At 39.8% G+C, this 72,089-nt stretch overlaps 1 protein-coding gene across 1 annotated transcript; it reads left to right on the top strand.

The window, feature by feature from the left end:
• Nucleotides 1–36,719: 36,719 nt before the first annotated feature.
• LOC148035183 (WD repeat-containing protein PCN-like) lies at nucleotides 36,720–67,401 on the top strand. The gene is made up of 11 exons (XM_087680165.1): nucleotides 36,720–37,201; nucleotides 45,898–46,035; nucleotides 46,221–46,497; nucleotides 48,827–48,890; nucleotides 49,227–49,340; nucleotides 52,266–52,428; nucleotides 52,871–53,039; nucleotides 53,137–53,948; nucleotides 63,212–63,384; nucleotides 66,082–66,342; nucleotides 66,714–67,401. The coding sequence occupies exons 1-11, from the start codon at nucleotides 37,040–37,042 to the stop codon at nucleotides 67,012–67,014; spliced, it is 2,634 nt and encodes an 877-aa protein (XP_087536291.1). The 5' UTR covers nucleotides 36,720–37,039; the 3' UTR covers nucleotides 67,015–67,401.
• The last annotated feature ends 4,688 nt before the right edge of the window (nucleotides 67,402–72,089 follow it).

Below are 72,089 nucleotides of genomic sequence, written 5' to 3'. Positions count from 1 at the left end.
TCACAACCTTCCCCCATAGCACACCTCACCTAAAGCCCTTGCAGCATTGAGAAAACAACAATCACTGTGGAAGCCTCACCACCCCCTAGACATGGCAAAGAACTACACCATTCCAATCATGATTGATGTGGAAGAGAAGGGGTTAGGGTTATCCTCTTATGTTGCAAGTGTGGTTGAGTACATATAATGTCTTTGGAAGGCCAACATTGAGTATTACGTCAATTGCTTCGGAATATGGGTGTTATAGAGAGAGTGGAGGAAGTCCCAATTTTGTATGATGGTAATGTGACATACAAACTTCCACTCATAGCAGACAACATGCACACTATGGAGGGTATGGAGCAAAAGTATGATGGCCATTACTGGACAAAGCCCACATCAACATCAATGGCATTACCTAGTACTGTTCACCAAAGCAAATGCATGATTCGAAGAACTAGATTATCCAAATAGAAATTATGTTGGCCGCTCAATTTCTAAATCACCAAACAAGGTGGCATGTACAAGTATAAGACTCTTCATTTGCAAAGTCTTTAAACGCATTGTGGGATAACATGTCCTAGTTTTTGTAATTGTGGGATAACATGTCCCAGCTTTTGTACCTTATTACAAGTAAATTATATGGATTAAGTCCCATATCATGCCATGTAGGAAAACTTAATACCAACATACCGGTTGTTGAAATGTCAACCGATGGTCTTAGAAGCCTTGGATACTTCTATCGTAAGCATCCCCCCATCTTGCTCTCCAAGTGCGAGTGTGTAGTGTATTATGTGATGTCAGAGCACAATGTCAAGACTATTCATCCATAAGGGCATACATAACCATGAGGTGCAAAGAGGCACATGTAGAGCTAATGTCAAAGAAGTGAGAAAGATAGTAGAGAAAATGGTAAGAGACTTTAGTGTAGTTGGACCTCAACACTTGCAAAATGACTGTGGCTAGAAGACTAGTGACAAGTGTCATAGTTCACGAGCAAGGTGTTCCCATGTCTAACATTGAACTCTCAACAATGCTCAAGAAACTTTGACCACTCATTTAGAGGAACAAATAGCATATTATTCCATTCACAAATATCAGTCATACCATAAATATCATTAAAAATCCCTACATATAATATTCAATATTCCATGCATGTAGGTTCAAATATATAGTCCATGCAACATGTGGTAAGGATGATCATGCAATGGAATCTTCTCTTGTAAAGTTAAAGCAATGTTGTGTATACAGATTTTTCCATGGTAGCCTATTTCTCGAGCAAGATGTTGACAATGACAGCAGGTGCTTTATATTCAAAATGTCAACAATTGGGGTTAAGCTTTAAGGTTGACTTAGTGAATTGTATGTGAAGGAATGACAATGAGAACCTACACAATAGTTGGATATGCTTCAACCATGTGTGTTGTATTAATGACTGGACCACCACGGCAGCACATGTATATGACCCAAGGCACTTTCTCTTACACAACTTTACCATTACAACATGAAAGTGACGAACATAGTTCTCTTCAAAATTCCATTACTATCTTGTGTTTCTATTGTGTATAAGAGTTGATGACTCTGGCAATATGCGAGATGAAGACAGAGGATATAGATACACAAATCTTATTCTAGTCAAAGTTGAATGAAGTGATGGAGAATTGTAGCCACCCAAGCATTGATTTTTGAGGATTCATGCCAAATGAGACAGTCGCTAATTGGAGGGCCGTTCACACAGTGTTCAATGGTGATTTGAACAACATAATGCAAAGAAGGGAGAGATCTTTCTTATTTCATTGTTGGGAACAAAGTCTCCAAATACACATATCATAGTATATGCATAAGAGTTTCCAAGGTGAGCAACACAAGCATTTGTATCTTATGTGGAGGTGTGCAACCACGTAAGATGATGCAACAATGCAATACCGGTTCATTCAAGCCTTGTGGACTTCAAGCAAAGTTATAGATTGCAATATTTGGCAGTAATGGATTGTTGGCTTAATTGGTGGCGGCATATTGAATATCCACATTGGAGATGACACTTTGTCGAGATAAAACTAATCCATAAGAGTAGAATGTGATGTGCAATGTAATTGTTTTCTTATGCTCCATACACTCTCATACTCGTATTTGTGCAAATGGTAGAGGATGTTGATATGACAAGCTCAACACGTGCAGATATTGATGATGGACCGCCTGGCTAGATGGGTCCGCATGTCTACACTTAGCACATCGGTAGTCATTATGATCCTCACATGGCCACTAACTTATCACTTATTATATTTAGTTTGTTACACCTACCTACAACTGGCATAGATATAGTGCCAATCAATTAGTATAGTTAGTTATGCATTGTTTGACTTAGTAGACCACTTTCTTTTATGTTGTATCTTATCTATACTTTGTGTGCATTGTATTGTGTGTGAAAGAAGAAGAAAAAATCATTTTGGTCTCAATCTCTCTTCTTGTGTTCTTGAGTAAGCTTCCTCTTGTGTATACAATGTGTGTTTAGCACAGCAGCTCAAGCAAGTCCCCCCACCACGCGATTCTTGACATGGTATTAAAGTGATGCCACTGAGAGAGGCTGGTTTTTAAGGTTGAAGTGAAGGAGAAGAAGCAAGGATTCACGCAAGCAAGCAACATGTAAGAAGCTCTCCCATTCTTCCGCTCTCTCTCTTGAATAGTCAATGTAAAGGCACCGAAAGCAAGGCAAAGTGAAAATCTCATATTGTTGTGAGATTTGGTGTGTAAGCAGAGCATTGTATATTTTGCATATGAGCCCTTTAGGACAACCCTGCTCCTTTTTTGGGCATCTAAGGCCATTTCAGGCCCCATTTTAGAGCTGCAAGGTTGCGTGCAATAGTTTTAGGTATATTGTGATTTTGGCTGTATTGACCAAAGTGGATGCATAGGTTGCAGATTTTGAATCTATAATTTTTTAGGTGTTTTTCAGGAAGTAAACATAATTTTTATCCAAACGGGTTGTAGATTACATGTAAAAGATTGCTCGGTGTATTATTGTGCACTTGTTGTGAAAGGTTGCACAAGACTTACTTGTTGTTCTGTATCATTTTTGTGATTATAGCAGAGAATAGTGGAAATCCCGTCATTGAGAAACTGGACAAGAACAACTACCCTTCATGGAAGTTCTGTGTGATGAACTTTCTTGTTGGAAAGGGCCTTTATGAGTTCATTGCAAGTGAAGAAAAGGAGCCAGAGAGCTAAGTATCCCTGTGACTCCAAATGAATTAAAGGCGTGGAAAGAATGGAATGCAAAATACAAAAAGGTAATGTATTGGCTATTTGTAGTCGTTGATAATACTATGCTGAGACATATCAGAAATATAGAAACTTCACATGTAGCTTAGAAAATTTTTGAGAATATGTTTTCAATAAATACAAAGGCTCGAAAGATTCGACTCTAGCAAGATTTGAATTGAAGAAAAGGAAAATGTATGTCAATGAGTATGTTTTGAAGGTGAGGAGCATTGCAAATGTTTTAGCAACGATTGATGCAATGCTTGATGACAATGATTTCGTTTCATCTACTTTGGGTGGCCATAATAATGAGAAGGCTTGGAAATCATTTTGTCACTTTTGTATATGTACAGAAGCCATTTTCATATTTTGATGAGTTGGTCTCTCTCATGATTACCAACGAAGAGATCAATATGCAAGGTGACTCATCTGAAAGAAATGGTGAACAAATCCAAGCATTCTACTCAACTATCAACTTATACGATGCATGAGTTAGTGATTTGGCCAATGCTCTACTATAGATAATGAAACGGGATGCATTCATTGGTAGAAAGTTCCATGGTGCAAAACCCAATGCAAAGAAGCTTTTGAGTCTACAACAAGGAATTAATCCCATGCCTTGGGTAGTAGTAGCAGCAAAAGGATGGTGGAGGATGGGGCAACTGGAACTGAAATGCATCAACCACTTGATTTTAGAGAGAACAATGTGATTGTAGCAAGGAAATGAAAGGTTGATGGTAAAATGGGATTAGAGGAAGCAAATGCCTCTCATAGGCATGAGTACCTAGAAGAAAAGGCACAAGAACACTAAACTTTGAGGATCCTTTTCCTTCCAAACCAATCAACAGCACTATCGCCAAATTCTTTGAAGAAAATGGTGCTGGAGATAGTCCTTCACAACACCTCTTGGGCTATAAAAAGGATTCCAACTCACAATTGTGTGTAATGTCAAGGTTAGTCGGGAGCTAGACATGAAAAATGTAAAAAACCAATAAAAAACATGACACATGGGGTGTCTGCACCTTCATTTTGGGGTATCATGGAGTGGTCTAGCTCAAGAGAAAAAACTACCAATCAACATGGAATGCAGCACTAGTCCATGTGGTTCTACAATGATATTGTGGACCATACATGGAACATTTATTCTTCCATTCATCGTGCACCACCTAGAGTTCCATAAGTATGGCCAATGGCACAAGACACAAATTTGATTTTGCTAAAGAATTCCATATGTTGAGGAGTGGTGGATTTGTTTTACAAAATTCAATACAACAAGTGGATGCCAATAAACGAAGACTCGCTTAGATATCAGAGTGGTGTTTCACAAGCTGCAAGGAAAAATGATAGACTTAGCATTAGCCCTAGATGCAATTGTGAAGGGCCACAAAATGGTGAAGCCCTTGAAGCATAAGCTTTTCAAAATAGAGACACCTAACTTAAGAATCTTGTAGGAGTATTATGATATGCACATTGCAAAGAACCCAACATGTAATTGTCAGGATTTCATGGATCATGTAGCATAAGGAAAAGTATATTTGACATGCAAGCACTTGTACTATGTGTACCTTGGAGTGTCCAGAATGGATGCAAATTAAACATTTTTATATGCAAAGCCATTCTTACGGAAGAAAACTTGTACCTCGTATTTAAAAGTAAAAGAACTTTTCTGGCAACACCCATAGTGGGACCAAAAAAGCAACACCTATGCTACCTCTTAACACAACAACATTTTATTTTGTTGAGAAAATACTATCATATCTCACTTGGTTAGCTGAGTTCAAATTTTTAACAAGCTTATGGTGACCTTCTCTCTCTCAATTTTGTCGAGCATTAGCACTGTTACTAGAAGTCAAAGAAATATAAATGTAGATTTGGATTAATTATATAAATTGCAATTTATTGAAATCATTGGGTGGGGGGAGAGAGTGTGAGAGAGAGAGGGGGGGAGAAGGGAGGGAGTTATCAATCCATTACAATGAAAGTTCTATCAATTCAGAGTGGTTGTACAAGCATTCACATTATGCAAACGAGACATACACACAGCGAGAGAGAGAGAGAGAGTGTGTGTGTGTGTGAGAGAGAGAGAGAGAGAGAGAGAGATGGAGAGAGAGTACTTACGATTAAATACAAGTATTTATTACAATGCATGTCATAATCTGATACGAGGCATTATTCATCAATGCGGATTGATCCCAAGCATGTTTCCATATTGCAAACATGAGAGAGAGAGAGAGAGAGTACAAAGAGAGAAGGAGGGAGAGAAAGCTTACTAGTAAATAAATGTTAAATTTGGTGCAACACGTCATACCCCAATGTAAGATAGGTTCTATGATTCTAGAATGAACCATGTGAGCCATGATTTGTCATTGTGGTGTGATCACACGAATGTTTCCATGTTGCTTACGAGAGAGAGAGAGAGAGAGAGAGAGAGAGAGAGAGAGAGAGAGAGAGAGAGAGAGAGAGAGAGAGAGAGAGAGAGAGAGAGAGAGAGAGAGAGAGAGAGAGAATTGTTTACACAACATAGAGTGTGATTTAAGCATTGTGTGTGTGTGTGTGTTATTTGCATAACACACAAAGAGAGAGAGAGATGTTTACATGTAGAGAGAGAGATGTTCACGAGTAGAGAGAGAGCAAGGGAGAGGGAGAGAGTGACAAAGAGAGAGGGGGGAGGGGAAAGAGAGAGCTTACTAGTAAAGAAATGTTAAAGTTGATGCGACACGTCATACCCCGATGACATGCTCTATGATTCTAGAGAGAACCGTGCGATCCATGATCTATCATTTTGGAGTAATTACATGAATGTTTCCATGTTTCATCACACACACACACACACACACACACACACACACAGAATTGTTTACATGACATAGAGCGCTATTTGAGTGGAGAGAGAGGGGGGGAATTGCATGTAGAGAGAGAAACTAAGAGAGAGTAAAGTGATGAAGAAATTTGAGAGAGATATATATTCATAGGCAGAGAGAGAGAAAGGGAGAATGAGAAGGAGATAGGTGAGAAGAGAGAATGAGAATGAGAGATGAGAGAGAGAGGGAGAGGGAGGGAGGGAGAGGATATAAGAGATGGAATGGAAAAAGAGAGTGTGAGTGAGTGAATGAGTAAGAGGGAGGGAGACTAAGAATGTGTGTGTGTGTGTGTGTGTGGGGGGGGGGGGGGGGGGAGAGAGGGGGGGAGAATGACGAGCTATTTATAGCACAAAGAGAGAGAGAGAGAGAGAGAAAAGAAAGAAAGAAAGAAAGTTATATTAACGTCTTCTAAAGACCAAAACTGGCCTATGAGACAAACTGTGAGACAACTGATGAGGTCCAGCTATCCAAAATAAAAGTGCTGAATGAAAAGCTAAAAACTGGAAAGTGAAAATACGGTGCTGAGTGTGATAAGTGTCGTGTATGTGTATGTGCGTATGTAGCTATGGTACTCCAGATAATGGCTACAAAAGGGGAACAAATGTCGGCTGTGATAGGGGAACAACTATCGGCTGTGATAAAGTGGTGCGATGTGTATATGTAACAGATGCGGGGAGATATACTATCCTGGGATGTAGTAGCAGTCGTCGAAGTCGCTAATAGCAGGTGATCCCTCTTGGATGCAGGATGTGGTACATCAGCGGTGGAGAAAGAGCAAACTAGAGGTCTGAGATCCAGTGTGTCGAGTGTCGTCAGATCTCAGTCTGCTGTCGATGTAGATCAAGAATCCTCCGGATCTCCTGTCGGTGTGGCTGTGGGATCCGAAACCCACGAATCCTCGTGTGGCGTCGGGTACGCTGGTCCTCAGCCTACTATAGTGTGAGCCCGGAGGTCTGGCTGGAGGCTGGTACAGTAGCTCTCACTCTGTCTATCTGAAAGAACTGTGTAATAGTCGTCTGGGTGGGCCCCTCTCTGACTGGGACCCGCTGTGTGCTCTGCTCTCTGATGTGCCATGCCTCTCCCAAAAAACGGCCAAATGATCTCTAATCCATATTAGTCATACATCCCTGAAGTGAGCTGCTCAATGTGTATCTAGATCTCAATCTCAACTCTGAGTATGCCGGGCATCTGAGAACAAAATGCTCCTCACTCTCCACCTCTGATCTACAAAGGGGGCATATCCTCTCCTCTCGTGGGATGCCACTGGCTCTGCCACTCTCAATCATAAGCTGATGTGATGATACCCTGAGCTGTCCAATAAGAACTCTCAATCGATGTGGCATATAGATCTGCATATATCTCGGAATCTCTATGAATCCCTGCTCTGATATGCTCAAGAATTGTGTATAATAATGTGCCATCTTCGATGGCAGTGGCTGTGCAGGGCTGACCCATGTTCTCTGTATATAAACATGCCATATCTCCTGTCTGATGACTCTGTTCCTCTCAGAGAGAGAGAGGGTGTAAGTGGGAGCCTGAGTATCATATAGAAGAGGTGGGAGTCTATCAATGTCCAGCCCATGTCTGTCAAACCAAGCTCTAGTCTGTGCGTACCATGATGTGGTATCCCCCGCTCGAGCCATCTCCTGAAATGCCATATATGCTCTGTATGCAATGCGATCTCTATCCATATCCTGAAATCTGTGTAGGAAGCAGACTGTCTGAGATAGTGCCTCTACTAGCATGGGCGGTGTGGCAAGCTCTGCTCGCACAATGTCATGTGGGACTGAGGCCTTGCTGCGAATCAATCTAGATATCATGATCACCTAAGGTCTCTCCATCAATGTCCATACATAATCGGCAAGGCCTGGCCCCCATATAGCTGCTCCATACATCAGTGCTGGAGTGACTAGAGTATCAAAGAGCCACCCCTTGGTGCGGGGCTCCTGGAAATGTGCCTGATGACACTGTCGCTCCATAAGAGACAATGCTGAGTATCCTCTAGTGAGGCGGTTACGAGCTGCCTGTGTCATCGAGAAAATCCCTGAAGCTGCTGTAAAGGTGACTCCCAAATATACATATGATCTAGTGACCTCAATACTCCCTCCTGCTGCCATGAAAATACTATGTCTGCATATCTGAGCTGATGTATGGAATATAAGAACCTTGGTTTTACCAAGGTTCACTGTCATGCCTCTCTGTATGCAAAAATCATCCAATGCTAATAAATACTGTTGTAATCCCTGAGCTGAATCTGAGACCAACACAATGTCATCTGCATATAGTAAGATATGAACTGTGGCTCCACTGAGATCTATACCTCCACCGGCACGCTGTTGAATAAACTCTGCTATCTCATCAATGTATAGCCCAAATAGAGTCGGTGAGAGTGGGCATCCTTGTTTCACACCAATGGTGCTCACAAGGGGATCTGATATACCTCCCGGACATCTGACTCTGCCAGTAACCTGCTCATATAGTGCATAAATACCCCACATCATGTCATCATCCACCCCCAGATCAAGTAGGCATCTGAAAAGCCTCTCTCTCGGAACCGTGTCAAAGGCTTTGCGGAAATCCACAAAGCAACAATACAATCTCTATTTCTTCACTCGTGTCTGGTCGATCAGACAACGGAGAGTGAAGATGTGGTCTATGGTAGAAAATGCCTGTCTAAACCATGCCTGTCCGGGTGCGCGCATGCACTCTCTCTCTGCCAGCGTGCTGAACTCCTCCTCCATCACCGTGCCATAAAGTTTGGCCAAAACTGGCCCAATCATGATGGTCCTATACGTGTTAGGATCCATAGGATCCCCTGACTTGTGGATAGGTACAATGGTGTGCTCTGTCCACGAGTCAGGGAACCCCTCAGACAATGCACGGTTGAAGAGGTGAGCAATGAGTGGAGCCAATGTGTCTCTGCCATATATAATATGCTCTGCCTGAAGATCAAACAGGTCTCGAGCGCGGCCATGTTGTAACCGTGAGATAGCATGTTTCACCATATTAGTGGTGAAAAATGATGAAATACCCGGTCTCGGTGTACATGGTGTGGGTATCAGCAGGGCTGTGCAGGTACATGATATAAACTCTGTGCGTATCCATGCCATACTGCAGGGTCATGTATCGGTGTGGGTGAGCGTGGTTCTCTGATCTGCCTCCATGCCTCTGCACAATCTCTGCTCATAAGAAGGTGGTATATATCCCAATATCTCTCCTCCTCCCATTCCCGCTTTTTACGGCGGGTCAAGCGGTGCATGTGTCTCTGCGCCTGTCTATATGTGATCTCTCCTCTGGCCTCCAAATCGCGTAGTTGTCGAAGTAGATCTCTGCACTCATCATCATACCACCTGTTCTGTGGCATGGTACCGGTCCGAGGGGGGTGCGTGTATGTGTGATGTCGAAAACTGAGTGTAGCAAAATCATGCAGAATGCGTGTGATATCAAGGGGTGCGTATGGATCAAGTGACGTGATGTGCTCCTCCAGATGCTGTGAGTAAACATGTGAGAGCTCATGAGTGAAGTGTGTGGTAGTAGAGAGAGGAGATATATATATATATATATATATAGCAATTGTGTCCAAGTAGACAGAGAGGGAGGGAGAAAGTGAGGGGCATAGAGAGAGAGAGAGAGAGAGAGAGAGAGAGAGAGAGAAAGAGAGATAGATAGAGTGAGGGTGGTGGTGGTAGCGATGGTGGTGGTGGCGGCGGTGGTGGTGGTGATGGAGGTGGTTGTGAAGGTAACAATGGCTCTATTAGTGGTGATGGTAGTAGTAGAAGTGGAGGTGGAGGTGGACATATCTAAGGGTGAAATAAGTGAACTATGTGGAATAAGATTTGAGAGGTTGCCTAATAAAGCTTGCTTCTTGCCCTTCCCCAATGAGCATAATCGGACTTAAAGGCCTCAATATCTCAATGGACTAATCTTTGTTTTGGGCGTGTCTAGTTGTTGGTCAAATGGGAATGGAAGCAACCTTTTTGTTTGAAATAACCCCTATTTTGTTGGTATCCAATATTGGCATATGGAGCAAGATATGGAAGTTGCATGGGGGTTTGCATATCCATTTACACAAACTCCTCACTTTTTAAGCATATTAGCCTTTATGTTGATCCATATCCATCAATCATACAATGAGGTTGTCCTCATATTTTCCTTCATGCTAATCCATCAATCATACAATGAGGATGTCCCCACATTTAGCCTTTGTGAACTGCACAAATAAGATATCTTTTAGAGTTGAAATATAGTTTTTTCTATAACATCCAAGCTAGTGAACCATGTACTCTCTTTTTTCCCTAAGCAAAGCCCAAAGGCTTACACCTTCTTAGAATGCATTGTAAGTTTGCTAGCCTTGCATACATGTTTGAATTTCTCCACAAAGCTATAGGGATCATCCTAAGCTCTATACTTTTGAACTTGCTTGGCATTTAGGGTATCTTTCATTAATCTTTGGTACCAAGTTTGAGTGCATGTGAGAAGCGAGCTTTTTGAGTGAGCTTTTCTGGGCAACCTCCATTTCTTGTTCCACATAGTCCACTTATTCCACCCCTTGATGTTTTTGACCTCCACCACCACTACCACAACAACTTCCTCCACCGTCACCGCCACTGCCATTGCCATTGCCGCCATTGCTGCCACCACCACCACAGCTACCTCCACCACCACTACCACCATCTCTGTCACTGCTACCAATACTGTTGCCACTTCCACCACCACTACCATTATCCCCACCACCTCCACGATTGCCACCACTACCTTCTCTCTCTCTCTCTCTCTCTCTCTCTCTCTCTCTCTCTCTCTCTCTCTCTCTCTCTCTCTCTCTCTCTCTCTCTCTCTCTCTCTCTCTCTCTCTCTCTCTCTCTCTCTCTCTCTCTCTCTCTCTCATGTATATTCTCTTTTTCTCTTTCTCGCACACTCGATCAAATAGCACTCCATCTCATGTAAACGATTTCTCTCTCTTTAGCATGTAATGTGAATTCATTCATGTGATCACCTCGAAAGAATGGAACACCACAACCCACACCTCTCTCTCTCTCTCATAATGTGAATGCTTGGGTAGCCAGTCGGTGTTTTTAGAACTTTAATTTCAATGCATAGATAGCTCCTTGCATGCCAAATACGCTTTTCCTTTTGCAGACGACTCAAAAGCTTCTTTGCACTAGGTACTACACCATGGAAATGTCCACCAATGAATGCATGTCATTTTGTGCTTTGTAGTAGAGTGTTGGCCAAATCATTGACACATGCATCGCACAAGCTGATAGATCCCTTGAATCCCTCCCTTGCTAACCAACTTGCATGCATTGGCTCTCCCAAGTTCATGGTTGGCATATGAGCAATGTCCTCCACCACGTGGACAAAAATACAGCACGAGAAGGTATGGAGCGTGAGAAAACAAATGCACCACACATCACATCCTACTATTACAAACTAGTATTACCTTGACAAAGTGCCGCCTCCAATGTGGATATCTAATATGCCACCAACTAAGCCAACAATCCATTGTTGGTATATTGCAATCCGCAACTTTCCTTGAGGCCCACCAAGCCCGAATGAATCGATATTGCATTGTTGCATCATCTTTCATGACTGCAAACCTCCACATGTGGCACAAGCGTCTATGCTCATCTTGAAAACTCTTGTGCACATACTACAATGTGTGTATTTGGAGACTCTGTTCCCAATGAAATAAGCAAGATCTCTCTTCCTTGCATTACATTGTCCGGACCACCATTGAACACTGTGCAGATGGCCCTCCAATGGGCAGTTGCCTCATCTACCATGAATCCTCGAAAACCAACTCTTGGGTGTCCACACTCCTCCATCACCTCATTCATCTTGGTCCAAAAAAGAGCTTGTGCATCTGTATCCTCTTCCTTCATCTCACATATTGCCAAAGTCATCAACTCTTGTACACTACAGAAACACAAGAAAGGAATGGGAGAGTAAGGAGAACTATGTTACTTAAGTTTGTGTTGTGACAATAGAATCAGGTAAGAGAAACTACCTTGGGTCTGTGAGAAGCATGGATCTAGAGCATGGCAGGAGCTATGGAGGATGGAAGATGAAGACAAGAATCATGTTGACATAGACAAGGAGAGACCAACTGTTACACAAGTGAATTAGGCTCCACAATGAAAGCTTGGACTCATAAAGACAATCTTGTGTAATGGATTGACAATGACAAAGACACTAAGTGAAAGTACAAAGCATCATGATATTGTATTCATTCCATATAAAAAGTGGTAGCCAAGTACAATGCTTTATAATTATTGGATGGATACAGTTTTCCCTTTCTATGCATATGGGATTCCTGCAGCCTTCATGTCTTCATCCCAAACTGCCTCATACAAAGAGGTTACATTAGGTGTGATTGCTAATATCTCAACACCTCTCCTCAATCACAACCAGAAAGTACAAAGTGTGTAGAGGCTTTAGTGAAAGTAGCACCTGCAAAGTGTGGGCACACCATAAACATGGCAAAACACCAGAGGCTGTCTCGCAGAAAAGGCTAAGTGTGGGTACCACAAACATGATAGACATCCAGAGGTTGTAGCAAGGGCCTTACAAAGGCTGTAATATAAGGCTACATGAGGAGTTTTACAAGCTTATGATAAAGACATTTGGGCTAGACATTACAAGGCTAAAAAAATCAGTAAAAAATAGGATCAAGGACTGTGAGGCCCTTGCGGTTTTTAGCATTTCTTTTGACATAGATCTTCAATTTATTGTAGGTCTTCTTGTCGGAGTAGTTCAGCTTGTTCTTTTCGATCATGTACTTGCTCTTCACTTTGCTTGCCACTTTAAATTCTTCATGATTGATCTTTTTTTTGCTTCTTCTTTTGCTATGCTTTGATCTTTTGGTCCTCTTCCTCTGCTTCATCAGTTGCAACAGTCTTTATATCCATGTCCCCCTCAAGGAAAGGTATCATTGTCTTTGAGGTAGTAGAAATGACTTCAAAATCTTCAAATAAATTCATCGATTGCTCTTCAAAACAAGTAAATCTATCCATCCCTGCAAGCGGAATAAACAAGTATTCCATGTAGTTGAATTGAGCAACAAGAGTAATGTTACTCTTCATGAGAAGCATCTTCATAAAAGACTTGATTTTGGCCATACCCATGATGGAAATCAGCTTCAAATGACTGAGAATAACCAGCAATGAGTTGATCTTTGTAAGTTGGAGATAGGGTCCAGTACTCAAACTGAGCTGAGCAGAGATGGAAAGGAGCTGAGAGGAGTAAAAGGAGAGTTGGGCCATACTTAGCAGAGCTCTGATACCATGTGAGAAGCACGGATCTAGAGCATGGTAGGAGCTATGGAGGATGGAAGATGAAGACAAGAATTAGGTTGACATAGACAAGGAGAGACCAACTGTTACACAAGTGAATTAGGTTCCAAGATGGAAGCTTGGACTCATAAAGACAATCTTGTGTAATTGATTGATAATGACAAAGAAACTAAGTGAAAGTACAAAGCATCACAATATTGTATTCATTCCATATAAAAAGTGGTAGCCAAATACAATGCTTTATAGTTGTTGGGATGGATACAGTTTTCCCTTTCTGTGCATATGGGATTCTTGCAGCCTGCATATCTTCATCCCAAACTGCCTCATACAAAGAGGCTACATTATGTGTGATTGCTAATATCTCAACAGGGTCATACACATGTGCTGCCATGGTAGTCCAATCATTAATGTGATGCATGTGGTCAAAGCATACACAACTATTGCATAGGTCCCCAATGCCATTCCTTCGCATACAATTCACTAAGTCAACCCCTGCAGTGGCTGGCCCAGTTATTGACATTTTGAATATAAAGCACCTACTATCATTGTTAACGACTTGCCCAAGAAATAGGCTACCATGGAAAAATATATATGCACAACATTGCTTTAACTTTAGAAGATGAGATTCCATTCCCCGATCACTCTCAATGCTTGTTGCACGGACCATGTATTTGAACCTGCATGCACAAAACATTGATCTTCATATGCATGGCCTTTTAAAGATATTTTGAAATGTGTTGTGAATGGAATAATATGTTACATGTTCCTTTGAATGAGTGGTTGGAGTTCCTCGAGCATCGTCGAGAGTTCAGTGTCGGACATGGGGACACCTTGCTCACAAACCAGGACACCCATCACTAGCCTTCTAGCCACAGTCATTTGTAGGTGTCAAGGTCCAGCTGCACTAAAGTCTCTTATCATTTCCTCTTACGGTCTTTTGCACCTCTTTGACATTAGCTCTACATGTGCCTCTTTGCACCTCATGGTTATGTGTACCTTGATGAATAAATAGTCTTGACATTGGCCTTGCTGGCATCACATAATACACTACACACTCACACTTGGAGAGTAAGATGGGGGGGTTCTTACATAGAAGCATCCAAGGCTTCCAAGACCAACAGCTGACATTCCAACAGTCGATATGGTGGTATTGAATTTACCTGTATGGCATACATTTGGACTTGATTAGTGTGATTTACTTGCGATAGGGTACTAGAACCATGTCATGCGACTCTGCAATCACTTTAATGATAGTGGAGCGAATGAAGAATCTTGCACCTATCCATGCCACCTTGTTTGGGGAGCTAAAAATTGACCTGCTAATACAATCTCTATTGGGACACTCTAGCTCTCCAATACATTTGCTTCGACGAACAATACCAAGGAATGCCATCGATGTTAACGTGAGCTTTGCCCAGCAATGGCCATCGTACTTTTGCTCCATACCCTCCATTAGACACATATTGTCTGCTACTGGTGGAAGCTCGTACGCCACATTACCATCATAGAAAACTGGGATCTCCTCCACTCTCTCTATAGCACTCGTATTCTGAAGCAAATGACATAAGACTCAATGTCGCGGCCCCCCGAAGACATTATGTACTCAACCACACTTATAGCATAAGAGGATTGTCGCATCTCCTCCTCTTCCACATCAAGCGTGCTAGGGATGGTTTTGTTTTCCTCAATGTCCAAGGGGGGTGGTGAGGCTTCCACGGTAATTATTGTTTTCTCAACGCTACAAGGGCTTTGGGTGAGGTCTATGGTGGGGGAAGGCTGCAATGTAGGCCCATTTCCTTGTTCGACAAGATAGTCTTGCGAGACCAGGTATCCATAACATATACCTGGACAACCTCATGGTCATTGTTACAATGGTCCGGTGTGCTTTGTACTCGACCATTTGCATGGGTAATAGCAAGAACATGGTAGCCATTGCCATTGCAAATGTCTTCCTTCTTCAACATCAGGAACCGATTACTTATGTAGTGCATAATAAGTGTGGCAGAGAGGGACGATACATATATGCAGACCTCCGTATTTGGTGTAGCACTAGATGTTGGATCCATTTCCAAAGCTATCTAAACATGTACAAATACTCATGTCAAATATAGGTGTCATTGAAAGACTTAGTGTGGGGGCATATGCCATATACGAGAGAGAGAGAGAGAGAGAGAGAGAGAGAGAGAGAGAGAGAGAGAGAGAGAGAGAGAGAGAGAGAGAGTGTGTGTGTGTGTGTGTGTGTACATGCATGTGTGTGCGTGCAAGTGATATATATATAAAGTATTTGGCATGAGAGAGAGTGTGTGTGTGTGTATCTATGTATGGATACGAGTGCCAGATATGAGAGAGTGTGTGTGTGTGAGTGAGAGAGAGAGAGAATATAAAGATTTGTGTGGGAGGGAGAGAGCAAAAGAGGGAGATAGAGAAAGAGAGTGTGTGTGTGGGTGGATGTGGGTGCCACGGAGAGAGAGAGAGAGAGAGAGAGAGAGAGAGAGAGAGAGAGAGAGAGAGAGAGAAAGAGGTTTAGGGTTTAGGGTTTAGAGAGTGTGTCTGTGTATGGATATAGGTGCTAGATATGAGAGAGAGAGAGAGAGAGAGAGAGAGAGAGAGAGAGAGAGAGAGAGAGAGAGAGAGAGTGTGTGTGTGTGTGTGTGTGTGTGTGTGAGAGAGAGAGAGAGAGAGAGAGTATATAAAGATTTGTGTGGGAGGGAGAGAGCAAAAGAGAGAGATAAAGAGAGAGAGTGTGTGTGTGAGAGTGGATGTGGGTGATACGAAGAGAGAGAGAGAGAGAGAGAGAGGGGTTGGAGAGCACCAAGAGGGAGCCAGGGAGAGAGACCAGGAGTGATGGATAGAGTGAGGGGGGAGGAGGAGGAGGAAGAGAGAGAGAGAGAGAGAGAGAGAGAGAGAGGGGGGGGGAGGGAGATGTGTACGTACTTGCAAGATTAAGAAAATAATCCACAACTTGAGAGAGGGGGAGGAGTTGTGTCATAGGGGTTATGTGGCCTTATATAACCACTTTGACATAATGGGGCATTAAATGCATGTCAGAGAGATAGAGAGAGATGGAGAAAGTGAGACTGGGAGACATGTGCCATACGAAGAGAGAGATGTGGGAAGGGGAGGAGGGGGGTGCTAGTCATATTTTTCTACACCAAATATTGGGCCAACGACGACCCCTTCTTTAGTGACAAAATGATCCCAATCCACATGCACTCTCTCTCATTAGCCATCCTGGCCCACACATACTCTCTCTCTCATACCCTAGACCCTAAACCCAAATAACTAAGATAGATGCACGCGCATCAGCGACCCCTTTCTCGACAGGTAGAACGATCCTAATCCACATGCACTTGCACTCTCTCTTCATTCCCTCCAAAAAACATCCCATACAACTAACATATTAATGTACAATCATATTAACTGATTAATTAGTAGTACTATTATAATACATCGATTTATATGAATGATTAATAGTAATATATAAATTAAAAAATAAGTTAAGTAATATTAATATACCAATGGTTCACTTCATACTAATTGATTAGTATACTTACTAATTAATCAACAAGCTAGTTGATATACATGAATTAAAAAACAATGTCACTATTATTAATTAAGAAAATAATTAATACTTTAATTGATATAATTTGATCGATACACTAATTATCTAATCAATGAACTAACGAAAACCATCTTATTAGATATTATTTGATTTATATTAAATAAATAAAAAATTAATTCATAGATTAATATTAATTAATTCAGTAATAAATAGTTTTAATTACTAAATAATTATGTGATAAAATTATTTAATATTTTTAAATAAAATAAATACATCATATTAACATTAACAATTACTACTTGAATAAAAGATATTTATTGATTATTGAAAACTAATTTATAACTATTTAAATATTTAAGTAATTAAAAAATAAGTAATAAAATTTAATTATCAGTTATTAATTTAAATGAATTATTTATTAATTTCAAGTAGCTAATTATTGGTTATTACTAATTGTTTTTTAGTTCGTAGCTATTAATTTCAACTAATTGATAAATGTATAATTTTATTGGCTAAGTAATTAATTAATAGTTAGTATCTAAATTAGTTATTTATTAATTATTAATTTTAAGTAATTAAATACTTAACTAAGTAACTAATATAAAATATAATGTTATTTGTTACTTAATACTTAATTTCTTAATAGGTTAAATGGTTACTTAATTAGTTCATTGATTTTTAATTAGATAATTAATTATTAACTAGTTATTAATTTATTGGTTAATTAGTCGCTTACTTAATTACTTAATTATAAATAGTCAAGTTTAAACATTTATTAATTAATTAATTGTTTAAAAAAGCTATTATTTAATTTTTATTAATTACTTAATTAATCAATAGATTGATTAGTAAGTGAATTTGGTTAATAATTAATTAAATCCTAAATATTTAATTTGTTAATTTAATTAATAGTTAATTTAATTCGCTTACTTTTTTGACTCAATAATTATTTATCTAATTAGTTATTTAGTATTTTAATTAATTATTTAGTAAGTTAATTAATTAATTAATTAATTACCTATTTATTATTAAATAGTAATTAACTCGTTAATTAATTAACTTGCTAAAACTAGCAATTAACTAATTTGTAATTACTATTAGTTAATTACTCATTTATGGTAATTACTATTAGTAAATTGCTAATTATTAATTAATTTAATACTTAATAATTAATTAATTAGTTCACAGTTAATTTTATTCTCTTATTATTTGACTCAATAGTAATTAAACTAATTAGATGTTTACTATAATTAATAAAATAATTATATAGTTAATTACTTAGATTAATTAGTAAGTTATTTAGTTAGATTAATTTATATTAATTATTAATTAATAGTAATTACTATTACTTAATTACTAATTAATGAATTATTTGATTAATTATTAATTATATAATAACTACTATTATTTAGTTACTTAATTAACTAACTAAGTAACTATTTAATTAATAACTATTGATTAATTAGTTAATTAATTTCTCAATTAATTAGTTACTAATTAATAGTAATTATTATTAGTTAATTATTAATTAACTTATTACTTGATTAACCATTAATTATATAATAATTTTTACTAAGTAATAATTAACTAGTTACTAATTAATTATTTAGTTAATTAATTTCTCAATTTATGAGAAATTAAATAGCTTGTTTGCTTTTATATGAGAGAGAGCGTGTGGAGAGAGAGAGAGAGAGAGAGAGAGAGAGAGAGAGAGAGAGAGAGAGAGAGAGAGAGAGTAGACTAACGACTCAAGGATGAACGAGACGCAAATAAGCGCCCCCTTCCCTCCCACCACAAATCCTCTTTACCCTCGCCCCCCATGTCGTGGATAGGCGTCACTTCAAGGCTTACGACCAAGATGACAACCAAGGCATAGACCTCACCAGAAAGGGGTCGTCGGTAGCCCCTTACCAGATGAAAAGTTTTCTGGCGACCAATTCCTTGTGAGAGTAACTTTTCGTCCAACTAGATTTGTGGATTTTCTTCGCCTAATAAGGGGCTGTTGCGACCCCTTTTTGGTGAAAAAACAAACCACAAATCCCGAGAATATACAACATGGGGAGAATAGGAACCAATATTTTTTTCACCCAAGAGCAGAAAAAAAAACCCATACCCTATTGGTCCCTATTCTCCCCATGCTATATATTCTCGGATCTATGGTTTGTTTTTTCACCAAACAAGGGTTGCCAATAGCCCCTTAATGGGCGAAAAAACAACCACAAATCTAGCTAGGCAAGGGAGTGGCGTACTATTCTCTGTGACCCATTCGAGATCGGACATGCATTGCAAAATGATCGGCCAAGTGAGGCATTCTCTCGATTGATAGAGGATTGGAGGAGGTTAACCAAAACAAGATAGTTAAGGTTGACGAAGAAACCACAAATGTAGCATGCGATATCATGGTGGTTCGTCTCCCTGAAGATAGTGTCGTGCATGGATTGGGGGATGGAATTCCGTCATGGAACTCCCATACTAAGGTAGAGTCAGTCAATGCCATGTATCTGGCTGATCGTGTTCTCAAGGATACAAGGATGTTACTTTTCCTTACCACAATACACTCCATGGTAGAGCTTGTCAAGCAGGTTGTGGAGGATGGACACTAATGGATGGAGTCAAGGCAGAAGTGTTGGGCCTTATGAATGCACAGGTTATTCATTGCAAGACATATGTATGTGTCATTGGAGATAGAGAGGTGAGAGTTTTAAAGTCATGATATGCTCATGCTGGATAATGTTTATGTATCACACTTGTTGGCTCCATTTAGTGAGTATAATTACTAAAATTAGTATTTTAATCTTTAAATGTAGGTACATGTGCTATATATTCTAGTGTACATGCATTTAGATATCTTTTACAATGGAATCATCCCTCTGGAGTTCACAAAAGACGACATTATTACGAATGAGTTGGTGCGAGATACATCAGGATCCCTAATGAGAGGTCAATATGAGATCCAATGTAGTTAAACTATTGTAGATATGTTTTGTAAACATTTAGTAAATTCCTAATCAGGTATATGACTACCAAATACTATAGGTGGCATGCAACGCGGTAGGGCTTTTTGGAGCTCGTTCTTGCAAACGTACACAAAAGAAGGGGACACCATTTTAGATTGCAATGAGGGATGTGGCAACTTTGCATCGGTAGCGCTAAATTCCAATAGACTGATTGCATATATGTATCGCTTCACCGAAGATGGAAGATATCTAAGAGCAGAGGTAACATGTTTACATAAACTTGTACAAACTCTGATTGTAATGTAGTGTTCTTTTTCGTCATACCAATACATAGGTGCTCACCCTTCCACATATACATGTACAGCTACCTCCCACAACCCAAAAATTAATTGTGTTCGATATGAATGGGGTGCTTCTACATAGGCAGCCAAAGCAAAAGGGATCGTTACCAGTAAAGCCCCTAGAAGTGGGCAAGTATCGGGTAATTTTGTGGCCAAGGCTCGCTAGGTTTTTGAAGGAAATATCTACATTGTTTGACATTGCCATCTAGAGCTCCGCGAAGGAAGACAACTTTAAGTGAGCTACTCTAATTGGCTAGAAGTGAATGTGTGAAGTTGTCAAAGCAAGCACCAACCTTTGTATTCCAACATGGACAAGGAAAGTGCAGAGCAACTCCCACAACAAGTTCTATCAGAAGGAGTACTTACACAAAGCCCCTTTTCATCAAATGTTTTGATGACATTGATTGGCCACACTTTAGCCCAACAATAACACTATTGGTGGATGATAGCATGGAGAAGATGTAGATGAACCCACTCAACATCTTCATATGCCCACCTCCATTTGAGGGAAACCCCATGGACACTATCCTTCTAGAGCACATGCTTCCCTACTTGACTTCCAAGCTATATTAAGCATGCTTCCGTGGTTCAATTCTAGACTTTGTTAGGGATCACCAATTCCACCCCCCAGCAATGGAACTCGATTGATATTTGATGTGCATGATGAATATGCACTTTCAGAATTATTAGATTATTTTTATTTACAAGCGCAATAAAAAGAGGATGAGAGGGAAGAGGAGAAAGAGAGAGGAATGTGCAAGTGAAGAAGATTCTGTATAGGCATTTGCTCAATTGCAATACTACAAGATGTGTAAACAGAGCATGTGCAAAATATCTAGGGAAGGGTGGAGTGTAGAAATATGCATGCATGTGAATGTATATGTGCACAGTGGATTGAGTAACAATGAGGTAATATTGTTGTCTCAATATTAACCGATTGAACAAAGTGAAAAACAATAGATATCGCATGTTACTGCAGTGAGTGTAACAAACTATTTGATACCCTTTCTCTTATAGTAAGTCCACACAATAGTACTCGATTGAAAGTAGTGAAAACATGTGCAATGTAGTTTTGCTTATGTGTGCTCAACAATGGAAGTGATATATCAGGACATAATATCAAATCATGCATATTAAAGTGAGAGGTACGTGAATGTATATATGCATATGGGATAACAATGTGATATTCTTTTCGTCCTAATATTAACAGCTAAAAGTGTTTAAGATAATTTACCTCATGCAAACCCTTGACCCTTGTAATAATAAGAGGGTTGTGAAAAATGAATGGATGACCCTTGCAAAATTGAGAGAGAGAGAGAGAGAGAGAGAGAGAGAGAGAGAGAGAGAGAGAGAGAGAGTGTGTGTGTGTGTGTGTGTGTGTGTGTGTGTGTGTATGTGTGTGAGGTTGCTATTTGAAAAAGAGAGATGGGGAGAGAGAGAGAGTGTGTGTGTGTGTGTGAGTGAGTGTGTGTGTGTGTGTGTGTGCAGGAGAGGGAGAAAGTGAAAAGTTGCTAATTGTGAGAGAGAGAGAGAGAGAGAGAGAGAGAGGAGTTTCTTATTTGGTCTAGTGCTCTCTGATCCAATATTCATTAGTTGCTTTATTTAGTTGTTATATTTGAGAGAGAGAGAGGGGGAAAGGAGAGAGAGAGAGGAGAAAAGGAAAGAGGGATAGAGAGTAGGTGTATATATATTTATGAGTGACACAAGGAGAGAGAGAGAGCAAGCGAGAGAGAAGGTGAGTGTAAGAGAGGGAGAAGTGAGAAGTTGCCAATAGAGAGAGAGAGAGAGGAGAAAAGGAAAGAGGGATAGAGAGTAGGTGTATATATATTTATGAGTGACACAAGGAGAGAGAGAGAGCAAGCGAGAGAGAAGGTGAGTGTAAGAGAGGGAGAAGTGAGAAGTTGCCAATAGAGAGAGAGAGAGAGAGAGAGAGAGAGAGAGAGAGAGAGAGAGTGTGTGTGTGTGTGTGTGTGTGTGTGAGTGAGTGAGAGAGAGAGTGTGAGTGAGTGAGCGAGAGAGAGGGAGATGGGGAGGAGAGAAAATAGAGAGAGAATAATTGGTGGAAGATGGGGGAATAGAGAGAGAGAGAGAGAGAGAGAGAGAGAGAGAGAGAGACCTTAATTAACATGGGGGGAGAAACATGGGAGGGGACGGTAGTGGTGGAAGCAGTGGAGGTGGTAATGATAGTGATAATGGAGGTGGCGATAGAGGTGGTAGTGGTGATGGTGGTGGTGGTGGTGGTGGTGGTAATGGTGACGGTAGTGGTGGTAGTGGTGGCAATGGTGGTGGTGGAGATGGTGGTGGCAGTAGGGGCAGTAGTGGTGCTTGATATGTGCATGAGAGAATAGGAGAAATAAGTGGAATATGTTGAACAAGAAATGGAGGTTGCCTAGAAATACTCACTCGAAAAGCTCGCTTCTTGCCCTTCCCCCCAAGTGTGATCCCTAATCTTATAAGCAGTGTGTTGGCCACTTGAGATTTTACTTGGATTGTGCTAGAACTGTCAATAAGCCACCTTTGAACCAGGTCTCATAAAGAGTCATTGGGTGATATTGCCAAACTTGAGCTCATTACTAATATGTTGATGTCATTGTTGGGTGATCCTTTCAAGCAAGTCTAATAAAGAGTCATTGGGTGATCCTGCTAGACTTGAGTTTGGTACTAACCTCTTGATGTGATTAAATTATCTCTACATTTCTCTCTCTCTCTCTCTCTCTCTCTCTCTCTCTCTCTCTCTCTCTCTCTCTCTCTCTCTCTCTCTCTCTCTCTCTTTCTCTCTCTCTCTCTCTCTCTCTCTCTCTCAATACCTATGATCAAGTGCAATATCCTAATAAGGGTATTTAATCATTGATCTTTGAGGGTCTATAGCTTATGGTGTGTGGTTACTTTTGAGGTTTGGATAATTTAAACTTAGTAGCTACTTTAAAGATTTCTAATGACTCCCATAGGTTATGGGAAACCTCTCTTGAGTCACATTTGATCACCTTCTTGATAGCTTAACCTTGATCTCTTTCTTGGTTAACTAGCTCAATTATTTGATCAAGTAGATGAGAGAAGGGGACGCTTTCAAGCTTAACTTGTTCTTATTCTTGCTTAAAACTTGGAGGTCTACCTATCACTATGATTGGGATCTCAAATCCACTTTTTAGTTGCATATATGCAAAGCAACTATTCTTGGACATAAACAAACCTACTACAGTTGAAAGATGACAAATCACAATCTTAAATCAACATGGCATTTGATTAGAAATAGAGAATCACAGGGTAAAGAGAAGAGAAGAGAAATTGTATATTTTATACAATAGAGTTTCAAGAAGCAATAGCTACCAATACATTCAAAACATGCACTTTGGTGTGGAGCTCAATCCACCCTCAAGTTACATTCATGTACATGAAGGATCTCAATTGCAAACATAATCTCGCTCTCAATGTCACTCACAATTTCATTCTCATTCATAATCTCAATCTCAAAATTCACCAGAGAAGGCGATGGGTTGTCTCTATCAATTGTGTTCTGAATGGGTTTATGTGCCTAGAAAGAAGGTTTTTTCGAAGGACATATTTTCCAAGTAAAGAAGATGTGATCCCCCAATACTGGCATACCCATGCATGATCTACCACAAATAACAAAACAATGGAAAAAGTAACCCAACATGTTTTTTATTTTTTTAAAACTATTGAAAAAAATCATTTTTCATTTTTGGAGGCTCGTAACTTTAAAATTGTGAGGAATTTTATCGAGCCAATAGGAGGACAAAATGTTCTCCTCGGATACTCTTTCAAACTTGATGATATGGTGTTTTTGACCAAATTTCGTTCTCTTTAATCACAATTTAAGCTTAAAGATAGGATCATTCCTACAAGTTAGAAAAATTTTGACAAAAAATTCACCAATTTTTTTCCACACTCTTAAAACAACCTAAAAATCACTTCTAAGCACTATTTATACAAATGTTATAAAAAAGTTCAATATGGCTTTATTATGGTATATCGCATTCTCCCCTTCTCCTAAAAACTTTGTCCTCAAAGATTAAAAGAAGGATATTCTTTTTGCAAAACATCTAAATATACTAATATGTATATTGTATGGGATATGTATTCCACCTTATCAAGACTTTTACAATATCTCTACCCTAAGATGATTAATTATATGATCTAATACTAACTCTAGTTTTACTTTCAATATTCCATGCTCTTGTAGTCTAGACTTGTCCTACAAAACATGATTAGAGCTAGCAACATACTTTTTTAATAAACTTACATAAAAACCAATATAAAATTGAGATGAGATGGCAATTCAAGTTCATATACAAGTGAGCCAATCTTCATCAATATTTCAATAGGTTCTATAAAATGGGGAGACAATGTTATATTTTCCAAGAAGCAAGTTAGTTTGGTCGGGTTCAACTCTCAAGAAAACCATATCACCTTCATTAAACTCTAATACTCTCTTACTCTTATCATAATACTTCTTTTATCTATGTTGTTGTTTCTTAATCTATTATTTCTTTTTTTTTAAATTCCTCATCTATTTTTTCAACCATATATTTTAAAATATCTATTCTATTTGTAGCATTTAAAAAAATGTACAAGAGACACAATTATAGCCATACATTACTTCAAATGGAGTCATTTTAATTAATGCATGCTACGAACTATTATATGTAGTTCAATTAATGATAAATATTAATCCAATTATCATGCCTTTCATTCACATACATCCTAAGCATGTCCTCAAGGACTTGGTTCACCCTCTCTCTCCCCATTAATTCATAACAAATATTCAATCTTTTCATTCACATACATCCTAAGTATATCCTCAAGACTTCATTCACCCTCTCTATCTCCCTATCAATATGTGGATGGAATGCAGTGCTCGTTCTGAGTTTTATTCCTATGGTTTTAAATGCGGCTTGCCAAAGGTTAGATGTAATTTTTAAATATTTGTCAAAAATAATATTTTTTGGCATACCACTTAAATGGAATATTTCATTTACAAATGATTTGGCCACATTTAGAGCAATGTTAGTCTTTTTCATTGGAAAAAAATTAGCCATTTTGTGACTTTATCAACTACCATAAAATTTGTATCATATCCTCCTCTAGCAATAGACAATTTTGTGATAAAATCTATAGATATGGATTTCCAATTTTAGTTAGGTATATCTAATGGTTATATTTGAATTGGCATGTACTTTTATGAAATTTTCATTTGACGATACTATAATCTTTGACATATGCTCTAATATTCTTTTTCATTCTTGGCCAAAAGAATAAACTCTTGAATTTGTTGTCACTCTTAGAAAATCTAGGATAAGAAAATACATATAAATTATGATATTCTTGAAGAGTTTCTTTTTTGAACTCTAGAGTAGTAGGGATACATAAACAATTCAAGTACTAATATTTCCCTTAAGCATATGAAATTTCACATCATATATTTCTTCTAATTTGTTACTTGGGAAGGACAAGATCTCTGAATGCATTGGGTCATTCTACACTTCTAGTTGTATACCATCAATCAAGTCAGTTCATATAACAGATAAAGTGTTATACATTGGTCTAGGACTTAAGGCATTAGCAACTTTATTTTTCTTCCTAGACAAATGCTTGATATCAAAGTTGTATTTACATGAGTATGACTATCTCTTTTTATTATTATTCAACAATGACTAAAAGAATATCTATTTTAGACTTTGATGATCACTTCTTAGCTCAAAAGTTCTAGGTCATGTACAAGATAGTTCAGCTAACACTTTCTTAATTTTTGTGACTTATAAGCCACTATTCACTCCTATTGTGTCAATATACATGCCAACTGCTCCCCAAAAGCATCACAAGATGTAAAAATACGTGGGATCTAGAGCATGGCAGATGCAGAAGCTATGGAGGTTGAAAGAGGAAAAAGAAACTCATGAAGACATTGACCCTGACTAGGACAAATTGTTACATAAGTGAATTAGGTTCCAAGATTGAGACTTGGACTCATAAACACAATCTTGTGTATTGATAGTGACATGACACTTTACTGGAAAGAAAAGAGTACTATCATTGCATTAGAAAAAGAGTGCCAGTACAATGCTTTATAGGAATTGAGTGGTAGTACTTTCTTCTACTGTGCATATGGGATTCTAGTCCTGAGCCCTCACTGCTCCTCACAACGGGACTGAAGTAGGTGTGATTGCAAATATCTCAACACCCCTCCTCAATCACAACCAGAAGTACAAAGTGTGTAGAAGCTTTAGTGAAAGCAACACCTGCAAAGTGTGGGCATACCATAAACATGGCAAAACACCAAAGATTGTTGCAGAAAAGGCTAAGTGTGGGTACCATAAACATGATGGACACCTAGAGGCTGTAGCAGGGTCCTCACAAAGTGTACAGAGGCTGTAGTACAAGGCTAACTGAGGAGTTTACAAGTTTATGTCTGAGGCATTAGGGCTAGGAAATACACAGCTAAAAAAGTCTGTCTTAATAGAAGGACCGATGAGGTTTGTCCTTCTCTTGGTGGTCTTCTTCTTCTTCCTTTTCTCAGTTTTATTCTTCTTCTTTGACTGCAACTAGATGGGCCTTTTGGGACCTCTTTCTGGCGTGGCATAACTTCTCGATGTGTCTGGTCCTTTTGCAGAAGTCATAGAAGAGTTGATCCTTCTTGCCTTTATACATGTTGCCAACATATAATGCATGCTCGTCTCTAGAGGTACTTGGTCCTTCCTTAGTTTTTAGCTTCTTTTCCTCCTCTAACAATGATGCCTGGATATCAACAAGTTCAGGGTTTGGCATATTAATTAGAGTTGTTGATACATTATTATATTCAGGAGGCAAACTCTTAAGTAGAACACCAATGCAAACATCCTCTTCCATTTTAATGTTGATTCTTGCAAGTTGGGTTAGAAATCCTTCCATATAATTTAGATGTGTGGCAAGTGATGTGCTGGACTTCATTTCAAGCCTGAAAAATTCAATCAGGAGACCATACTTTGATGATTTAGACTGTGCACCGAACAAAGTGTCAAGTTTCTTCCATGTATCATGTGAAGTCTCACAGTTATCCACATGGTGGATATAGCTATCGTCTAGCTCCAGTTTGATAATGGCCTGAGCCTTATCATCGTTCTTTTGCCAAGTGATAGCAAGATCTGCATCACGAGGCTTCTTTTCTTTTCTAGTGGTAATGGCCTAGAGGCCCTTCTTCATCAGGATCAGTTTGATGCGGGTCTGCCAGGTATGAAACCCGACTCCTTTGAAACGAGAAGTTGGAGAATCTTTGCCCATGTTCGACTTGAGGGACTAGTAGCAAATTAGCTTCAGACTTATCAAATGTAAGTAGCAGAAGAGTTGATTGAGATGTGTCAAGAGACACAAGTGTTTAGATCACTAAAAAATGAGTGTCAATAGTCACTATGTTTCTTCCCTGAGTCTTTCAAACTTGCAAAAATCCTTCAAGTTCTTTCAGATCCAGATCTTCCCCTTCTTGATTTGATGCTAGGACCTTCAATTCAGAGTGGCAGTGGACTGTTCCAATGGCAGTAGTTGGCTTGTCCAAATGGATTAAAGAAAGAGTAAGAAGATGAAGTATAGGAGGAGCTTGAGTTTGACTTGATTAAATCTTCAAGGTCTTCCAAATCTTCCTGATTAAATGCTCAAATCTTTATTGGTACTAAGTAGGACTCAGATCAGAGTGGCAAGAGAGAGAAAATGATGAAAATTTGAAGCTTTTGAGAAGTTGGCTATGGAGTCAAAAATAGGGTTTCAGACAATGGTCTGATTTTTCTAATGTAGCAGCTCATAGAGGCCATCATTTCAAGAGATCTCTGAGTTAAAGAAGGCTTACATATAGGCTTCAAAAGCCCCATAACCAACACACAGATCATTGACTGTAGTGATGGTGGCAGTAGTACGACCAGACTGTGGCGCAAAACAGGCAGCGACCTCCAAATTTGACAATGCTGGGGTGTAGAAGGGCCAATGTCGGGGCTGCTCATGCCAGGATGAAGTGCCATGATGTGAGAAACGATATTCAAAAGATATCATGAGCTGAAATTATCTCTAAGAAGAGATCCAAGGGCTCAAAGGAGGCAGGGTTCAGATTGGCTATGGCTGCCACAAGGTGCACTGAACATGAAGTTGAAGAAATGAAGTCATACACTGATCCTGAGCTGGATAGGGATGAAGAGGATCTGAAGGAGCAGAGAGGAGACCTGAGACATGCTAAGTCATGCTCAGTTGTGTTATGATACCATGTAAAATTACGTGGGATCTAGAGCATGGCAAATGCGGAAGCTATGGAGATTGAAAGAGGAAAAAGAAGACCCTGACTAGGACAAATTGTTACACAAGTGAATTAGGTTTCAAGATTGAGACTTGGACTCATAAACACAATCTTGGGTATTGACAGTGACATGACACTTTACTGGAAAGAAAAGAGTACTATCATTGCATTAGAAAAAGAGTGCAAGTACAATGCTTTGTAGGAATTGAGTGGTAGTACTTTCTTCTACTATGCATGTGGAATTCTAGTCCTGAGCCCTCACTGCTCCTCACAAAGGGACTGAAGTAGGTGTGATTGCAAATATCTCAACACAAGATAATATAAAAGTTTTTTCCATCTTAGGAATTTCTAAGTACCATTTGTCAACTACCTTTTGTTTCAATATTTAAAAGGCTTTCTCATAAGCATATATCTAAACAAAAGCTTTAGATTTCCAAGTTAATTCAGTCAATGGACTTGCTATTCTAGAGAAGTCTTGAATATGGGTTCTCTTGTACCAAGATAACCTTGAGAAGCTTCTCACATCTTTCACACACTTATGTATATGCCATTCAACAATAGCCTTTACTTTCTTAGGGTCTATTTGAATTGAATCCTTGGAAATAACTCGTTTTAGATAACTCTTCCTAAATAAACAAATTGATCCTTTGCAAATAAATATTTACTCCATTTAGCACATAGTTTATGCTTCATCAAAGTATGAAGAGCTTTTTTGGGATGTATCTCATGTTCTAGATTATCTTTGGAATACACAAAGATACCATCCAAGAATGTAAGGATGAATTTATCAAGATATGGATGGAAAATGTTATTTATTGAGCACGTGAAATCGGCTAGTGCATTGGTTAACTCAAAGGCTAGGACAATAAATTCGTAATGCCCGTATTTGGTTGAAAAAACACTCTTTGAAATGTGCTTAGACTTTATATGGATGTGATGGTAATAAGATCATAAGCCAATCTTTGAGAATACCTTAACATCACTTAGTTGACACCATAAGTTATCAATGTGTGGAAGGGGATACTTGTTCTTTATGGTTTGCTTCATGAGACCTCTCTAATCAATACAATGTCTATATGTCCCATCCTTCTTCTTTTGAAAGAAATACAATCTTTATATATCCCATTCTTCTTTTTTTTTTTAAACAATACTAGAGCACCCCAAGGAGAGACACTAGGTTTGACAAGAGGTCATCAAATTGCAATTTTAACTCATTTTGCTCTCTATATTGAATAGGTAAGGTGCTTTAGAATAAGGCTATGTTCCTTAATACAATTATATGGCATGGTCAATCAATCTAGGAGGAGGCGTACCTAGCAGCTCATCATGGAAAACATCCTTGTAGTCATCTACAAATTTTTCTATCTATTCTGGATTCCTTTCCATCTCCTCTGGCTTCAATTATCAAGCAAATATCAAAAAGATCTTATATCATTGTTTGACTCCCCTTAGAAATTTTGTTACTAAAATGGTTAGTGATTTGTAGTCTCTCTTATTTTCTTGAAATTTGCAAAATTAGTATCTTTTTTCTCAAAAACTAAGGCTCATTCTTCACAATCAATTAATACATTTTTGACTAACCATCCATCCCAATTATCACATCTCTTTTTCCCATGTCTAGAACATAAATGTCTCTTTTATGTATTCCACTATTTAAAATGAACAATTTTGTATCAAGCCCTTTGTAAAATATTTCACCCCATTACCAAATTCCACATGTTGCTTTCTTGTTTATTTAATATTTAGATTACAGTTCTTAAAAAGTTTCAGGGATACAAAGTAGTGTGCACTTCCAAATTCAATAATAAGTTTTACTCTTTTTTTTTGCTTTTTTTCAAAAATATTAATAATAGCAACTCTCAAATGCCAAATAGAAGAAACTGTGCATCTAATGGGAGAATTCAAACACTTACCTTATTTATCAACTTCTTCAATCATGGTGTCCATTTCACTCTTTTTGGCTTATAATGAATTAATCGATGCCTTGTTCAAGCATTCAAAAATACAATATCCTTGGTCCCCGCAGTGATGGCACAATCCCAATCTTCTTGCTCTTTCAAGGAATCGTGGGTCTTGCTGCCATGGAAAAGGCTATCTTTTCTTTTGATTGTTGTTTTTTTTGGAGACATTGTGATTTTGCATAGGTGCTTTTTGAGAATCGTGTTCTGATCCTATATGGATATTACTATGGTCTTTGTTGGTATTTTGAATTCTAGACTAGCTTACTCTTTGATGCAATATGATATTAGCTTTGTGGCAATGACCTATGGAAATAATCCAAGAGTTAAAAGAAGAAGTTGCCTTCTTCTCATTATATTCATGTATCTTTTCGTAGTTCTCTGCCTTTGCTACAATGTCAAGGAAATAAGTATAACTTGATCTCTTGACTTGATACTTTAGATCATCCTTTCCTCCTTCAATAAACCTACTTTTTAAAGAACATCCAATGACATTAGGAGCGTATTTATGTAATTGCGTGAACTTTTATTTATAATTGTTAATAAGAAAATCATGTTTATCTTCCTCATTTTATTTAAAAAAGTAAAACTCCATGTTTTTCTCCACATTGTAATGAGGAGAAGAATACCTCTTTTTAGTCTTCATGCAAAACTCCTCCCACTAAAAAGATCTACTTTGGGTTCTAGTTTGCATGTAGGATTTCCACCACAACTTTGCCACATTGCAAAGTTGTAGGACCGCAATCTTAGCCTTCAATTCTACTGGAAACTCTCATAGTGCAAAGAAATCCTTAAGCTCTTTAATCCAAGCCTCCAAATCCTTGGCAATCTTCTTTTCACCATCAAATTCATCGAGCTTTACTTTCTTGGAGGCTTGCTTGATGGCCTACATCTTCTTCAAGAAGCTATTGCTTCTTCTTTGTCTATTGTGTACTTGGTTGTTGTGGTAGCTCATTATGATGCTGGAATCATTGATACCACTCATTGTCCCTTCACCGCTATCGCAACGCATAGGGTTGAAGGTCACCACAGGGGTTTGGCAAGAGAAGAATGTATGGGGGTTCAAGAGCTTTTACTCCGCAGATGGTAGAGATAAGAGAAGGGTTGAAGGTTTCAAGCCAAGTTCTTGAAGATAAGAGACACCAAGGTGAATGTAGATTTAGGGAGAGGAGTAGACGGAAGAGAAGGGGTTCGAAGAGATTAAAGATGTAGAAAAATACTCCCAAAAAGAATTAGAAAATATAGAAGAATACTAACAAAGATTAAGCTTGTCAGTTTCTTTCAGTATTGTGAGAAAATAAAACTCTAATAGACAAAAATGTGTACAAAATAATACCTTCCTCTATGCTGCTCGGATCGCCAATCTGATGTTTTCATTAGCTCTGAAAGGGGGGTTAAATACCAAGACACTTCACCAAAATTCAGCCAGATCACTCCTTCTTTATCTCCCCCTTCGGAGTGTTGTTCACTACTTGAAAGCAGCGATCGCGCGTTGTGTGATTTCGTCAATCTCTCTTTTTACATAAAATCCTCTCAAATTGGCTAAAAGCTACATGCTTTCTTTTACATGTCATCCTAATCTAGAAGTTTTTTATAGTTTTTATGGATTTTTACAATAGATAATATCTTGAATATCAAAATTTGACTAAAAACTTGTCCAAAAAAATCCAATATTTAGAACCGTGGACACTAACACTAATGCCTAAAGTGGCATTGGCTCTCTAAATCTAAAAGGAAGCCACACTCTAGATTTTTTTACACGGTGTGCATGTAGCGGCACAACACCACCCAAATCTATAACAATATTAGGCATCTTTTTAGCTTCCTTCCTAGCTTGTTCTCTTTTCAAGTCAGTGAGTAGTCAATCACTAAATGTGTTCTTTTTGTTTGTTATTTGCTATTCTAAAGGTTCCACGAGAATCATAGGGTAGAGAGAGAAGAGAAGAGGAAATCCATATTACACATGATAGAGTTATAAGGAGAAGCAACTAGTAGTACCCCTGAGCTATATTCATATACATGAAGGATCTCAATCACAATTACAATCTTGCTCTTAATCTCACTCACAATCTCAATCTCTAAATTCACAATAGAAGATGATGGGTTGTTTCCATTAGTTATATTCTAAATGGCTTCACACACCTAGAAGAAGCTTTTTTTAAATGACATGTTTTCCAAGAAAATAATAGATGCGATTCTCCAAAATTGGCATGCCTAGGCAAAACCTACTAAAAACAATAAAAGAAAGGCGAATGCAACATGATAACATTTCCTTTTTTTCTTTGAAATATGGCTAGTCACAATCTTATAAAAATGCGGAGCTTGATCTATTTGACTGCCCCTGAGCTATGTTTATATATATGAAGGATCACGATCACAATCTCACTCTTAATCTGACTCACAAATCTCGTTCTTGTTCACAATCTCAATATCAAAAGTCATTGAAGAAAATGATGGCTTGTCTCGATTAGTTGTCTTCCAAATGGTTTCACACACCTAGACATCAACTTTTTTTGAAGGACATGTTTTCCAAGAACCAGCATGCCTATGCAAAATTTGCCAAAATAAACAAAAGAAAGGTGAATGCAACATGATAACATTTTCTTTTTTTTACTTTGAAATATGACAATTCACAATCTTATAAAAATGTGGAGCTTGATCTACTCAACCACCCCGAGCTATGTTCATATAATTGTAGGATCTTAATCACAATCACAAACTCACTCTTAATGTCATTGATCTCATTCACAATTTCAATCTCCAAATTCACCAAAAAAGATGATGGTTTGTCTTGATTAGTTGTTTTTTGAATGGCTTCATGCACTTACAAATAAGCTTTTTTCGAAGAGCACATTTTCTAGGAAAAGAATACATATGATCCTCTAAAACTAGCATGCCCATGCAAAACTTGCTAAAAATAACAAATAAAAGGTGAGTGCAACAATCACTCTTAATCTTGCTCACAATCTCATTCTCATTCATAGTCTTGATCTTAGAATTCACCAAAGAAGTTGATGGGCTGTCTTGATTAGTTCTATTATGAATGGCTCCACGCACCTAGAAAGAAGCTTTTTTTGAAGGACACATTTATCAGGAAAAGAGTAGATGCAATCCTCCAAATTTGACACACTCATGCAAAACCTGCCAAAAATAATAAAAGAAAGGTGAAAGCATGATAGCATTTCCTTTTTTTATTTGAAACATGATTGATCACAATCTTAAAAAAATCAACATTGTATCTAACTGAAAACAAAGAATCACAAGGTAGAAAGAGAAGAGAAGAGGAAATATGTATTATATATGTTAGAGCTAAAACAACTAACATCCAACAATACATTCAAAACACATACTTTGATGTGGATCTTGATCCACCTAACTGCCCTCATGCTATCTTTATGTATATGAAGGATCTCAATTGTAATCACAACCTTGCTCTTAGTCTCACTCACAATCTCAAACTCGGAATTCAACGAAGAATATGGATTGTCTAGATCAGTTATCTTTTGAATGGCTTCATGCATTGTCCATGAAATTTTCAAAGATGACCAAAAGTCACACGGACTCAGGTAAGAAGCGTTCAAGACAAGGAGAGAGGCTTTCAATGATGGGAGATGAAGAGAAAGAAAAAGGGTTTCAACGTTTAAACATAGGGAGACTTCTATACTCAAATTAGATCTGTAAACACCTTATAATGCATAAGAATTTGCTTCTAAACTAAATGCAAATTGTATACTTGCATAAACATCAATTCTTGAGTTTTATGCCCATTGGAGATTTGGCTATATTGAGCCCTTCATGCATCTAATCCACCGTGTAAGATTTAGACAACGTACATAGCATCTATATTTCGAAAATAGGTTTGATAATTCATGATAATAGCATTTATGGTTCAAAAACAGGTTTGATGATTCATGATAATAGTCCAATAGATGATAAGTCCAAATAAACAGAAAAAACCTTATTTTGGATTGCTCTAGAACCTTCTTTCACCTTCATATATCAAGCTTTGCATTTGTGACAACTAAGACCCATGAAAGCATCAATTTAGTCCTCTAGATCACTTGATTCAAAACTAAACGAGCATAAAACTTTGAGATGAAAGTGTATGATAATAGTGTTGCCCTATTTTTATGTGTATTATGATAGTTTAAAAATCATATTTTAGTCACAAACATCAGCCTTTCAACTCATGATAGTGGTGGTTTAAGAAAGCTTCAAAACATACCAACGTGTCCTTTGTTTTCGGATAAAATGACATAAGTAACAACAATAAGAAATAGGATAGTAATGCATTGCTATAATTCAACTTGTAATTCCCTATTCATAGCCTTCTTAGATTAGTCCTAATCATGTTCAAAGTAGCCCTGAAGTATGCTCTATCTCCAACCCAAAAGCAAGCCTCCAAATCCTTTAGATTTTAGCCAAAAAGCATCATGATCATGATCATCACAAAGAAGAGATTTATGATAGCAATGGACTACTATAAATCAATCCTAAAATACCATGTTTTCATCCAGAGATATTAGCCCAAAGCTCTATAGAGATCTACCTTATTTTATCCCAAAGTAGTCATGTTCATACCCTACAGTGCTCAACCCAAAGCTCTATAGAGATCTACCCTATTTTAGCCCAAAGCTCTATAGAGATCTACCCTATTTTATCCCAAAGCAGTCATGTTCATACCCTACAATGCTCAGCCCAAAGCTCTATAGAGATCTACCCTATTTTATCCCAAAGCAGTCATGTTCATACCCTACAATGCTCAGCCCAAAGCTCTATAGAGATCTACCCTATTTTATCCCAAAGTAGTCATGTTGATACCCTACAGTGCTCAACCCAAGGTATTTCCAGTATGACCTATAATTGGTAAACAAAAAGCAAGCGGCATGTAGTCCAAAAAATTTGGCATATCTTTGCTCCTCTTATGTTCTTCTCTTGCTGCCCTTTCCTCCTCAATCATCGATAGAATACTCTTGCTTTTTCCCCTACTTCACTCCTGGCTCTAAACTCCATGCAAACACGTTCACTCATTGTCCTCTAGTCTCTTCCACTCTCCACACATGCATGTAAGATGGACAATGTAATCTACTACCTTTTTGTTCCCTTCAATTAAGTCATATTTGTATTTTAATGTATATCTTTAAAGCCACACGACAACACCTCTTCTTTACAAATAGTAAATAGTCCCACACATCAAAGTAATAAGTGCACTGGTAAATTATAATCCACGCACCAATGGTGGCACACTTTCATCACATCTACAATACTTCGACTATTGATCCACTCTACACTACTTTGACTACTAATCCACTCTCAAAAAACATAGCACACATTAAACCCCACCTATCTACGGAACATAATGCAACAATTGACACATGCATACACGTGCAACAAGCCATAAGCATGCAACAAATAGAAAAATATTAAAATCCACAAAAAATATATCCATTAAATTTCAACTTGTATTCATAAAAATAGACCATCTTACATATCATAACTGTAAGAGTTAATTCCCATGTCACTTGCCAATTGTTTTGGTCCCACTAAGGAACTCGTGTTTGACTGTGGGTCACACTTTCTGAATAAGGTTATAGAAGCCTTGACTGAAGCTTTGAAAATTAAGCATAATAAGACTACCCCATATAATCCCCAATTAGCAAATGGACGAGTAGAGAGTACCAACAAGTAGCTTGTAGGGACTTTATCTAAGATTGTATCTGAGGGTAAGTGCGATTGGGACAAGAAACTTCATGTGGTTGTTTGAGCTTATAATACAACATTCAAGAGAGCAATAGGCTACATCCCATTTAAGCTTATATATGGGGAAGAGTGTGTCTTATGCTTGGAAATTGAGTTATCCACTATGAGGTTTACGTTTTAGGCGAGGGGGTACTAGAAAGACCTAGTCTCTACCTTCCTCTCGTTCTACCTCTCTCTCTCTCTCTTGTTTTCCTCTCTTGAACAACATGAGAATTATTGATCAAACAAAGATATAACTAACTTGCCTTAATAGAGCCACCTCATTTGACTTCAATAGCCAAGAGCTCTTGCCCTTCCCTCAACCAACTAACCCTAGAACACACTCAGTCTAATAGACGCACCTCATTTGACTTCAATAATGGTAAGCTCTTGCCCATGGTCCACAACCATTCCATAATGCACCATCACCTCCTTCCCCTCTCTTCCTCATCACTTGGGCAGGAGGCTGGTGTAAAAGGCCAGTGAGTGAAAGTCCTGGAAAAGCCATGTGTAATCATTAGGGAGGAATCGGACCAAGGGTTTAGGGAAGGGTACCAGAAAGACCTAGCCGCCACCCTTCCATAGTTCTCTCTCACAATCTCTCTTTGGCCTCTCTCTGCTCTTCCACCTCCTTCACAGCTTCATCGAGGATATTGCCCTCTCTTTGCATTGTTGGGCCCCCTTCGATCGCCCCCTGTTTTATGCGTTCTCTCTGCGCGTTAGGGTTTCTCTAACTCTCAGCCATAGCTGCTGCTCCGGCTCCTCCTTATGTCCCTGTTTCCTGCCCCCGGAGGTCCCTGTCGCCACGCCTGCCGCTGAGATGCTGGAGCTCCACAGGTACAAGCATGTAGATTGGAAGCCCTCTCCCGTGGTTGCCCTCGCCGCGAGCATTGATGGAGCTGTAGTTGCGGCCGCACGAGGCAATGGCTCCATAGAAATCTGGATCGTGTCACCGGGATCAGTTGGCTGGCATTGTGAACTGGTAGAGTGCTTGCCTTTCTGCTTCCTAACCCGTGTACGGGGCTCTGCAGCTTCCCATTGTGAGCTTGTATCTACCGTTTCCAGATAACAATTTTTTTTTCTTATCAGTCAGCACGTTTTTGTTAATGGCTCAGTGCAAAAGTTTACTGGATTTACGAAGAACCATCCCCTTGCATTGAGCTGCCGCAAAACGGCCTCCTCATACTTTCTAATCGCAGGAGGGTTTGCTTTCAGTAAATGTACTTCGTTATTAGGATTGTGGAAGCTTAGAGCTCTGAAATGTCCCTACCTGAGGTGCAGTGTACAGAGATTGTGCCACCATGAATGGCTAATAAGTTTTTCGGGATCAATGGGGAGAGATTGAAGCACATCTACTTGAGAAGATGAGTAATTGGAGATAATGTTGTCATCTACATAACAGTGCTTGGAGTGGGAAGGCTGATCCTGTGGTTGCACCCACCCACAAGTGGCAGTTTAATACTGCAGCTGGATGTGAGCTTGTGGTTTAAGTCAGAACCATGGTAGGATTGAACCCGCAAATTCAACGTACACACTTTCATTGTGTAACCAATACAGCAGAGCATCATTCGCTGCCAAGCCACATCCTTAATTTCAAGTTATACAAAAACTATTATACTAAAGACATTCTTACTGTACATGTGTGGCAGTCAAGCCTCAAATCCCTCCCCCCCCCCCCCCCGCCCCGGCCCACCTGAAAAAAAAAAAAACCCAGCTCCCACCAGTCCCCCTCCACCTCACTAGACAAAAGACTAAACAAATCACAAGTTATTTATCCTCATGGCACCTAGCATTGCTTTGAAGATGTCATTATAGAGCAAGTGTATTGCCATGTTGGATCATTGTAATAGGTGTTATGAGTTTTGAGGTTGTTTGCAGGCTTGGAAATGTTACAACAAAATTCATGCGTTTCTTCTTTTTCATGACCAAACAAGGATGTTGAAATAGGTAACTCTAGAAGGAAAGACCTTTCAAAAGTAATGTGGACTTTAGAGGTTGCTTACTAATGAAAGCATCGTTAGAAACAACTCAAGCTAGGTAGGAGACCAATCACCTAGCTAGTTTTGCTAATATAGTCCTAGCATACTAAGCCTTGATATGATTATCTCATCAATGGAGGTAAAAGGGCAAGAGTTTGATGGATGGGTGCATTTGAGAAGCGATAGTGAGAGTGTATTGGAATCAAGTAGGGAACAACATGGTGACACGAAGAGTTTCAAATTCTCAAGTTCAAGGTACATGGTTGTGGCCTTGTTATGGTTTGAGTTGGAACTTAGTGTCATCACTTTTGAAAGCAGCAATTGACAGCTTTAGTTGAAACAATATAGTGCCGAAGAGATGGGACCAAAAGTGTTGTAATCTAGCTTTTGTTTGGTAGAGATTGCCCTTGAGATTGTTTTCTTGGGTGGTAATGAGGTAACCGATGAGGATTATGATGTTTTCTATGACATATATGTGAAGTTTTCATCCTTTTGTAGGCATGTATGTGCCAATGGCCTTTCAGTTGGTTTGCTTGGTCCCTAGTATGACTATGATTATGATAGTCATGGAGTGTCATCAGGAGGACTACATGTAGGCAAGATCTTATAATCATTTTGGCTCGGGCTTTTATTCAAAACATTCCATAGAGGTCATTAGCTTAGAGAGTGCTTTCGAATTGGCGTTTGTTTTTTTTGGGGGGGGGGATCAAAAGGCTTTTGCGGCTCACAATTGATGTGTTAGAGATCACAGCTAGGCAGGCAGGCAGTCGGCTGCACAGTCGGACTACCACGTGGCAGTCGGACTGCCTGCAGCCCAATCGGCTGCATTTAATGCAGTCGACCTGTCCTATTTGCACCCTGTTTTTCTTGCTATAAATAGCCGAAGATTTCCACAATCTCCCACACTTCTCTGCTCGCAGATTACAGACTGGTGACACTCGCAGATTCCGTCTCTGTTCTCAGATTTCAGACAGGAGACAGTGCAGACTGCAGCAGACTTCGAGGTGAACAGCAGGTTGCATCGTCGAGGTGGAGACACGCAGCCCAGCGCACTGCGCCCGTGTATATATCTGCATATCTTTGTATTCAGCACACTTTATACAGTAGATCTTCATCTTCCACTGTCTTTCTCTCTCTTCTCTCTCTGCGTTCTCTCTCTCTCAGTCCTACGCTTCCGCACCGCTGCACTCTGACATGGTATCAGAGCAGTGTTAGAGGGCTGACTGAGCGCAGAATCAACCTGAAGAGGAGTTTCCATCGCGACACAAATTTGCATTTTTTGCGTTTAAGGGCAGACAGGAGGGCTGCGCCTTGGAACAAGGCTGAAGCGAGTGTGGGCGCGCAGGAAAGGAGTCCAGGTGGTGGATTTGCTGCTGTTTACTGCTGTTTGACGCGGAGGAAGTTTGAGTTTTCAGCCTACAAGTGCAGGTTTTGCTTTTTCATCGCCTCCGGCGGGTGAAGAAGGTTCAGGACGCGGAAGAGCCTTAGCAGGCTGAGTTTTCCCAGTTAGAGGGGGCTGCTTTTGCGTTTGTGAAGGCATTACAGGTGAAGATGTCTACAGAGATTGACTTGGAGTTCCAGTCGATTATGGACCGGAAGGTGCCTGTCTTACCGGCTCTTCCTGTAGATCAGAAGCTCGACGGCGACAACTACCGCATTTGGCGCGTCATGATGTTGGCCATCCTTGAGTCCTATGATTTGGCGGAGCTGGTATACGAGGAGATCGACCGGCCCTCCGTAAGAGATGAGTCCAAACTCTCTTCCGATGCTCGTGCGGAGTTGGTCAAGGCTCAGTCTCATTGGGACAAACTGAATGCCAGGATTCTTTCCTTTCTCTTTCTATCATGTACTACAGCCGTGATCGCTCACATCGAGCACTTGACGGTGACTCGAGAGATATGGCTGATGCTTGATCAGATGTACAATCGGATGACCCTTATGAAGCGGGTTTCTTTGGAGGTACAGATGCGGACTTTGTCCGTAAACAAGTCTTCTTCACTGCGGGAGCACATTAACAAGCTAAGGCAGCTTCAGATGCAGGTTCAGAATGCGGGGAAGCCGATTTCCTCCAAAGACATGGCGATCACACTTTTGTTCTAGTTGCCGCCACAATTCGGTACATTTTACTCTGCCCTTATTGCTTCGGGGCGAGAGTCTACTCTTCGGTGGGAAGAGTTGGTTCCTATGGTCTTGGACCAAGAGGAACAGTTAAAGGGACAGAATGCTTCCAAGTTGGAGGCGCTGAGAGGTCAAGCCTCTCATAAGAAGGGGAAGGATCAAAAGAAGAAAAAGGGGGATAACAAGTCCAAGAAGGATAAGGACAAAGACTCCACATGCCATATTTGTGGAAAGACTAGCCATTGGAAGAAGGATTGCCCTGACAAAGACAAAAATGACACTAACAAGGACACCAAGGATTCTGGAGCGGTGGCTGCACCCTCATCAGCTGCATTTCTTCATCTAGCTGTCATTGAGGATGCTTCACCGAATGCTTCTGATGCTGCGATGACGGCTCCCCAGGCTCGAGAGTGGATCGTTGATAGTGGTGCCTCACAGCACATGACTCCTTCATCAGATGGTGTTGCCCAATTGCGACCCTCGCGTGGGCAGATTCTCATTGGAGACAGCTCTTCAGTATCTATTGCAGGTCGGGGTAAGATGCAGCTTATTCCCGATGGACGAGGTGGTACCCATACCTCAGAGGTTTTGCATGTACCAGGCTTAGGGTACCATCTCCTTTCAGTTCATAAGATTTGCTCCCTTGGCCTTTTGGTGGAGTTTGAAAGTACTACGGTGCGAGTTCTTGATTGTGGATCGAGGAAGGTTCTCTCATCCGGATATGAGGAGAACGACATTTATAAATTAAAGTCTTCCACCGCCCTCTCTACTCTTTTTCTTATCTCTCAGTCACAGTCAGAGTTATGGCATGCTCGGTTTGGTCACCTGAACTATGATTATCTTCGGAGGGCGTCACGTGGACAGCTTGTTCGAGGGTTGCCGGATATAGTGGTGCGCCAGCAGCCATGTGTCTCCTGCATTCGGGGGAAGCAGCATAGGGATGCCATTCCCCACACAGCTTCGCGGCGGTCTACTTCACTGATGGAGCTTGTATCTACGGATCTATGTGGCCCTATGAGGAATAAGTCCTTGCGTGGGAGCTTGTACTTCATGTTGATCGTGGATGACTTCAACAGGATGACATGGGCCTACTTTTTGGCATTAAAGTCAAAAGCCTTCTCACACTTCAAGGATTGGCTTCTCTTTGAGGAGAACCGATCGGGCCGGAAGTTGAAGACCTTGCGATCCGACAAGGGCGGTGAATTTGTTTCTAATGAGTTTACTCGGTTTTGTGCAGCTAAAGGAATTCACCAGGAGTTTGCCAATACCAACACTCCTCAAGAAAATGACATTTTTGAACGGAAGAACCGTAGTGTGATCGAGATGCCGCGCACCATGATGGAGCACCGACAGACCCCTCAAGTTCTGTGGGCCACGGCTGTGGCTATTGCCGTCCACATCTTTAATCGATCCCCTACTTCGGCCGTGGAAGGGATGACCCCGTTTGAGGCTTATTTTGGGATGAAGCCAGATGTTTCTTACTTCCGGGTCTTTGGGTGTGATGCCTATGTTCACATTCCTAAGGCTCACCGTGATAAATTTGAAGCAGCTTCCCGAAGACAGGTATTTGTTGGCTACAGCTCCCAGTCCCAAGGCTATCGATTGTATGATCCCGTCAAGCGGGATGTGTACACTAGCCGCGATGTGTGGTTTGTGGAGGTTCCGGCTATCTCAACGGGTGAGAAGCATCCCGTTCTTGGAGATCCAGGGGAGAGTTGGGCTCCTTCTACAGTTCCAGTGGAGCCCGTGCCTTTTGATTATGATTCTGTTTCTGATACAGAGTCTATTGTTCCACGGGTCAGCTCAAAGGAGTTACCACCGGTGGATATTCCAGAGCCCTCTGCTGATGGAGAGAGACGAGGGGAGGTTCGGCCTCCTTCTCGCTGGGCCCGTGACACACTCCGTGATTCAGGGATCGAGGGGGTTCCTGAGGAGTGGGGACTGCAGGATGGTCTGCGGCGGTCACGGTGGGACCAGGCACATTCTACGGAGCTTGTTTGCTCTAACTATTGTTTGATGACCCGTGTTATGCAGGATCGAGAGCCCATCTCCGTGAAGGAGGCTTTACAGTCCGTACCATGGAAGAAAGCTATGGAAGCCGAGTTGGAGGCTATTGAGAGGAATGGCACTTGGTCACTCGTGCCCCGCCCCCCGAATAAGAAGGTGATTGGCGTCAAGTGGGTCTTCAAGACCAAATACCTTAGCGACGGTTCTTTGGATAAGCACAAGGCTCGCCTTGTTGCTAAAGGTTTTGCACAGTGCCCAGGGATTGACTGTCGATGTCACATGGATGGAGCTCTTAGGTTTTACAACTACTACGATCATTGTAAGCATAAGAGGTCCTCATTTCAAGTATTGATTACTTTGGTTGGTAATCTTTTGATGGCTTATATCTATGGTAGTAACGATGTTTACTTGGGAAAGAGGACACTTCTTAAAGAAGGAAATAGTAAGTGGTTTTGAGGATGGTTAATGTGGGTTGGAGTCTTGTGGCAATCCTGTGGAGGATGATTGCATATTTATGGATTTGAACAATTGCAACTTATTTGAGGATTGTTGTAGTTTCAAAAAGGGAGAATGCAATCATTGCAACAATATTGGATATGGATAGTATGTGTGCAATGTAAGAACATCGGGTAGTTGTATTTGATTGTGGATCTAGAGGACAAATGGTTAGTAGGTGAAATAGGATGGTTGGTAATTGATATGGTGAGCATTATAGTGTGCATGCAAACAAGCTGACCATAGTTTGTTCAGAGCTGGTTGAGTGATTCATTATCTTTGGGGTCAACCACAAGATTAGTGCATAGGTTGAGGACTAATCACAGGTTGAGGTGATTGGTTTGGAGCTGGTTGGATAATTGATCGTCTTCAAGGTCGTTGGTAGGATAGTAATGAGTATTTTGAGGGCTTGGTGAATGGGAGTGAGATGTTGAAAAAAGCTTGCCTTCTTGGATAGGGTGGTAAATGACCTGATTCAACATTGATTACAACAAACAAATAATTCACAAATCTGAAATATAAACTTTATCACAATAATCTTGGACAGTGTTGACACTCGGCTGGCCCTAAATTGGCAGCTCTTGTGGTATTGCTTTAACATGTATTGCCTTGAATTTGTAGTTGATTTCTCTACAAATTCTAGTACATTAGGACATAACCAATGACTAATAGCATCAGGATCCAATTTGCACTTTTGATTTTGACATAATTTGGGCGCAAATTGAATCGAGAACATTGCATGTGGCTCAAAATAAATGTGAATATGCAGTCCATTGTCCCCTTCAAATTAATTGTAATTTCTTCAATTGCAAAATTACATTTGTAGTTGCTATTGTGATCATTGGGCATCTTGTTAATGGGCACATTCTCAAAGCTGTTGAGAAACCCTTATTAAGCAGACGAGCAAGACCAAGAATGGCTGAGATTCAATAGCACACTTCTTGAGACAATTGATAAACTCTAATTACAGCAGTAATCAGGTCTGAATCAGAAAAATGGCATTGAATATCTTCAGATTTGCTGAGATGGAGGAGGGTAGAGGAGAGAGAGAAACCTTCAATGTGATGCCAAGGAAGTGTTGGAACAACAAACCCGTCTTGTTTTAGATAGAGAAAATCTGGTCACTTGTTGGGTTTTGCTGCTGTTTGGAACCCTATTTTTTGCACCAACGACTGTCTGACCTCGTTTTTAAGGTTTCTTGCTGTTTACAGCCTCGAAATCTACTCTAGATCAGGTTGTCCTGCTGTGCTAAAGTTTCAGCAATTGTCTCCCTATCCAAAACAAAGTTTTGCATTCTTAGATTTGCCCAAGCAGCCTAGAATGGGAGATAAACAGCTCAACATGGAAGATGCAACTGGCACGCAGCCCAAAATTGATCCAAACTTGACTTGGTAAATTTGCATTTTCATTGGAGTCTCTACATGCAAAGAAAAGTTGCATAGCCCTTTTGCCCTACCCTTATTAAAGGTTGCTCTATCTTGATTTCAAATTCTAATCTCTTTGAACTTGGAAGTGTTGAAACTATCTACAAACCTTAGTCTAGGACATTAGATCAGTTAAGTCTCTAACCCCTATGACACTTAAAGTCATTTCCAAGGGGAAATTTAGTGTCCTTGACCAAGATTTGTTTTAGGTAACCCATTGGCGCTTGTCCACAACTTCTACCGATGTCCATTGTGAAGGCTAGGATTATCTGTCACCGCGCCACATGTTTAACTTAATCTCACCTTGCACCTCACATGTGCACCACTTGAGTGTCACAACTTAAGTGTCCAAAGAGTATTGAGTTAAAAATTCACGTCCTTGTAATAGATATCATGCTTCCTTTAGGTTGAGAATATGGATATGCTACCTTATGGTCATTACCCCATATACACATTACTGCTATAATGTGAATAAGAGGATTATTTTCCACCCTTGGATTCTCTTCTCTCGTAAGAGTTGTATGTTTTTGGATTTGAATGCCTTACACGTTGTAGTACCACTCTTAGAGCTCTTGTTATCACTCACACAATTAGTTAATAATTCGATGTAGAAGTTTTGGTCTATTTTATAGAAGAAGAAGCACACGCATAAACTATAGTTGATGATTCCCCAAGTTCATAGTGACAATATGAGGATAGAGTATGAGGTTGTCTTTTTCACATACATGTCATTGTTTGATGGCCACATCTATTGGTTGCACAACAATGATTAGAGGGCCAATATGTTAGTTGCTTGACTTTTTGGACTATCACCAGCTAATGCTGTAGAACTCGAAGTTGGCATTCATATATGTCAACTTATTCAATTAACTTGATTGAGACTACATAGAAAAGCCAAAATTTTGTCAATCAAAACTTAAATCACAAATGGGTTGTGAATTTACTTTTGAATATGTCTCATTGTCACATCTACTAGATGCACAACAATAGTTTTAGGGCCAATATGTTAAGCTGTTTTTTGAGTTACGTTTTATGATTCAAGAGAGAAATAGAAAACTACTTGAGAAACGAAAAGTCATGATACATGAATTATTTGATTTCTATCTTCTAGGAATGTAGTATTGTCTTGAATATTGATATTGTGATAGGTCGTGCAAATTATAATCCGAGTACCTTTCTTTAGAACCTAGTGTTAGTGGTAGTATATGTGGTATTCATTGTGATTGAGTTTTTGATTGTGAAGAACCAGCCATTGTTGAACCTTGCATAATTGCATTTCACCAACCTGAGGGCTTCTCCCTTTAAAACATTCAATGTAAACATTGAAATGCTAATTCCCAAATTGCCATGAATGTATTTATGATTAACTTGCTCAACACAAAAAATATAGCAAAACTGTGTTTTGGCAGTTCCACAAGTTTCTTCTATGATGCAGCACGAACAAGCCATGGATAAAGTATTTTTGGTAGATGAAGTTGATATAGCCTTCACAAACTATCAATTTTTGGAACTCAAGTTAATTCTTTTGCTTTAGTGACCCCATGAGTAAGATTCTGAAATGATAATTTAATTAAGCTGATATGGAAGATATGAGTAAGTAGGAAGAAGGGATGAAAAGTTTGCTTGTCTAACAGCTTTTGTATAATGTTTTTCAGACTGTCCCAGGAAAACCAGGTGCATCTATTTCTTGTCTTTTATGGTGTCCAAGTGGACTATCAAAAAGAGGCCGTTTGTTTTCTGCTGGCCTTGATGGTTTCATTTTGGAATGGGATTTGTTGACATTACAAACCAAGGTATATTTGATGGTGCATTTTTGATGCTTAAGTAATGTAGTGAGTTTCATTCTAAGTTTTAGCAGGTTGCTGCATGCTGCCTTTGCAAAATAAATCTGTGGCTGGTGACATGGTATATTCAGGCTGTGGGTGTATGGCAATCATTTATTTCAATTTCAATGGCTCCATGTTTTACATTTGTGTAGGAAATCTTGAAGTCATATGGAGGATCTGTCTGGGATATGGCTCTTGAGCCTTTAGGTTCACCACGGGAAGATGGAAAAACAAAAGTAAGGGGTCTTCAAAGCAGTGGACAAAACCATTCTGAGAGTGACAGTGACGATGACGAAATTTTTGAAAGTGGTGGTGGAGATTTGCAAAGAGAGAGAGTTGTTGTTGGCTGCGATGATGGTTGTGTAAGATTGTTTACTGTGAGAGATGGGGAGAGCATGGTCTATGCTCGTACATTCCCACGAGTTCAAGGTAAGTTGCATGTTGTCCTAGTGTTATTTATGTGAAGCAGTTTCTTGACATTGCTCTAGCCATGTGTATGCTAAATTGATACAATTCAGCTTGCTGGCTGTATGGTAATTTCTTTTCCACCAAGAAACTTTGAAGTCCGAGCATTTCTTCCTTTGAATCATCGGTGTTTGAAGGTTATTGAATACAATTAAGCACCGGGATTTATCTCGAAGCTGACCAGTGCATGCTGAACTTGTGTCTTCTAACATGTTACACCCACCTTGCTGTGCATGATGCATGTAGTGAATTATTCTAATTCTGTTAAAATTGTTTCTATCCTTTTGAGAAAAGGCTCAATCAATTTCATGCATGTTTTTTATGGCTTTGTGTGCACCTTGGAGGTTGAAAATTTTCTAGAATGGTTTGTCCATGTGAAGAACCCCTTGCATGTTGCTCTTCTTATTCTTCTAGTACAGGGTTGGTGGATTTTGTTGTGGGGTACTGCATTGTTCCACAATTGTCCTTCTTTTCCTTCTCTCCTCTTTTTTAATCCATCCTCTTCTGGTTGTCCTCTACATTTAGTAATGAGGATATGTTAAGGCTGTCGATAGCACAGCTTTAGGAAGCACTTTCAATCAACGCGTATGACCTCCTCTCTGGTAGACAACAATTCAGTTGTGCAGTTGATATCAGTGAACTTGCTGAATTTGAAGGTATGCACATACTTTACAGCACTACATTCAATAGACCTTGAGCATGGAGGTTTCAGTCCATGCATAAAGAATTATTAGGATATTGCTAAGATTCAGTACTGGAGAAAAATTATGTGCACTCAATGACCACAAATTGTATTACAGATAGCTTTGCTACCCTATAGGGTAGGCTTTGTGAGGTACTAGCACACTTTCTTTCTTATGGCTGATCAAGATCAGGGAGTTGGCAAAGGACATAGACAAGAGAGTAATAGCATAGAAAAATATGAGATCAAATACAGTAGCAAATCACGCATAATAACAGAGGATGTGTGGGACAGGCAAATGTCTTGGATTGACAGACTTAGTTCTGCTAGAGGCCAAGATGAGGGTTCTTCCATTCTTGAATAAGCTATTTTTGAACAAAATCTGACTGTCATTATCTTACTGGTTAAAGAGATCTTCACACGATTGGTGATTCTGAGAACATGTCTTGATTTCATAGAAACATGGGATGGGAATGACCAAATTCAAGGGATGGGGTAGGGAAGGAGCGGCATATTTTTTAATATAAAACTAAATTATGTAGACTTAATGTAATTATATATGTATTGTTGTGTTTATGTGGTGCAAACAGGATGTGTGTGTGAGAGATCTGATTGTCAATGTGTGTGCATGTGTGATGAGAGAGAGAGAGAGAGAGAGAGAGAGAGAGAGAGAGAGAGAGAGAGAGAGAGAGAGAGAGAGAGAGAGAGAGAGAGAGAACAAGCTCGAGCTCTTATTGATGGATGTGTCTGTATGTGTGCATGTGTAAAATAAGTGTGCATGAATACATATATGTATTGTTAAGAGGGCCTATGTGAACTTCCCATAGTCTTCCCTTGCTGTCCTCTTTCCCATCCCAAAAAGGGGGACATGTTCCCATTCTCTTCCCCTGGCTGTCCCCCTTGTCAATGATGGAATAGGTGACATCACTTAGCTTGAGTGAAAGAACCACTAGTGCAAATTGATTATTATGTCATATGATATATACTGTGAAAGAATTTGTGAGTAAAAAAGAGTAGAGTTGTAGGGAAGTTATAGTTGCTGCCTGAGAAGTCACCATAAATACAGCACTACAGAAAAACCAAGAGGCAAAGCAGCTATATGCAGGAAGAAGGCAGCAGCCAAAGTAAGAAACACACCATTTAGAAATCAAAGTACTTAGTGTAAGATGACAAAATACAGGACACAGCATCTGAAACCCTCAAAAAAGCAATTTTAGTAGATTACAAAGCCATACTAGTTGATGGAATGAAAAGCTAAGCTTTAACCATTTGTAAGATTCTGGAAACTTGTTCAACTAACAGGAACACAAGAGCCTAAAGAGCAGAGTGGCACAAAAGCAGGTGTGTATGATTTACACAGGCGCATGCCTGCTTGCACACACACACACACACACACACACGCACTCTCTCTCTCTCTCTCTCTCTCTCTCTCTCTTGCATGTTCTCTAGACTCTCTCATCTTAAGGTGTTGATTCTGCAGTTGTGGAAGTTGTCCTAACATCTATGAAGTGATCACAGCGTCTAGGATCTGTTTCTAATTTATTAGTTGTCAACGATCAATTTTTAACATGCAGTAACAGAACATCATTGCTTGGCTGTTGGCATGATCAGGACGCATCTTGAGTGTTGCATGGAGTGCTGATGCAAAAAGGATTTTTTCTGGAGGTTCTGATGGGTATGCTCTTACTGCTTTAGCAAATTAATTGTGGGATGTCTGTTACTTTTTTGGTGATTTTCCCATTTGGATATCATGCGTTTTCGGTAGAGATGAAGCTTCAAGATATACCTTGTGCCAAAATGTATATACTTTACCAAAGCTGTATTATCGACATAGGCCTCAATGTAAACACAATTGCATTTTAGGAGCGACTGCATTGTGGAGGTCCATGGTTTCAGATCTAAATGAATAACTCCACAACTAACAGAGTTGATGCTCAAGTTTTCTAGTAGTGATACTTTTGGTATGCTGAATGTGTTGGCTCTTTTGTGTTGCTGTTGGAATGTTTCTCAGATGCATTAGATGTTGGGATGCCAATCAATTCCGAGAAGTGTACAGAATGACTGCAGGCCATGGAGGTATTGGATCTGGTTCCACTCTCTGCTTATGGTCCCTTTTAACACTTAGGTAAGTGTTTCTCAAACTCTGGTTTTTTAGGAGTATAGAGGAAAATTTGAGTTTTCAGCAGGTTCTTGAAAAACTTTTTCTGAAATAGAAATTCCGAGGAGTTCATTTTTGTTTTCAGTGGATGCTTTTTGAATAAGTGCTATCTTTTACTGCAAGCAACTCTTGATCATCAGCCAAATGCTTATGTTTGGCATGGACAACTTGCTGTTGTAGTCTACCAGAAGCTCGCGTCGTAGTGCCATGCTTTCACCTTTGTGGGATAATAAATAAACCTCAAAGCTCTTTTTGGGATTAGAAAGGCACAATTTGCTGTGTAAATAGTTGTCAAATGTTGGAATGTAGCCCACTTGGTAGGTCTAAAGATGAAACAGAATTGCTTCCACTGATCTAGTTGAAGAGATCGCTTAAAAATGGCTTTGGCTTGATTATACTTGCTTAAGCTGCTAACAGCAAGCACAGGAGCAGCTGGAGCTAGACTATGCAGCCTCTCCACCAGGGTCCACTATCATTTTATTTACCAGTGCATGCACAGCAATATCCAGTATCATTACAAGAGACAGATGAGCGCTTCATTGCAATTAGAGAAGTAGACACAATTATCATTGATGAGATGTCCATGTTGACATGAACATCAACGAAGATAATATGGCCAACATATAAATCTCAACCTTCATGAAATGGCACATTGTGTTTGATGATGAACAGCTCCTGGGCAGTCAATGGCTGCAAAATCATGAATAATAATGACAAGATTGCTGCAATACTGTTACGAGGAGGAAGATCTTACTATGCTATTGCTTCTTGTAGGAGTTCTCCATTTTATTTTTATGTGCTATCAAGTTCTCTGTGAGCCATATAACGACAAGCTTGACAGAGGGGATTGAGTTGCTCAATCATCTGATTTCTAGTCAGGAAGTTTGGTGGTGGTTTTGGAGGTCATTGGTGAACAATTGAGAGCACTTGTCAAAAGCTCCCAACAGGCTTTGGTTCAGATGGGGCATTACAGAATCAGTATTAAGATCAGAAACTAGCTGCATGCACAAATTTAATAAAAGTTGAGGAGCCCAACTACTTCACTTGCATAAGTGAATAACTGCATGCGCGCTTACCAATAGTGGTGTGTGTTTGGCCTTGCCAATGTTTGAAGATCACTGGATGTGTAGACTGAGCATTGAAGGCCAATCTTTACATGTAGCTTTTCCCACTCCAAATTCTTGCAAATTGTGGGGGTCTTACTTTCATGGAAAGCCTTACTCAACCTCTTTGTCAATCTTTTGTTGAGAGCTCAAAGTTCTCCAATGTTTTCGCTCTTTTTTGGACTTGGGATTTTGGCTTCTCTTCTAGTAAAAGTTATCTATGGTTTAGCATTAGTAGCTGCTTGGCTGGCTGTTCACTTGGCCTTTGTATTAGACTTCGTCTTGTATCTTTGATAGATCATTGAAGTCATATACAAGGCTTGTTTTGCATGTGTCCTTTATTGATTCTCTCTCTTCTTGGAAGAAAAGGATAGTGGTTTGCTTGCTGTGAATATTGTTGGAATATCAAGTGCATGCATGTCATAGCAGCAAAGAAACACGTTTCTTTGAGTTTGAAACTTATAAAACATTTCTTGAAGTAAGAAACATTTCTGATAGTAAAAAACATGGGTTTTTAAAATAAAAAGGTTGAAATCCAAAAACATGGTTTTTTTGACAAAAGTTGTTGGGCAATGTTAAACATGATGATGATTATGAGTAATGACTCGTGAGGGCTCAAGATTTTGGATGAGAGATTGACTTTTTTGGGATTTTGTTTAGTCATTGGACTCTATCAATCCAGTATCTATTCTTACCTTGACAGTTGATTATTGTAGGACTTTAGGTTCATGTACGAGTTATATATGATATATCATGATTCATTTTGGATTTTGACATTTTGCCACTTTGTTTTGGAATGAGAATCATGATGTTGCAACTTGACTTTGTCCATATCGTACATAGGCTATTTACATGTTTATTTTGATTTTCTTTGTGTCATATATGAATCACAATGTTTGAGTTCTAAACAATAGTATAGCTTGTCCAAAGACTAACTTCGACATAAGTGAAAAGTCAATAATGGATTGTGGATATGTAACATATTATTCTGAATTGACTCTCATATATTATCACTCAAGCTCAATTGGCCTTTCTTTTGTTTAAGAGAGAGTTCCATATAGTTTTAGAACCTCTTTCCCTAGTTATAAACTATAAAAATTCCTTATATAAAGAAACCTGTGTTTCTTAGTTTACCCCCTCTTGAAAGAAACCTATGGAACTTGTTTTTGACATTTCATTTCTAAGCGTTTCTGATGTTTCTGGTTGCCATGATGTATGTACTAGCATAGAATTTAGTTTTGTGATGCATGGCTGGATATGTGGAGAGGAGAGAAGTATCTAGTGGCATCTTGAGTGGAAAGCTCTATTTTCAGAGTCCCTTGGATGGATGGCTGGAAAGGCCATCTTCATTGACCAAGTATGATTTAGGTGATTGTTTAGAAATAAAATAAAAGATTAGTACTTGTGACTGGGGAACAAGTTTACTTGGAAGGCCTTCGATAAGACTCCCTTGGATGGATGGCTGGAAAGGTTTGTCTTCATTGACCAAGTACTCTTGACTATGATTTAGGTGATTGTTTTAAAATAAAATAAAAGACTAGTCCTTGACTGGGTAACAAGTTTACTTGGAAGGCCTTTGATGGAAATCTTGAGATTAGATTGAAGATAGATTAACAGGTTTTTGTTCAGAGAGTAGGGTCCTTAAGTATCTGCCACTTCGGAGAAAATATTATTTGCCAGGCTTAAACTGAACTTCTAAATTGAAATAGCTGGAAAGGGGATGGATGGCAGGCATGATGTTTTTGGCTTGTTGCTTGCTTTATGATAAGTGCTTTTGTTGTGACTTCAGGGATGGAACTGTGATTAGCGGGGACAGCTCAGGGAGCACACAGTTTTGGGATGGCAAGCAAGGCACACTTTTGCAAACCTATACTGCACACAAAGCAGATGTTCTGGCCCTGGCGGTAGCTCCTAGTCATCGATCCGTTTTTGCTGCTGGGGCTGATGGGCAGGTAGAAATTTTCTCCTGTTAATGTGCACATGGTTTGACATATGGCAGCTAGTTAGTCCATTTTGTGTAAAGAACTATCTCTGTGCAAAGATGTCAGTATACTCTTCAGCTGAATTTCAAAATTGTTAGAAGAAATTGGTTTTTTTTAATACTGGAACAATATTTTTTTCCTTGTTTGTTTTGTCATCTATACAGCAAGTTTCCAAATTAGCATCACACAAAGTGGATATTTATAATTGGCAGTATCACTTTGCAAATTTTTTGTGTGCAAAAGATGCTGCTTTTTTGTCTGGATAAAATCTTAAAGTTTTCGAAGCAGTTTTCTGAGGCAACTAATTGTCTGGTTTTAAGAATCTTCAACAGCTCACACAGCTTAAGGCTCGTAATGTCCCTCGCTATAGTATATTTGCATTTGCTCAGTAGCAATGTTGGCAATTTCGCAGGTTGTGCAATATCAGCTCGCATCTGAAAGCAAAATCTTGGCTGATACTTCTGTGAAGTCCAAAGTAGATATAGGGATATCTTTAGGTGACAAGTGGGTGTATCTTGGTAGCAAGAGAACACACAGCCATGATGTGAATGCATTGGTGGTGGCTTCACCGTCTCTCCAAGGTATTGGGATGTAATGTTTTGGATTGTGTTATGCTCAAGTATATTCTGCCTCGCCACAATATTGCAGAAATAATGGTTGATTTTTGTCTCTAAGCAGATATAATAGGTGATCTAAGTGACAAGACTCCAAAAAAAGGGCGGTCAAAATGTAAAAAATCTTGGATGGAGCATAAGCAGTGCAAACTGGAGCAGTCAGAGGTTCCTATGCTTGTATCTGGTGGCAATGATGCAAAGCTGTTCACTTACCCTGCAAATGCCTTTCTTGCCTTTCATCCACATGATGTGTGCTTTGCTCCTCAACGCACACCAATCCAGATTGCTTTCCAGTCATTTCTTCAGGATGGGCTTATTTTGATGGCACAGCATGAAGCCAAGGTGGAGTTGTGGAAGATAAACATCAATCAGTCTACCTCCTGTCAGTCACCACTCAACGTTGAGATGGGTGACAGCAAAGAGCACAGTCCTTTGCTTGGAAAGAGAAAAACCCAGGATTCTGCAAAGCAGGATGTTAAAAGGTTTTGTAACGGACAGGCTAAAGTGGACTCTGATGTGAAAGATTCTGGCTTAGCAAACGGGCACAGTAAGGTTGAATCTCCTCTCGCAAAGAAGATTAAGCATAAAGGCACAATGAAGGGATCCCCACCACAGTTACTTGCCAGAATAAAGTGCAAATCTACTGAACTCATAACTTGCAGCACTTTATCTGATAATGGACATCTAGTAGCATTCTCAGATTGCTTGAAGCCAAGACTGTTTCAGTTAGAACAACAGTCTAGGACAGACGCAAATGAGATGAATTCTTGGGAAATAATAAAGAAACGGCTGCCTAAGAACCTTCCACCTGCGCACAGCATGGTCTTCTGTGGGTGTAGCCATCTGATCCTAGCTTCTTCAAAAAGTAATATCCTGGTGAGTCTGTTTTAACTGTTGAAATATCTAGTAACAGACTTTTATATCATTGTTTCCTGAACCTGGATTGTTATTGTTGTGTAAACTTTGGATGCTATGTTCAATATGCAAGCTTGTCAGTGTACCTAGTTAAAGTACCTGATTCTGATTGGTCTACTCGAACATCTTGTCAACATTTTATTCAAAATGCAACTTGTCAATGTAGTTTACCAGGGCTCTTACTCGAGAGACGTGAAGTCTTTTTAAAATCTTTAAAGCCGTTTTGATCTCTGTGGCTGAACAAAACATTTATTTGTGACCGATCTCTTTTTGCAGATGTGTAGAGTTTGATTGTAAGTGGCAAAGCATATTATGTCAACACTTTGTGCTTGTAATGTCATCCTTGCCAGGCTCTTAAGAGTATTGCTAAAAGCTTTGTGGGAAGCCTAGATACATGTAGAATGAACCAGACTTAAAAATATGTACAATATATTAAACTTTTGTATTTAGTAAAAGTTAATGTGATATTAGGGCTGAGTAAACAAAGTGAATCTATTGGATGTCAGCATGTTTGGGGAAGATCTAGACATGTGGGGGGGATAAGGGATAATTTTATTGGTGTACTGTTAGTGATCCTTAAATTTTAGGATGCTGATTCATGTGGATGAGGCTCTCTAGAATTTTGGGAAACTTTTGTGTTTCTTTGGAGAGTCGCTTTCTTTAAATAATGTAACCTTTTTGCTCTATTAAGTGAGCAGGCAGTCAGTTGTCTGCATGGTGTGGTGTTTGAGATAAAAACTGTGGGGCTTTGTTTTACATGGACTAACCTCTGCTGAAGGTGCTGCAAATAGTGATGCCTCTTTGCTGTTTTTGGTAGTATGTGGTTTTGTGTCACATGGACTAGGATCACTGAAGAAAGAAAATCTGCATCATTGTTGGGCTGACTTGTCACTCAGGATAGATTGACACTGAATCAATCTAGTTTTCCACAGAATAATGAGTACAATGACAATTGCATGACCAGATTTGACTTGTTTCTCCAGTTAGCATAGTCCAGCTTGCCAGAAACAGTGAGTTTTTGAGCAGAGTAAGCACTTGGTATAGATAAAAGCCATACTTGTCTTATGTGATATTAACCTATCATGAATGTGCACCTACTGAGTTTCTTCTGTACACAAGGAGCTGACATCTGCTGGCTTTTGACATCGGCACATTTAGACCCATCAAAGCTCTTCTTATTTTGTTTCATACCAATGTTTGACTGAGTCCTTTGAAGGCTAGCCCTCTTTCACTTGGGGACGCCCCACACTCTGGCATTTCAGGCCGTGGTATTGGCTTTATTAGCCTTGTATTTGTACTTGAATTTTCTTTTGAGCAGGGAGGCAGGGTGTTTTTCAGACAATAGGGCTTATCAACTCTGCTTGTATCTTGATTTCCACTTGAACAAACATAAAAAAGCTATATATCGCTTTGAGTGATCTAGGATCAGCATTTTTAGAGCATAAGCCATGTTTTCATAACAAGGCAATATTTCTATCCAATATGCTATTCATGGATTTTCCATCAGTCTTTTAAAATTCAGTATGCATTGCCTGCTTTTTGGAAGTAGTTGCAAAAGAGACTATGGAGCCTTTAGATGCATAGAGCTTGCTCTGTGCCAGCGAGAGGCTGTACAGGTTAATTGCGAAGATACAAATGAACCACTGTGTTTTTGTGGCTAAGCTGTACATGATAGTAGTTTTATGTAGTTATCTTAGGAGATAAATGTCTATTTAATCCTTGAGATTCATTTGGGGCCTTTTAAGGGTTCATCTTGTGGTAGAGAGAGAGGTGATGTGAGTTTATGCGGAGGATAATTTATGAGAAGGATATTATTGTGAATGGTTGGTTGAGGACAACTAAGCGATTGAAATGATTAGGCCTCTCAAAAGATCAGCTCAAATTCTATATGCTTCATGTCCCTTTGGCAAAGAATCAAGGTGTATGTGAGAATAGGTTTGTCTGCTTTGTCTTGTTGGCTAGAGCTAACTCATAACATTTTTATTGGATGTGTTGTTTCAGCCCAAGATGTTGTTATTAGCATTGCTTTTAAGGTCACACGCTTATACAGTGGTTAGGTGCACCATTGGTTCCGCACTCAAAAATTGACTTCACCTTAATTGCAGGTGCATCATTGGTTCAACACTCAGAAATCCACTTCACCTTAATTGCAGTTCTTTGTAACAAGTGGTGTTGTTCTCTCTAACTTCTTGTTTTTCACGCATGCATTGTGAGTTTAAGTGGTATTCTCTCTTTTTAACTTCTTGTTTTGTCTCCTTAGTGACCTGCAATGCTCCAATACATCGCCATTATTGAGCTAAAACACTCTTTTTAGCTGATTAGCATTCTTAAACAGTCCCAAAACACACTTAAACTAATGAAAAACCCTAAAACGAGAAGCGGTTCGAGAGAGTTTCAGTGGTCCCCCAAAAACTCTAATTCTTTGGGGCACCCTTCAACATCTATAAATAGATAGGCTGTGTTTTACTGTGGCATTCTACTGCGGCGTTCCATTGCCGCGTTTTACTATCGCGTTTTATTGCGGTGTTCTACTACGGTGTTCTAGTGCCACGTTTTATTGGGGTGTTTTACTGCGGCATTCTATTGCTACGTTTTGTTGCTTCAACCACATCATCAGGCATCATCCTTTGCAGTCACCTCAGTCTCCTCACTCTCTGGTGATCAACGTTTGGTGTTTCTCTCACTCCGTCACTTTGACTAGTGGTCACAATACTTGGGATCCGTTTTCAGTGGGCGTGACTCTCTGACACATTGCTTTGCCCTTGAGTATGTGTACACTCTTACATTCATTTGCAGTATTCATTCACTTCATAGTTGTGTTTTTCTCTCCCTTCTTCTGTTTGTGTTCGAGTTTTTGTATTTGAGTTTTGAGTTTTGTGTTTAGGGTTTGAGTTTTACTTTCTGTGTCTGTGTTTGTCTCTTTGTGTTTTTGTTGTGGTTGTACACTCTGTGTTTCCTCAGTGCAAACCCTAGTAATTATTTTCACATGGTATCAGAGCCGGTGCTCTTGTAAAGAGTATCTTGCAGATATTGTGAAGAGCTAGTCTTTGTGTAAGGCACACAATACGACTTGTAACCGAATCACAATGTCCCAGACACCTTATTCTCCAGCTCTTATGATATCCTATGAAGCTTCTCCATCACTGGAGGCCTTGAGACGATATTATGGACTCGATGAGGAGGACAATACTTTACTTTCACCTCCACATTTGTTTTCTACTCCTATTCCATCCTATTTCAGATTTCACTAATATGACAGAAGACTTTGAGGAGTACTATACGGTGACGTTTACACCCCTCCTACCAGTTTTACTACTACATTTAGACTGGTTGGTGAGACTGGTTATCTCTCTGATCATGGAGGATATATGGCATTCGGAACGTTTGACAATCCATCTTCATCATCTCAGCCAAAGTCAATGTCAAGTTTGCACAATACTTTTGAGTTCCATGAATCAAAATCCTCGCTTGTTTCTTTTTTTGAGGTGTAGGATCTGGATGGCTTTGCATATGTGAACTTCAATAGAGAGGTCTCACGAAGTTGACGGAATTCAAGTACATCTATAACTTTTGTTTCATTTGAGCATGTAACACACACTTCTCACTTCCCTCCCATCTCACCCTCTTCTATCTCCACCCTTGATAATCCCTCTTTATCCTTTCAAAATCTCGGATTACACTCCACATCCGTTTCATGCACACCAAGGGTTGGACTTCCATCTCTGCTCCTAGCATCTTCTCCTTTTCTACCCCATTCTCTACCTCTTTGTACCATGATACTTCGTTAGGGGGAATGGCACCCTTTAACACAGTGCCTCTCACCTTTTCGTAAATGAGGACACCCATTGCACCTGGGACGGCTGTGTTGGGCATCTCTCTCACTACCCCCAGATTCACCTCTCACATGACCACTGAGACGTAGGGAATTTCATCCTCGGCTTATAGTACATCATCCCACTTACCTTGGGTTACATCTACGTAGGGATTTCCATCCCATCTCCACTATAGGCTACTCACGTGGCTCCCATGCCTATGCCCAGTCAGCCCATCCCTACCTAAGGATCCACCTTGCACACTCACCGTATGCTTAGAGGCACTCTAGGATCCATTCCCAAGTGAACATTATCCTTTCCCCCACTACCTATCTTTGAGTACTACCTCTCTTGTTGCAACGGCCAAGAATGCCTTCACAGATAAGACTCGTTTTAATGGGTTGAATTTGCAACAAGTGCTTCAGTCTCAGGGTCTTTGGGATCTCGCCATTGGTCTAGAGCCTGTGTGCTAGCTCACCCTGACTACATTTGTCAATGGAGAGTCCGCAATGCCACCGCCAATATTGAGCTGATGCAGGGATTGCTTCTTGAGTTTCACTCTCAGTTACAGCACTGCCCGCTCACATTAGAGCGTTAGAGTTACCTTCTCGACCGCTATGCGGCCTGAGATCGTACTCGGTGCATAAATCTTGACTGTGAGCTTCAAGAGTTCTCTATTAAAGAAGGTGATTTGAGAGTCAAGCTGGCTGAATATAGGCAATTACTCGTCGAGTTCGCCACTACTGGCTCTCCAAAGTCAGACGACGCAATCAGGTTACGTTCTTCTTGAATAAGTTGTTCGAAAAATATATCAATTTCATTCAGCACATTATTTCACAGTCTCGATTGCCAACCTTCTATGAGTTTAAGTTCCAGTTCTTGCGTTACGTGAGGCTACATGATCAAGTCTACAAGAAATCCTCATCCAAGCCTTATTCAGAGCAGAGGGGGTTGGTTGCCTCTTCTTCGGGAGGGAAAACTACAGTGGCAAGAACTCGCAAGATACAAAGCTAAGCCAATCAAACGGTGACTCCTCTTCCTCTGATGGAACCAAAGAATCTCGATCTATTTGGCAGCAACTCCCTAAGAAAAATCGGTTTTGCACACACTGCCAGAGAGCAAGCCATGTGGACGAGGAGTGTTTCTCCAAGGCCCAAGGTCTTCCACCTAAAAAGCCCTAGTAGACCGTTGCGATTGCACAGTTTGATGGGGCTACGCCTTCCACTCCTACTTCGTTTGCTCCTTCAGCACCAGCTGTTGCTGTTGGACATGTGGCCCGAGCACAACCTCAGCAAACAATCTCTTTCACTATCCTTCTCTACCTCGTTAGGCATTCCCTTGGCAAAGCCTTGCTATTGGATGTACGGGCTGGTAGACACTTTCTTAGACTAGCATGTCTCTAGGTCCTTTAGGCTACCCTAGGTCAGTCTAGCATCCATTTTTCACACTCTTAGAGTTAGGCCCATAGGATTCATTGTTCTTAGCTTTTCCCTTCTTAAGTCTTCAGCCGCATTTACTCACATTGTAATCAGCCTTCCTTTGTGGATGGGTGGTAAATCCTTGATTACAACTTAATTATAGCAGCAAACAATAAATGCAAATTTGAAAATACAAATTTACCTATTGATCTTGGACAATGCACACTCGATTGGCCCCAAAATTCTCCCCTTTCGGTATTTCTTTAGTTTTATTAAAGAAAAAGTTGATTTACAATGGGATTCTCTTGATCCCCTTCGCAATCTAAACTCCCCTTGCTGTCCAAAGTGACTAGAAAGTCTTTGATTTGATTTGCCCCTTGATTTGGGCATGTAATTGGCCTTCACCCACTTCACAGATGATGGAAATTCCCCAAATTCAATGGCTGGCTAGTCCTCCACTTGAATTTAGTTGAAATTTACCTTCAGTCCTGAAAAATCCAAGTCTTGGAGCTTCCATTTTTTGACACGCTTCTCGAGGCTATTGCTAAACCCTAATTTCTGCTGCAAATTAGTATTTACAGCAGAGAAATCTGAAATTTCTCAGCCTCTGGTGATCTCAATGCTGTAATCTTTGGAGCAAGGTTGTAGAAAGGTTGGGAGATGAGAGAGAATGCTGAGGAGAGAGAAAATTCAGATTTTCTTCGCAAAGAATTGAAGAAAATCTATCATTTACTGCTGTTACCCTGTCTTAACAGCTTGTAGATGTAAAGAACTAAAGAAAATCAGTCATTTACTGTTGCTGCCCTATCTCAACAGCCTGTAGATGTTGTCACCTGCTGTTGATTGGTCTTCTCTTGCCCCTGGCTGCCTTAGAAGGTCCTCCAATGGCTGCAAATTTGACTAGCAGTCTCTCCTTCCTCTCTCTTGGAAGCTAAATATACTAAAAATGCCTCATTCCAATCTAAAGACGTTTTTAAGTCTTGCATGGGCATTTTTGACAAGTGGCAGTCAAATGGTTTTTCCAGCATTATTCATAATTAAATATTAATTTTCAGTCTTTAAATATTAAAAATTAATCTAATAATTATTTCAGTGATCTAAAAAATAATTTGACTGGCCAATAATTAAATTGGCTAGGCAACCTCCATTCCCAAGTGTCTTTGCCTAATCTTTGACCATTAGATTGGCGTTAGGTACCATTAAACGCCACTTCTCTAGTGTTGCCAGTTGACACTTATGGCCAAATGAATGACCTAGGCTAATAATTGACACTAGGTACCACCAAGTACCTATGCGGCATATCTTACAGTAACTTTTGCCTTTGACATCTCGTGATTTCCTCCGTGAGACTTGGGCTCGTAAATTTACTTTAACCCTAGTTGCATCTCACAGTGCAACATTTACTTAATCATGTGATTAAAAATTAATCCACATGTTAAGTGAGGTTTCAAAAATACACGTTCTCATAACACACACATATACATTTATTGCATTGTATTTTCAATTAGATTCTCTTTGTTATTTTTTGCTTTGGAGCATCTCACCACTGATCTTTGTGTTTACAGATTCTCAGCTCTTTTACAGGGTTTTGTCTTTCAGTATAGGGTTAACTTGCAGATTGCTTTGGTCTTACTTGGGTTGGATACGTGGGGATGCACATCATTCCTTTCATGGTTTTATCATCCTAGGAGTGCTTGCTCTTCTTCCAGCATGGCGGTTTTCCCTCATGAGGCGGATCGTGCAGCATCTCTTTTGATGCTATCATGGCGGTGACTTCTACCTTGCTCTTCTAGCGGGGTGCTTCATCCACTTAATCTTTTTGCATTTTTTATGGTTCTCGGCACCACATGAAGATCGATATCAAGCTCCTCTTCCTTCTTCGGCATCTACATCCAAGTTGAGAGGGGGTTTCTATCCTTCTTGGTATTCTATAGGCTTCAACACTTTATTTTCGACATCGGCTTTTTCCCCCTGTTGTACCTTTCACCTTTGCATTACATGTTTTCATCATCTTTATACTAGGACGCTTGGGCAAGTGAACAATTTTTCCACAAGGGACACTGTCCAAGTGGCACCTGTTGCATGAGCATTCTTCAACATGTAGCAAACTTTGTATTTCATTGTGCAGAGCACCACTTGAGCAGATCCTAAGCTGTTTTCATCGGCGGCTGTTATCACGACACCTCCATACTTCTTTATCACATGGATATCTCATCACCTGTTTTTCCTCGATATCGACACCCTTAAGTGGATGGATAAGCTTGTAGTGTTGTGTGATGTGTTGGGTGTACCCTGTCTTTTGGGTCACTTTTACTGGTTGCATCCTATAAAATTTAACTCACTTAAAAAAAAAGTTAAATGTGGTTCTATTCGCCTTTGTAGGGCTTGGTAAGCCACTAGGTAGTTGAAGTGCACCCTTTGTTTGATGCCCTGTTCTCTTTAGGGTGACTACTTGGACTCCCTTGGTAAGATAAGCATCGTCTTTGTAGTCTGGGTAGCCCACTGGGTAGCCGACTCACACCCTTTGTTCGATGCCTTGGTTGCTTTGGGGTGGGATGCCTTGGGGTAAGTAAAAATCAAAGTGGTTGGCCCAACCTTTCGGCTCAGTTTTGGACCTGAGAGAGGGTTGTTGAGCTAAAACACGCTTTTTAGCTGATTAGCATTCTTAAACAGCCCCAAAACACACTCAATTATTGAAAAACCCTAAAACGGGAAGTGGTCCGAGAGAGTTTCAGTGGTCTCCCAAAAACCCTAATTCTTTGGGGCACTCTTCAACATCTATAAATAGACGGGTTGCCCCCATTCAGCCTCATCCCTCCTGTGTAGGTTTCTCACTCTTGTGTGCAGATCTCAGCCATCAATCTCCCACCACGTGGTGGTCCAGCCTTCGCGATTGCTACCATCACCTCGTTTTATTGTAGCATTCTATTGCTGCATTTTACTGTTGTGTTTTATTGCCACGTTTTACTGCGGCATTCTAATGCTGCACCTTACTATTGCGTGTTATTGCCACGTGTTACTGGGGCGTTCTACTGCAACGTTTTATTGTGGCGTTCTAATGCCGTGTTTTATTGCGAAGTTTTACTAAGGTGTTCTATTGCTGCGTTTTACTGCGATGTTCTATTGTGGCATTTTATTGCAGCATTCTATTGCTACGTTTTGCTGCTTTGCCCACATCATTAGGCATCATCCTCTGCAGACACCTCAGTCTCCTCACACTGTGGTGATCAGCGTTTGGTGTTTCTCTCACTCCGTCGCTCCGACTAGTGGTCACAACACTTGGGATCCGTTTTGGGTGGGTGTCACTCTCTAACACATTGCGCTGCCCTTGAGTATCTGTACACTCTTACATTCATTTGCAATATTCATTCACATCAGAGTTGTGTTCTTCTCTCCCTTCTTTTGTTTGTGTTTGAGTTTCTGTGTTTGAGTTTTGAGTTTTGAGTTTTGTGTTTAGGGTTTGAGTTTTGCTTTCTGTGTCTTTGTTTGTCTCTGTGTTTTGTCGTGGTTGTACACACTGTGTTTCTTCAGTGCAAACCCTAGCAGTTTTCTTCACAGCGGTACTCTGTTCTTATTTCTAAATATTCTAGACTGTTCAAGTTTTATTTGTAGGATGGTGTGATATTCTTAACAGCTGATTTATTTATTGCTCACTTGATCATCATTGGTTCAGCACTCAGAAATTGACTTCACCTTAATTGCAGTTCTATGTAACAAGTGGTGCTTCTTGTTTTGTCTCCTTAGTGATTGGCAATGCTCAAACATGGCCGTACCCTGTTCTTATTTCTAAATGTTCGAGACTGTTCAAGTTTTATATGTAGGATGGTGTGATATTCTTAACAGCTGATTTATTTATTACTCATTCGATCGTGTTGGTGGCTTGCAAACTCACCTGCTATTATATTGTCAATTTGTATGGGCTATCTTTTTTTTTTTGGGTAGATCTTTTGAATATGACTTCAATTCCTTTTTCTCCAATCTGTTATGCTTTCAGGTTGTAGATATTGAAGCATGTGATACTATTTCCCAGCTAAAAGTCATAGATGATAACCTGGAAGAATCTTCTAGATGTCCTATTACGATGATGTGCACAAGCAGAGATGGCCAGTGGTTAGCTGCATCGAATAATGAAGGGCGAATTACTATTTTCAATTTAGAAGCCTATAGGTAAATGCATTTCATTTGTCATACTCTAGGTCTTCATACTGTTGACAAACTTGTTTATCCATGGAACTGTAATAAATTTTTAGAATTTGGTCAAGGCTCTAGTGATGATAGTTATTGGGAATTGAAGGACAGAGTCATGATAATTGTTTGAACCCAACTTTCCATGTTCATATAATGATCTCACAAAAGCTTATGTAGAGTGTGTATTGCTTTTAATTTCTATTTTAAGGGTTTGGCACCATCAGCATATACAGCATTTTCTATCCTTGAGCAAAGACCCATGCTTGGATCAGAGAATCCTTCCAACATCGAGTACAAGTTGGCTATTAATTTTAGGGGAAATCTATCTGTTCGAATCCAACTTTCTATGTTCAATCAAATGATCTCCAAAAGCTCATGTAGAGTGTGTATTGCTTTTGATTATTATTTGAAGGGTTTGAAACCAGCAGCATATACTGCATGTTCTATATCTGAGCAAGACCTGTGCTTGGATTGAGGAGAATCTTCTGACATTTAGTGTGACTTGGCTATAAATTTAGGGGAAGTCCATTTGAAAAGGGCAAGAGATTTGGTGAAGAATATATAAGAAGTCCATTGGGAAAGGGCAAGAGATGTGAAGGAACATAGGGGTAATCCATTCAGGAAGGGCAAGGGATGTGAAGAAGATAGTATTCCTATCAACCTTTCAGGGCTTGAATCCACCATCTGTTGGTTTTAAATTCAGTCTTAATCTAGGCTGTTGATTTGGTGATGGTAAATGAGCTTTGTTCCAAAATATCTAGGGAATACTAGCTGTGTCAACTAGTATGTTCTCTCACATTGTATCCATGATTTTGATCGGGTGGCTTTATCTACCACATGATAGCTGATTAAGCAATAATTAAAGTCTTAATCAGCTTAAAAACACTTATAATGTGACTGTTTCATGGACTGGACCATGAACCTTGCAAGGAGCTCCAAACAGAGGTCTATTGATAATATTCAATGTGAGGTTGAATGTGCTGTTCGGCTTGTCATTAATGTAGGGTTAGCTGTTGGTGTAACAAAGAAGAGAAATAGAAAAGATTGTGATCATGATCACTAAACTCGGCTTCATAACCTTGAGACCTATCTTGTGTCTCTGTAATTTAATTTTTCATGACAAATTCAATGTCTTTGGCAAGGGACAGGTAGTTAGATTTTCTTGTAAAGTGATATGACACTGTTGGGCATCTGTTTGGAACCTTTCACGTTGAATGAATTTGCTAAACAATTAAAGGCTTTGGCCGTTCAATGTTTTGCAGTGACATCGATTATGATATGAAAACATAGAAAGAAACAAGGAGACTCAACCTGATGGCTTCAATATTTTTGCATGTTTAGGATAGTTATTTCTGAAGCGAGCTTCTTCCTAGAGCCATGATATTGAGTGATTAGTGTCACATTTAGCAGTGGAAGCCTTATAACATGTCCCTAATGATCCACTTCATCAGACATCACCCCACATTACCATTGATCTCGTGGCTTCTGCACAAGAATTCCTGGAGTCTGGTTTCGTGTCTTCAGTGTGATGTGTTCATTTTCCTGGTCTTTTCCCAAGTTCAAAAATGTCTGCCCTTTCTCATTTTCTTCTCACAGAAATTGTCAATCTAGTTCAGTCTTCCTTGTCCTCATTTGCTAATAAGTCCTCATACCATTCTTTGTTTGGTCCTTCCAAGAGAAAATTCACCAATTTGACCTTATATGCATCTTGATCCCTATTCATATTCAAGGTAGTTAGCTCAATCTTTCTTAGAAAGTGATCCACTACCTCATTTTTTTCACTTGTAATATTCATATCCAGATGTAGCCTAGTCTTTTTGATTCGTAAATGGTCTTCAACCTGGCAACCAAACAGATCTGCAATGGGCACACCTAAATACGTGGTTGTTTGGATTGCTCTCCTTCACAACAAAGTGCTGCTGTTAAATTTTGCAGAAATTCTCAAAAGATCCCTCAAATATGAGAACTTATTGAAATACCCTTGCATTATGTTGCCCTGAAGTTTGCCTGGTCCATTTTTTTCTTATTTAGGAGATTTCTCATGTCATCATTATACATATATCACAAATTCTACAATACGTCATGAAATTGTCATCATTATCTCACGAATGCTGGTGCTGTTTTTGTGGAAATAATCAAAATATCTCTCAAATCTCAAATATTACCAAAGCACCCTTGCATTATGTTTGGTCAAACTGCACTGAGATATGCTCAGTGCATTCTTTTCTATACCAATGAGTTTTTCATCTCATCATTGTATAGTACAATAAAAAATTGTAATTCTATCATCTTGCATCCTGAAATAGAATTATCCTCATAAAAACTTGCAAAATACAATTTATACACAAATTTTTAGTGATATTATGAGGAATCTTTGGGGGGTTGTGGCTAAGTATGGGTTATGGATTGGGAATTTGCCCAAATTTGTGAAGTAGGGGTATTTTTGTGCTTCTTACATTTTTCAAGAGCAATTTTTATGGTGTAGTACTTTTAAGGAAAATCTTTTGCAGCACTTGTAGCATAGATGCTGTCATGTATCAAGTTAAACATTTGCTCTTAAATTGCTATTGTTTAATTTGTCATTCTTCCAGAGCTCATCTTTTGAGATAGTGTTTTGCTTCAATAAAGCAAAATAGTTGTTGATGCTTTTGGTAATATGGTGGAATCTTTTGTCAGACAACACTGGCGTGTTCCTCCTTTGGATGGAGGCTCAATCACTGCGGCTTTATTTCATCCAGGAAACAGTGATGTGTTGATTGTCGCGACATCAGGAAATACATTGCATGTACTGGATGTAGAAGCCAGGCGATTTGGAGACTGGTCAAGAAAGAATGGATCTAGGCTTCCACGATCTTTTTTAGAGTTTCCTGGGGGGATCCAGGGGCTAACGATGTCCCCTGCACAAAAGAGTACTTCTGTCATTGCCTATGGCTCAAAGTAACCACTCTTCTTTGACATTTCTGTTTGTATCAATTGGAACTGCTGCAGTTTTCAGATTCTAATGTTGATGCACACGCAGCCTGTCAATTGGCGTAGGTTGCACTTAGTCTCTTGTATTTCTTTTGTTCCTTCTGAGGAAAAGTCTCCTGTATTTCTTTCTCATTTCCTGTGAGGAAAGAGAGGCCAGGCAGTGTCTCTGTGCATATTTGCCTCATTTATTTGATCTGTTTTGGCATCTTATGTCTACCTTTTCTGGGCTGTATGGCCTTGTAAGATCAGTGCCTTATATATAGCAGAGCCACATACAATCATAGGGTATTTCAAGTTGTTTGATTCTTAAGTCTGAATGGTTCGATCCTTGTTTGCAGGGCCATGTGTTTGATCGATCTCAAGAAACCGGTTCCTCAAGATGATGCTGGAGTTTCCAGTCATGACACAAGGGCTTACAAGAAATGTGATTCCAATGGCTCCTTACCAAGCAAGGAGCAGCACAAATTGCAAAATGGAACTGGCACTGCTCATAAAAACTTCGTTCTGGTGCCTTTCAAAGATCCTGTATTATTTCTTGCACATGCATCTAACAGTGCAATTGTTCTCATTGAGAAGCCCTGGTTAGATGCACTCCGACAGTTGCCACCTCCAGTTTACAGACATGTCTATGGAACGTGATACATGTTCATTGTGCCATTTATGTCTGAAGCATTTGGCCAAAGATCTTGCTCCTGATGATCATCCTCTTATGAAGTCTGAAGGGTGCAACATATCAGTCAGCTTGAATTTGTCTGTCGGATTCAATTGGAAATTGGGCGAATGGTTTAGTTTAACCTGCGGTCACTTCTTGCAGAACAGAACCAAGTAAATGGCAGTTTGTTAAGGCTGGGAATTGGACATGGTTCTCTGAAAGTTGACCATGAAGAAAGTGGTGGCCCCTAACCACAATATCTATAAGCAGTTGGGTCTGTCAAGAGCCCTCAAATGTTGTACACAAGCATATGCTTCTAGTTTTAGGTCTCTTTGACAGCTGCTGTGCAGAATGTTATCCCCTTTTTGTGTTGAGCTAATGTGACAACCGTCAGTTTCTTGAAGAGTTAAATTTGTCAGGGAGCATTTCGAGGATGTCTCTTCACAATTTTTACATCCTTGTCCCCTATGCACGGGTGCTTCTGGACAATCTGGCTGTCGTGGCCTCTGCATCAGATATGAAGTTCATGGTTTAATTAATAAAAACAAGATTTTCAAGTTGCAACCTATCCATGTAAGGGGCCAGTGAAATTATGTAGATGCCTTACTAGTTTAGAAGCAAAACAAAATTCTGCTATGGATTGTGCATATATACAAGAGAGGACTCTGAAAATTTTCATTTCTGGTACTAATATGTGGATCAACTGCAATCACAGTACGGTTGTGGCATCAATGACTGTGAAGCACTTCTACTTTTGTCAATCATTGCATTGCTCCTCCAATGCCACAATGACTGTGAAGCACTTCTTTGTCAATCATTGCCTTGTTCCACCAATTAGACCAAGAGATCATCTAGATCTGTTCATCCAATGTTCTATATTTGTGTGTGTGCGCATGTTTATTGCTATCTCAATAGAGAAGCTCATCTGAAGGTATTGTGTGAAAGTAATCCGTTTGGTTGGCAGAGTTTGTACGATTCAAACCACAATTATTATGAAAGAAGTCTGGTATGTGACAATTCATCTACTCCCGACTTAATTAGTAACCTTTCAATGACCGTTTTGTGTAGTTTGGAGTTCACATTTGTCAATGCATCAAAGCTGAGGTAGATGCCTTCATTAAAGGGACAAATTTTGGATTTGGTCTTAAACTGAATCGTTGAAAACCCCCAAAAGTTGTATTTCTACCTAAGCAACCAAGATGCTGATTAATAATATGCCTCTAAATTCTATCTCTAACATGCTGGAGAACTGAACACAATACTTCTAAATTGCGTTAAGGTGGTCTCTTATACATATTTCAAGGTCCAAATCTTCTTCAAATAGTAAAAGGAATTGGGATATTCAAAATTACCAACATGGCCTTTATCAATTTTCATTTCTGCTTTTGTTGTTATAGTCACGTGCTACATGACAAGCATGTTCCACTAGATTAACACTCAAGTAATTGGTTCACCAATGATGTTGAGAATTGTATTATCATTGCTACCCCCATAAGCTAGAAACTTCCATATTTTCTTGGGTCAAGGACATTGCTAAGCTCTATATTTCCTTCAGTCAAGAACTTGCTAAGCTCTTATGAATGTGCAGAGATCTTGGTTTTCAAACAAATTTTGGTGGATTTAGATTTACACATTGAAAGATAACACTTTATGAAGGAAACCTTGGATGCCCATCTACTACTCCCCTCATAGCAAGTTGTAAGTCTTCAAAAACATAGTTATTCCTTGGAAGTAGGAAAGCATACTCCAGAAGTTGGGGTCCCCTTGGACTAGTATAGTTCAAGAGGCTTGCTATTTTTGCATTTGGTAGGCACCGACAATACATAATCATTCCAAATACCTTCCTAAGATAATCAACAAGGCCCATTGCCTAATTCTTGTAAATCATTTCATGATGTGGAGGTAGAATTGAACCCTCAACATTAGCTTGAGCAACTAGATGCTTCTTCCATTTGGCATTGAAAGACCATAAAAGTGCTCATATAGTTTGATTTTGCATGTTGTAATAATGGATGAGAAAACATCACATGAAGCAAAATGTAGAAGGCATACTTCATAGATTGTTGCATTTACCCAATTGCCATGAAAAATACAATTCTTTTCGTAGTATAAGTTTGGGTAGTTACCTTCATGTAGCAAAAATAGTTTTGGTGCAAATGGGTTTAGGGTTGGTACATCCAAATGGCCTCCTCTCCTCCTTACTCTATGGCTAATGATGTTGCTCTAGTCCCAATGATAAACGCCCTCATGTTGGGTCAATCCAACCTCAGTAATGGAAGTTTTGGATCTCCCCCTTCTAATTAGATATCAAACATTCTCCATCATGGAGATTCTTTAGCCCTATTATGGGCAACCCAACATATCAACCCCAACATGCTTCCATGAGGTGGACCTTAATTGGATGCCTCTTTCAGCTCTATTATGGGCAACCCAACATATCAACCCCAATATGCTTCCATGAGGTTACCATGATCGGTTCTAGTATGATCCAACACGGTATGGGACCTTAATTGGGTATGGTTGATTCCTCCCACATGCAAACAAATCTAGACATGTCATTGGAACGCATGCTCAACACATTCTTTGGTCTATGAGATGAACCATTTTTTGTCCAGATACATCCTAGGAAGGCCTCGGTATCAAGCTCAACATTGAGTTTGGCTTTGCCTTCCATAGCAGTAGCTAGAATGCATCCTTGAGCTAGAGTCGTCGTCATTCGGACATGAATAAACGATCAACAATACAACCCACTCAAACCTTTCTCACAACAATCAAACACGACATAAGAAATTAGTTAAAGCCTCTATCAAACTCGGTAGGGAATGTATTAATCAATGGATTGGATATTATCAATCTAGGCATCAATTGGACTTTGCTATGGGGCCAGACCCCCAGATTCCCCAATTCACCAATGTTCCTTTACCCTTAACTTAATTGCCTCCTCCTTGGGCAAAGTCTTAGGCCAAAAACCTATCAACTTGGCCAACCAAGATGACATCCCCAAGTATTAATAAAAGTAGATCTTAACTTTGACCTCCTTAAGACCCTAGAAATCTCATATCAACACGACGTGATGATATGAAATTAGAAATTTTAAATAGGGGTATCATAATAAAGGTTGCCTAGAAATAAGGCAATAAGATCCCTATAAAGACCCTAATTCATACCTTGCATATGAAGGTTTCAAATTGGTAAGAAAAAGAAAGGCCAAAGAAACAATAAGAACAATCAAAACGACATGAACCCTTGCATAGCTAGACACCACCTCACCACCATTTGCAACTGGGTTGAGAGAAAGAGGGCGGTGTGATAAACCTGCACTCGTTACGCACTCAACACGGCACAGAAAGGTAACACGATATGAGCTCAAGGTATACTCTTGTATTATTCAATCCAAAAGCGGGACAACATAGACACATCCTAGGACTACACCCTCGTGACGCCGCACATAAGAGGGTTCACCACTGGGTATAGGGAATCACACGTAGAGTGGAAACAAGGCAGGGCTTTGAGTCACTACTACTCCCTATATAGGTGCAATTGGTAGCAACGGCATGGTATAGCTACAAAGCCCTTACACTCACCCCCGCTTACTGGATTGCTGACCTCAGCAATCTAAGGGTAGCGTTTGTTATTTGACTCATCCGGGGTCTTAACGCAACTTTTCCTAGCAAGCTGGTCAGTGTCTGCCGGTCTAAAGGGACCGCGGGGTCTTAACACAGTCTATACTATCAGACTGGCCAGTGTCTGCTGCACTAAGACATTGGGGCTTTTTCCTTTTTGATGGAGATATTTGTGATGATTGCTACCATGTGAGTCCACCCTCGACTCGATTACATTTGAGGAGTGGAGGCACATTCGAGGTCTATGATTGAGAGCCGCATTATTTGTTTGGAGTGTTGAGGCGGCTCAAGGGTCGGTAGAAGGAGCAGGGGGGTTCTCCTCGAGCCAAAGGGCGAAGGCATCCTTTCCGCGTTCACGGGCCTCCGCTTCTGAGATCCAAGTGGCCTCCTTGAGTGGACGCCCGCGCCACTTGGTGAGGTATTCGGGGAAGCCTCTTTGTTCTCGGCGTCGGAAGAATGCTTCTACTTCGAAGGGACCATTGGAATGGAGCATTGGTACGCGCCGTCCCCATTGGTTGTCGGGATAGAACCTGCGCAGAAGACGAGCATGAAATGCATTATGAACACAAACACTGTCTGGCAGGTCCAGCTTGTAAGTGACTTCGTTCAGCACTTGAGTGATTCGGTAGGGTCCATAGTAGCGGTGATTGAACTTTGGGGTCATGTTTTTGGGAAGTGACATATTCTTAGAGCTCACTAGGACCATGTCTCCTTTGGCGAATAGTACTGCCTTTCTCTTCTTGTTTGCTTGTTCTGTCATTGTTATCTTGCTCCGCTCGAGACTTTGCTTAGCTGCTGCATTGCGATCTCTCCATTTCTTCAAGAATTCTTCTGCATCTTGATCCTCCGCTTTGGCCGCTCCGGATGCTAAGGCCAGTGGTGTGATGACTTCTTTTCCTGTAGCTAACTCAAAGGGAGTGTACCCTGTAGCCGAGTGGATGGAGCTATTATAGTGAAATTCCAAGACATCAAGGTACAAGGCCCAATCTTTCTGATCCACTCTAGCATAGCTGCGGAGGTAATCTTCGATGCCTTGGTTGACTCGTTCTGTCTGTCCATCTGTCTCCGGGTGGAAGGATGATGAGAATCTCAGTTGGGTTTCCAGAGTCTTGAAGAGTTCCTTCCACATGTCGCTCATGAATCTTCCATCTCTATTTGATACAATGGCCAGTGGTAAGCCGTGCAATTTGAATACATGTGTGAAGAAGAGGCGTGCTACCTCCTTGGCATTCAGTGGTGGTTTGGCCGGGATGAAGTGGGCCTGTTTGGAAAAATAGTCCACCACTACAAAGATGATTGTGTACCCATGGGACTCCGGTAGTTCCACAATGAAGTCCATGCTGATGACATCCCATGGGCGGTTGGGTACTGGTAATGGTTGTAGTAGTCCGGCTGGTCTTGATCTGGGTTCTTTGACCATTTGGCAAGTGGGGCAAGTT

The sequence above is a fragment of the Lygodium microphyllum genome, chromosome 6 (assembly GCF_053477565.2).
Source record: "Lygodium microphyllum isolate KBCC chromosome 6, Lygodium_microphyllum_v1.1.10, whole genome shotgun sequence".
NCBI classification, from domain to species: domain Eukaryota; kingdom Viridiplantae; phylum Streptophyta; class Polypodiopsida; order Schizaeales; family Lygodiaceae; genus Lygodium; species Lygodium microphyllum.
The sequence above is the reverse complement of the archived record's forward strand: the minus strand, read 5'-3'. Positions and strand labels throughout refer to the sequence as shown.

Bases quoted from the DNA above. Each gene is read 5' to 3' on its own strand.
- LOC148035183 (XM_087680165.1), top strand. From the start codon at position 37,040: ATGCTGGAGCTCCACAGGTACAAGCATGTAGATTGGAAGCCCTCTCCC. The intron at 46,036-46,220 runs GTATATTTGATG...ACATTTGTGTAG, and splicing joins TGTTGACATTACAAACCAAG to GAAATCTTGAAGTCATATGG. The intron at 52,429-52,870 runs GTAGAAATTTTC...GCAATTTCGCAG, and splicing joins CTGCTGGGGCTGATGGGCAG to GTTGTGCAATATCAGCTCGC.